The sequence below is a fragment of the Cherax quadricarinatus genome, chromosome 82, assembly GCF_038502225.1.
Source record: "Cherax quadricarinatus isolate ZL_2023a chromosome 82, ASM3850222v1, whole genome shotgun sequence".
Classification (NCBI taxonomy): domain Eukaryota; kingdom Metazoa; phylum Arthropoda; class Malacostraca; order Decapoda; family Parastacidae; genus Cherax; species Cherax quadricarinatus.
In genome coordinates this window covers 5,425,312-5,496,267 of record NC_091373.1, presented here as the reverse complement: position 1 = coordinate 5,496,267, position 70,956 = coordinate 5,425,312, and the positions used below count along the sequence as shown (strand labels likewise).

Here is a 70,956-nt window from a genome sequence, read left to right as displayed (position 1 = left end):
TTAGCTGCTTTTGCTGAAGCATCTTTCGTTGATATTCACTATCTTCACTAGGATCTAGGATTTTCTGGAAAATATATTACAAAGGTAAAGTCAAAAATAGTTTGAAAAAACATCATTTCTTACATATGTAAACTCAGTACAGATTACTATACATGCATGGACATACATGAAAAACTAAAGTGTAATGAACACTTGTCAATGCTCAATAATAACCAACATGGAGACAGAAACACAGGATGTTATTTGATCTGTATATTTCAACCCTCTTCTGGGATCCTCTTTAGCAGATCTTAATTTAAATTTGTATTTGGAGAACTTCTATAGTTTTTTTTAACGAGAGAATACATTTAAAGATCTTGAATTTAAAATGAACTCTCTCATTAAAAAATTACAACAAAATCTCTAGTTCAGACTTTTTTTTTTAACATGTCAGCCATTTCCCACCATGGCAGGGCAACCCAAAAAGAAAAACTTAAAAATAAAGAAATAACTTTCATCACTCATACATAATTGATGTTATTGCAGAGGTGCTCAGATATGACAGTTTAGATGTCCCTCCAAACTGCCAATATCCCAAACCCCTCTTTTAAAGTGCATGACTTTAAAGTTCCCTTCACAAAATATTACCCTGCTTTCACTCCAACAGCTTGTCAGGTCCCAAAAACCATTTGTCTGCATTCACTCCTATCTAACATCCTCCCACTCATTTTTTCATCTGAATATAATTAAGGCAACTCCATGGGAAAGTAGAGAAGAATCCTTCCCATATAAGACATACATATCGTAAGAGGTAACTAAAATGCCAGGATCAAGGGGCTAGTAACTCCTCCTCCTGTATAAATTAGTGAATGTAAAAAGAAGCGAATCTTTTGTTTCTTCTTTTTTGGGTCACCCTGCCTCAGTGGGAGACGGGTGGTATGTAATAATAATAATAATAATAATAATAATAATAATAATAATAATAATAATAATAAAAGATAAAGTGTCTGATATATGAAAATTAGACACCCCATGCAAATATTTTTTTGGCCAACTGTATTAGTGTACTTATGATACCAAGAACCTTCTACTTACTACTTTTTCAAATGGTTTTGCTTGTTTAACTGGCTCTCTGGCAGATGCATTTGCCTCCTTGTTTCCTAGAATTTGTTGCTGTTTATTTCCTTGATTTGGTGGTTGTTTATTTCCTTGAGCTTTTTGCTGGACATTTCCTTGATTTTGTAGCTGTTTATTTCCTTGGTTCTGTTGCTGCTGCTGCTGCTTATTCCCTTGATTTTGTTGCAGTCTATTTCCTAAATTGTGTTGTTGGCTTCCTTGGTTTTGCCGAATCTTATTTCCTAGATTCTGATTCTGCTGCTGCTGTTTATTTCCCACATTTTGTTGCTGGTGTCCTTGGTTTTGTGGCTGATTTCCCTGGTTTTGTTGCTGATTTCCCTGGTTTTGTTGCAGGTGTCCTTGATTTTGTTGCTGATATCCTTGGTTTTGTTGCTGGTGTCCTTGATTTTGTTGCTGATATCCTTGATTTTGTTGCTGGTGTCCCTGGTTTTGCTGCTGGTGTCCCTGGTTTTGTTGTTGGAGTCCCTGGTTTTGATGCTGGTTTCTTTGATTCTGCTGTGGATTGTTTACTTGGTTTTGCTTTTGAACAGGAGTGATGTCCACTGTTTGGATAGTTGTCAAATTAGGATTGTTATTGGTACCAGGCATAGACAGCCTACTAGAAATGGGGCCCTTTTTTAACAGTCCACCTCGCTGCCTATTCAATGCACCATGAAGCTTTTTTCTCTGAAAATAAAAGGTCAATTTGTAAATACTAACAACTGAATGTTATTGTTATACAGCTAAACAAGAAAAGCTAATCTGTGTATGCTAAGAATAATGTTGAAGCATTGTGAAGCCAAGTCCACTTAGAAGAGGAGGATGGTCCATGGCAATAGATATAGTGTTGCTGTATGTGGCAAGTATTGTTATATCAATGGTATACAAGACTGATTGACAAGTGGATGAATAAAATGTATGTGCAACATTTAAGTATCTATTGCAAGTGAAACGTTTTGGCAATAAAGATACCCAAAAACTGCAATTGTCATATTTATCTTCTTGATATATTTACTTGTCCGAAATGGTAACACAAAGGTATTTGATAATAAGCCTTTGAGGGTCCATCCCACAGTTCTATGGCTTAGAAGCCTGGGCCCAAGCCGTAGTTCTACGCCATGAACTCAGCTCACTCAGATAAGCTGTGAGTGGTAAATTTGGGCTTAGATATGAGAGAATGCATCTATGTGGTAAGTGTGTACCACATAAAACAAATCCTGAAGCATGCAGTGCATAATGAGAAAAAACTGAGACCACATTTTTATTAAAACAGCATATTTTTGTATGATTTTTATGGTTGTACTTGCAGTTTCTTGGTCTCATTTGATAGAATGGATGATATATTACAGAAACAGAAATTATTTTCTTGGTTTTAGTACTGAAAATGATTTGAAACTGAGATCAAAATAGCGGAAATGTTCGATTTTTGCTGATGTTCAAGAGTAAACAAATCACATCACGCATCCAATACACATCAGCTGGTGGATCTAATGTGCGTTCATGAATGTGCTGATATTATTCATACAATTATTATAATAATGCATAACAGTACATCTTCTATTTTTTGGTGTGAATAAAAATTCATTATGTGAATAAAACATCAAAATGGAATTCATTTGTAAAGCCTGGAAAAGTAACTAATAAACAGAGGAAATGTGATTTTAGTGCCAGGAATGCCTGCATTCCTTATTCTGGACCCTATTTTGAAATTGGAATATTTTGAATTTTGCATGAAATTGGTCAAATTACCAATTTCCGATCACTTTATTAGGTAGTTGAAATAGTTACTTGGGCAGTTTCTTATGCTCAATTGATAAAATAAAAGTAATACTAGCAAAATAGCTAAGAATTTCATCGACTGGAATACTGTAATTGGCCTAAAATGGGAGTCAAAGTAGGCAAAATTGCCGATGCATAAACATCGTTGATGCAGCCAAATTCGCGAGAGCATAATTTCGTCAATTTTCCATCAAATTTTGTACTTTTTGTTTTATTACCTTCAGAACAAGATTCTCTACCATTTCATAAGAAAAAATAAAAATTCTTTTTTTAAAATTCTTGGACCCTGTGGACAAATTTCAGATCTGGGCCCTGAAAGGGTTAAGGATATCTATGAAAATTTTATTGCTCAAGAATTTATCAGCATGTTCTTATGTAAGAAGGGTTAGATCTTAGAGAGACCTGCTTAGCATGGGCTATTAGGCCTGGTAGTGAGCCCTGCCTCCTATGACACATCTGTTGCATGTCACTTTTAGTTCCTCTACTTCAGATTGATCAAGGCTTCAGGACTAAACAATTCAAAATTACCTCTCCACTTCAATCAAGATTAAATGACTGGCCAGGTAATAACCCAAACCTAAACCCAATAGAAAATTTGTGGCCATTTATGAAATGCTGCCAAAAGGACCATGACATCATCCATCCCAAAACTTGAAGCAGCTATTATGAGACATCTTTGCTTCATTGTCACCTACCACCCTTCAAAACTGACATGACAGTGTTTCTAAAAAGATTAAAGACTGCTTGAAGTGCAAGGGAAATTCAACCAAGTATTAACTTCAGTGGCAAGTGTTATATTGCTTTGTGTACATAACCTAACCATAAAAAAAAAGTCTTACTCTTGCTGGCATTATAACTTTCCATGCAACCTGTGTAAAGCAGATTTCTTTAGAGGCAAATAATAATCCATTAAACTTACAGCCACTGAATGTTGTGTGTTGACATGATTTGGAATCATCCTCAAGTGCTTAGGGGGACTTATGTCGGTGGGATCCCCACCTGAACGCCTTTTGAGAGAGGTTCGTAAATCTTCTTGTGGTGGCAGCTGAGCCCCACTCACCAATTGCGAAAGTATTGCACCAGCCCCATAGGGAACGATTCCTGTACTCCACTGTTAACAGAAGAAATGTATTAAATATTTTTCATCACTATCTCCACTTAAAAAAAAAATCTATGAATTTAAGTGTACAATTATTATAGTACTGAAATAACTGGGTAATATTCCACATTAGTCAACTATACAAGAAAGGCAAAAATTTCTCTAGGAAATAATTTACTAAATACAGATTTATGCAAACAATTATAATAATAACCTGTGAGCCACTTCTATTAGGAAACGGTGGAAAATTAGGATTATTCAGCTGAGGAGTTGGTCCTCGTTGCATTGTCCCAGGTAGGGTCACCATAGGTAGCTGTGGTCGAGTCATCATAGGCGGTCCATTTCTGGGAATAGGCATATTGGGCTGCGACATTCTCATCTGTGGGTTCAGAATAAGTGGTGGACAATCCCAAGGGTGGATCTGCAAGAAAGTATAAATACATATTATGGTAAATCATAGGATTTAACAACAACTAAGATTTAACACACAAAAAACTAGCAAAACAATTAACAACCATTCAGGGAAACCGGTTATTATAGATTTAGCCGGACTTGAGTTCTGGAAGTGGGAAGTACAATGCCTGTACTGTAAAGCAGGGGTCTGGGATATTGACAGTTTGGAGCGACTTCTAAACTGTCATATTTGAGTGCCTCTGCAAAGACAGTGATTATATGTATGAGTGAGGTGAAAGTGTTTAATAATAATGAAAGTACAGGTCTCCCTCAACATTCGCGAGGGTTAGGGGATCAAGAGCCTCGCGAATGTTGAAAAACCGTGAATGTTTGGTGCCCCAATATATTGTAGGGAAATATAATACAATACTGCTTCCTTAACTTGTTGAACCATGAACAATAATAAAATACATAAAAACATCGTAAATTGTACTAAATATATACTGAGTATACCAGGAAAAGTGTACGGTAGGGTTATAATTGAAAGAATTAGAGGTAAGACAGAATGTAGGATTGCGGATGAGCAAGGAGGTTTCAGAGTGGGTAGGGGATGTGTAGATCAAGTGTTTACATTGAAGCATATACGTGAACAGTATTTAGATAAAGGTAGGGAAGTTTTTATTGCATTTATGGATTTAGAAAAGGCATATGATAGAGTGGATAGAGGAGCAATGTGGCAGATGTTGCAAGTATATGGAATAGGTGGTAAGTTATTAAATGCTGTAAAGAGTTTTTATGAGGATAGTGAGGCTCAGGTTAGGGTGTGTAGAACAGAGGGAGACTACTTCCTGGTAAAAGTAGGTCTTAGACAGGGATGTGTAATGTCACCATGGTTGTTTAATATATTTATAGATGGGGTTGTAAAGGAAGTAAATGCTAGGGTGTTCGGGAGAGTTGTGGGATTAAATTTTGGGGAATAAAATTCAAAATGGGAATTGACACAGTTACTTTTTGCTGATGATACTGTGCTTATGGGAGATTCTAAAGAAAAATTGCAAAGGTTAGTGGATGAGTTTGGGAATGTGTGTAAAGGTAGAAAGTTGAAAGTGAACATAGAAAAGAGTAAGGTGATGAGGGTGTCAAATGATTTAGATAAAGAAAAATTGGATATCAAATTGGGGAGGAGGAGTATGGAAGAAGTGAATGTTTTCAGATACTTGGGAGTTGACGTGTCGGCGGATGGATTTATGAAGGATGAGGTTAATCATAGAACTGATGAGGGAAAAAAGGTGAGTGGTGCGTTGAGGTATATGTGGAGTCAAAAAACGTTATCTATGGAGGCAAAGAAGGGACTGTATGAAAGTATAGTAGTACCAACACTCTTATATGGGTGTGAAGCTTGGGTGGTAAATGCAGCAGCGAGGAGACAGTTGGAGGCAGTGGAGATGTCCTGTTTAAGGGCAATGTGTGGTGTAAATATTATGCAGAAAATTCGGAGTGTGGAAATTAGGAAAAGGTGTGGAGTTAATAAAAGTATTAGTCAGAGGGCAGAAGAGGGGTTGTTGAGGTGGTTTGGTCATTTAGAGAGAATGGATCAAAGTAGAATGACATGGAAAGCATATAAATCTATAGGGGAAGGAAGGCGGGATAGGGGTCGTCCTCGAAAGGGTTGGAGAGAGGGGGTAAAGGAGGTTTTGTGGGCAAGGGGCTTGGACTTCCAGCAAGCGTGCGTGAGCGTGTCAGATAGGAGTGAATGGAGACGAATGGTACTTGGGACCTGACGATCTGTTGGAGTGTGAGCAGGGTAATATTTAGTGAAGGGATTCAGGGAAACCGGTTACTGTATTTTCATATAGCTGGACTTGAGTCCTGGAAATGGGAAGTACAATGCCTGCACTTTAAAGTAGGGGTTTGGGATATTGGCAGTTTGGAGGGATATGTTGTGTATCTTTATATGTGTATGCTTCTAAACTGTTGTATTCTGAGCACCTCTGCAAAAACAGTGATAATGTGCGAGTGTGGTGAAAGTGTTGAATGATGATGAAAGTATTTTCTTTTTGGGGATTTTCTTTCTTTTTTGGGTCACCCTGCCTCGGTTGGAGACGGCCGACTTGTTGAAAAAAAAAAAAAATGCTTTAATAACATGTATGTTATTAAATACCAGACTCCACCACTGCCTCCACCACTGCCTCCACCAATGCCTCCACCAATGCCTCCACCACTTCCTCAACCACTGCGAGTCCCTACTAACCTCCCTCCGACCCCCGCAACTGGCAGCCAGCCCTCCCACCACTCAGTGTGGTGAGTGTTTTGTTTGTTCATTATTTGCTATTAAACTACAGTATAAATAATGTAAACCCATTCATGACTGCATATTGGAATGGCTATTCGGACAGGTATTGGACAGTGACATCATGTGTTTACTCTTGAACACAGCAAAGAATCAAACATTTCTGCTACTGCTAATAATAACAATAGTAATAATAATAATAATAATAATAATAATAATAATAATAATAATAATAATAATAATAATACGATATAATTGAAGAAGGAAATTGTACAAAAATACGAGGGAGTGGTTGACACATCGTCAGTATGGCTTTGTTTATGCTGGAGTGAGCATTAGTCTCCCTGCATAACATGTATTATTATTATTAATAGCATGTATGTTATTAAATACCACTGCCTCAACAGCTGCCTCACCCACTGCCTCAATCGCTGCCTCAACAGCTGCCTCAACAGCTGCCTCAATCTCTGCCTCAACAGCTGCCTCAACCACTGCCTCAACAGCTGCCTCACCCACTGCCTCAATCGCTGCCTCAACAGCTGCCTCAACCACTGCCTCAACAGCTGCCTCACCCACTGCCTCAATCGCTTCCTCAACAGCTGCCTCACCCACTGCCTCAATCGCTGCCTCAACAGCTGCCTCACCCACTGCCTCAATCGCTGCCTCAATCGCTGCCTCAACAGCTGCCTCAATCGTTGCCTCAACAGCTGCCTCAACCACTGCCTCACCCACTGCCTCAATTGCTGCCTCAACCACTGCCTCAATCGCTGCCTCAACAGCTGCCTCAACCACTGCCTCAATCGCTGCCTCAACAGCTGCCTCAACAGCTGCCTCAACAGCTGCCTCAACAGCTGCCTCAACAGCTGCCTCAACCACTGCCTCAATCGCTGCCTCAACAGCTGCCTCAACAGCTGCTTCAACCACTACCTCAATCGCTGCCTCAACAGCTGCCTCAATCGCTGCCTCAACAGCTGCCTCAACAGCTGCCTCAACAGCTGCCTCAACAGCTGCCTCAACAGCTGCCTCAATCGCTGCCTCAATCGCTGCCTCTACCACTCCAGTCGCACTCAATCTACAAGCACCAAACACAATGAATTATTGTGAAATGTTCGGAAGAGCACGGAGACTAATGCTCACTCCAGCACAAAGCCACACTGACGATGTGTCAACCACTCCCTCGTATTTTTGTACAACTTCCTTCTTCAATTATATCGTATTTATTATTATTATTATTATTATTATTACTATTGCTATTATTAGCAGTAGCAGAAATGTTTGATTCTTTGCTGTGTTCAAGAGTAAACACATGATGTCACCGTCTAATACCTGTACGAATAGCCATTCCAATATGCAGTCATGAATGGGTTTACATTATTTATACTGTAGTTTAATAGCAAATAATGAACAAACAAAACACTCACCACACTGAGTGGTGGGAGGGCTGGCTGCCAGTTGCGGGGGTCGGAGGGAGGGTAGTAGGGACTTGCAGGTGGCGGGAAACTTGAATTGGCGGCTGGGAATTTGGTGGCTGGGAATTTGGCGGTTGGGAATTCGCGAATGTATGAAGCCCGCGAAAGCTGAAACCGTGAATGTTGAGGGAGACCTGTATTTTCTTTTTAAGGATTTTCTTTCTTTTTTGGGTCACCCTGCCTCGGGAGATGGCCGACTTGTTAAAAAAAAAAGAAATAAATATTAATGTTATATTCTATTTTACTATGCATAATGAGCTACTGGCTGACAGACTGATACAATACCTATGACCTATGTAAGGCTCTTGTTATGTTAACTTATTTTTCCTCCTTCCCCATTATTTGTACAGTGGACCCTCAGTTAACGCCTGCATCAGATAACACCAAAATCGGATAACGCCTCGCTTTGGCATAAAAAAATTGGCTTGGATAACACCTAAAAACTTGGTTAGGAGCTTTCGTAGTGACGTGTCGGCACAGCACCAGTGGGCCCAGCCACTCACTCCGTGTACCAGCCAGTGTGCCATTGTTTACAAAGCCAGTGAGGACAATTCCACGTGTACATGCGATATATTTTGTATTATTCCATTGTTTTTGGTGCTTGTAACTGCTAAATAAGCCACCATAGGCCCCAAGAAAGCTTCTAGTGCCAGCCCTATAGTAAAGAATGTGAGACATACATAATTTAAGAAAAAGTTTTTAGAAAAATACAAAAGTGGTGGTTGTAGAGGGTGGTAGTGATGGTGGTAGAGGGTGGTAGTGAGGGTGGTAGTGAGGGTGGTAGTGAGGGTGGTAGTGAGGGTGGTAGTGAGGGTGGTAGTGAGGGTGGTAGTGAGGGTGGTAGTGAGGGTGGTAGTGATGGTGGTAGTGATGGTGGTAGTGATGGTGGTAGTAATGGTGGTAGAGGGTGGTAGTGATGGTGGTAGAGGGTGGTAGTGATGGTGGTAGAGGGTGGTAGTAATGGTGATAGAGGGTGGTAGTGATGGTGGTAGAGGGTGGTAGGGGGGGTAGCAATGGTGGTAGAGGGTGGTAGTGGCTGTGATGGTGGTATGGTATGATAAGCATGGTGAGGCTACCAGTTCTGACAAAAAAAGCGGCTCAAAAATATGTGCAGGACTTTAACCCTTTCAGGGTCGGCAGGCCCTCTCCTAAACTTGTTCTCAGGGTCAGAATTTTTTCGAAAAAAAAAAAAAATCTTATGAAATGAGAGAGAATCTTTTCCCGATCATAATGACACCAAAAGTATGAAATTCGATGGAAAACCTACGAATTATGCTCTCGTGAAGTTAGCGGTCTCGACGATGCATACGCATCGGCAATTTTGCCCAATTTGAGCCCTATTTTCGGCCAATTCCAATGTACCAGGCGACAAAAATCATATTTATTTTGCTAGAACTCCATTTTTTTCTATCGAATGAGCACAATAAACTACCCATTTACCGATTTCAACTATCCAATAAAGTGGTCAGAAATTGGCAATTTTGCCAATTTCACACAAATTTCAATAGATGCCAATTTCCAAATAGGGTCCAGAAAAAACATGACAGACGTTCCTGGCACTAAAATAACATTTCCTCCATTCATTAGTCATGTCCCCAGTCCTCTGTTATATTTCTTTTACTTTTCACTTTGAATTTTTACTCTCACAAAAAATAGAAGATTTACTGTTATGCAGACTACTGCATTAGTGTAGAAATGGTATAAATAATATCAGCGCACTTGTGAAAGAATACTATACTCACCAGTTGATGTGTATTGGACGGATGGCATAATTTGTTTACTTTTGAACTTGGGCAAAAATCGAACATTTCTGATACTTTGAACTCAATTTCAAGGTACTTTTCATTGTGAAACCAATCAAAATCATCTCAATTTTTGTAATGTGTCTTCCATTCTATAAAATGAGACCAGGAAAACTAGAATACAACCATAAATAGCATATGAAAATACACTGCAAAGTCGCTGTTTTAAACCAAAAACACTGTCGGAGTTTTTTTTCTCATTATGCACTGTGTGCTGCAGAATTTTTTTTTTATACTGTGCACACTGACCACATAGACCCATTCTTTCATATGTAGGTATACCAGCTTTCTCTCGCTAGATTTGAAGGCGCTAGAATTTATGCGTACTAGTATGGCACCAACCCTAGCGTGCAAGCCGTACTAGTACGGCACCAACCCTGAAAAGATTAAGGGGTACATAGAGGCTGAAAACTTAAAACCCCAACATGTGTTCAATTGTGACGAAACAGGCCTGTTTAGGAAGAAAATGCCAAACAGGACCTACGTTACTCAGGAGGAAAAGGCACTCCTAGGACACAAGCCAGAAAAGGTCTTGTTACCTGAAGTCTTTATGGAAGGGGATTCCCCTTCCAAACAATAGAACACCTTCATCCTCTGCCCTTCTCCCATCTCATCACTCATCAACAAGTCCACAATAAAAGTAAGTTTGATGTTATTATTGTTTTATTCTTCATGTATCATTGTTTTCTGTGTAGAGGGAATGTATATTTCATGTAAAAAAAAAAATGATTTTTGTTTAACCCTTTCAGGGTCAAGAGGCCCTCTCCTAAACTTGTTCTCAGGGTCAAAAATTTTCCAGAAAAAAATTCTTTTTTTTTTCTTATGAAATGATAAGAGAATCTTTTCCCGATCATAATGACACCAAAAGTATGAAATTTGATGGAAAACTTACGAAATTATGCTCTCGTGAAGTTAGCGGTCTCGACGATGTTTATGCATCAGCAATTTCGCCCACTTTGAGCCCTATTTTCGGCCAATTCCTGTGTACTAGTCGACAAAAATCATATTTATTTTTTTAGAACTCCATTTTTTCTATCAAATGAGTACAAGAAACCACCCATTTACCAATTTCAACTATCCAGTAAAGTGGTTAGAAATTGGCAATTTTGAAAATTTCACACAAATTTCAGAAGATGCCAATTTCCAAATAGGGTCCAGAATAAACAAGACAGACATTCCTGGCACTAAAGTAACAAGTTCTCTGTTCGTTAGTCATGTCCCCAGGCCCCTCTTACATTTCTTTTGCTTTCCACTTTGAATTTTTATTCTCACAAAAAATAAAAGATTTACTGTTATGCAGACTACTGCATTAGTGTAGAAATGGTATAAATAATATCAGCGCACTGGTGAAAGAATATTAGACTCACCAGTTGACGTGTATTGGACGCTTGGCATGATTTGTTTACTTTTGAACTTTGGTAAAAATCGAACATTTCTGCTACTTTGAACCAATCAAAATCATCTCAATTTCTGTAAAATGTCTTCCATTCTATAAAATGAGACATGGAAAACTAGAATACAACCATAAATACCATACGAAAATAGTGCAAATTCGCTGTCTTAATCCAAAAACACGGTCAAAGTTTTTTTTTTTTCATTACGCACTGTGTGCTGCAGGATTTCTTTTATACTGTGCACACTGACCACATAGACCCATTCTTTCATATGTAGGCCTACCAGCTTTCTCTCACTAGATTTGAAGGTGCTAGAATTTAGGCGTTCTAGTACGTCAATAACCCTGGTGCGTAAGCCGTATTAGTACGTCGGAAACCCTGAAAGGGTTAATACGGATTAACTGGATTTCCATTATTTCTTATGGGGAAAATTAATTCGGTTAAAGGTTAAATCAGTTAAAGGCTGGCTCTCTGGAACAGATTAAAGGCATTAACTGTGGGTCCGCTGTATTTCCTTTTCCTGGATACTTTAGTGTCACTATGGCATCCCTTTAAAATCTGCAATAATGGTTTTTCCTCTAAAATCTACCCAAAACCCTATACAATGCTTTAATCTTGGTAAAAGCAGATCAGTGTAAAAGAGGAACTAAAAAAAATAAAAAAAAAAAAAAATTTAAATTGTCTTCTAAGGGGATAAAATTCCAAAGCACAATATGAACTTTTATAATATACAGTATTAAAAAGATATGCTCTAACAAGTTTAAATTAAAAAAAAAAACTTCAAGTCACCATATGGAAATCAATAGCAGTGAGAAGGAAAACTAAACTGTGAAATCAATTCATTTTCCACCTAAGCAGGGATACCTAATTAGTCAAGTCCCGCTTTTCTTTTTTTTTAACATGCTGACCGTCTCCCACTAAGGCAGGGTGACCCAAAAACAAAACACTTTCACCATCATTCACACATAATCACTGTCTTTGCAGAGGTACACAGATGTAACAGTTCATGTCACTCCAAACAGGAAATATCCCAAACCCCTCCTCTTTAACCCTTTGACTGTTTTGGTCGTATATATACGTCTCATGAGCCACCATTTTTGACGTATATATATACTCATAAATTCTAGCGGCTTCAAATCAAGCAGGAGAAAGCTGGTAGGCCCACATGTGAGAGAATTGGTCTGTGTAGTTAGTGTGCACCTTATAAAAAAAATGACCATTTTTTTAATTAAAATGCCGAATTTGTGGTCTATTTTCGTACAGTATTTATGGTTGTATTCTCATTTTCTTGGTCTCATTTGATAGAATGGAAAACATATAGAAATAGTGGTGATTTTGATTGGTTTTACTAAGAAAAGAACCTTGATATGGAGCTCAAAGTATGGGAAATGTCTGATTTTTGCCGATGTTCAAAAGTAAACAAATGATGTCATTTTCCAATAAATGTCCAAGTAGCCATTCTAGTATGCAGTCATGAATGGGTTGACATGATTTATACAATTATTACAATATTACAGTAGTCTGCATAACAGTAAATCTTCTATTTTTTGTTTGAATAAAAATTCAAAATAGAAAGCAAGAGTAATATCAGAGGGGCCTGGAAACATGACTGATGAACAAAGAAAATGTTATTTTAGAGCCAGGAATTTCTGCATTGTTCATTCTAGACCCTATTTTGAAATTGTCATATTTTTTAATTTTCCTGAAATTGGCCAAATTGCAAATTTCTGACCACATTATTAGGTATTTGAAATTGGTAAATGGGCAGTCTCTTGCATTCAATTGATAGAAAAAATAGAGTTCTAAAGAAATAGCTATGAGTTTGGTCGACTGGAACAATGGAATTAGCCGAAAATAGGGTTCAAAGTGGGCGAAATCACCAATTCATAAATATCGTTGAGGTCGCTAACTTCGCGAGAGCGTAATTCCGTCAGTTTTCCATCAAATTTCGTTCTTTTAATGTCATTACAATCGGGAAAAGATTATCTATCATTTCATAAGAAAAAATATTTTCCTCTTGTTGTTTTTTTCTTTTTTGGAAATTTTGTGACACCAGGAGACACCTCAGACTCAAATCTGGCTAATCTTTTTTCATTGAATCCCTTCACAAAACATTACCCTGCTCACACTCCAACAGCTTATCAAGTCCCACTGTGTAGGAAAGAAATAGTCAAAACATTTCTAAAATAATCTTTAATAAACTTTTTAGCATGTACGTGTACTTACATTCATAGGACGAGGGCCGGGCCATCCTCGAGGACTTCCTTGAGGCATCATTCCACCTCTTGGACCACCTCTTGGACCACCTCTTGGTCCACCTCTAGGTCCACCTCTTGGTCCACCTCTTGGTCCACCTCTGGGTCCGCCTCGAAACCCTCCTCTATCTCGACCCCAACTTCCTCTTTGGCCACGGCCTCGTCGGTTGTCTCTGAACTCAGGCTTTTTCACTTTCACTTCATCTAATACAAAAATAGATTCAACACAAAATATTTTATACATACAGAGCATATCTATCATACTTTTCCTCAGTTTTCAAATACAGTAGGTTTCCCCACAATATTAGCACATTCTTGAAATTTTTTCAAGTCAAATGTTTGGAACCCCTGTTTTTCCACAAGTACCCATTATATGTATATATATATGCATTCTTGAGCCATAATATTCTAATCTCATTTATAAACTTTTTTAATCAAAAATATGTATCCAATATCTTACATTCACTACTGTTCCTTTTCACTTACAACCGGTATTAACCTTCTTTATTAATGTATGCAAGTTAATTAAATAGAACAGAGCTACAACACTCCAGTACTGTTTATCCTGAACGTAAATGCTGTCTTGCTTACCAGAAGTGATATTTCTTGCATATTTTAGGCTGAATTAATTAGGTGATGGTAAAAGGTAATAAAATTAGCTAATGAGAATCTGGGCATTTCTCAGGAGCTATAGCAGCATTGGAGGTTAATGCCACTGAGAATTTGAGGAGTCTTAGATCCCCTCTCACTAATTATCACTTTCATCTCTCTCACATGAAATCCAGCACAATACAATACTCATTACATATGCACACCATTTCCTCACTGCTGCTGTTGAGAATGGCATGGGAGGAATGGAGTCGCAAATGTAAAGGTCAGCCAGCAGTTAGACTGCCTTTCCTTCTGTCTTCTCCTCCCTCTTCTGTCCACTTTCACCCTGTCTTATATTATACTTAATTCTCTTTACAAATGCTCATTTCTGTCTTAATCCCATTGCTTTACCTTCTTTCATTCTATCCATTGCCTCACACACCTCCCCACACACACATCTGACTCATCCTCACACCTAGATGTTATAACTCCCTGCCTAATGCAAGAAATCACTGCCTTCCTCTCTTCATCAACATACAACATTTCAAAATACTCCTTTCAAACTTCAAATTTAACTAACTCATATTGAACAAGACTTGTATACTTAAAATTTCAACAAGAAGCTAGAAAGTCTTATACATATATGTATATAAATAATTAAACATTACATAATCAACTTATATTTAAACAAGTAAAAGTGTGACACTGGTTCCAATACACAGTAATTACCTAAAGAATCCGGAATAATGCGCTCCACAGTTGTACTGGCGAGGGAGATCTTAGAGCGCTCACTCTTGAACCGATCCCGCCCTCTTCCTTCGTCATCCTCTTCCTCCTCTTCTTCCTCCTCCTCCTCTTCCTCTTCCACTTCTACTATATTCTGAGTTTCTTCATGAACTTCCTCTACAGCAACTGCAAATAGAACAGCTGTACTTCCTCGCTATGTACTACTCCCAAAATCTGCAATTTTCTGCAACCACTTCAGTAATCCTTCCATGTCTATTATATCTGTTATGATTCAGGAATTATTATTATTATTATCATGGGGGAGCGCTAAACCCGTAGGATTATACAGTGCATGTAGGGGGGGGGGGGGGTTGGAAGATATTCAGGCTCAATTCAGGGAACTGGAGCACAGATCCAATTCCCTAGATTAAGAGCCCCCCTCACCAGCATCAAGGGACCTCCCTTGAGGGGTATGATTCGTGGAGAGGAAAATTGCAGGAATAAGAACTACTGCCATAAGAGAGACAGACAGGAATGTAAAGCTGTGTGTATATGTATAATGTATACAGAATGTAGGTGGCACAGTCAAATTTATCTTATTAATCTGGCGGCTATTTATGTGGACTTACAATGCACAAGAATTTTTTCTGAGGTTACATTTTATTTCCTTGTTTTACCATTTATGTCTGTTAAATACTCATGGAAAATAATACTTTTTTATTTATTTATTTATTTATTTTTTTTTTTACAAAACTTAACTCTGAAAATAACCTTGAAAAAGTATTCTTTCAACTCACCCATTGAGGAGTCATTATGATGCTCTTGAATTTCTTCCTCTTCGTAAACTGATTCTGTTGTCTGTAATCTGCTATGAACATTTTTTGTGTGACTAATTTGGCCATTTTCATCATCTTCAAATTCCTCCTCAACCCTTAATTCAATGATATCTTCAACTGCAACCTGGGGAATTTCAGAAAAAATATTTATTACTAAAAATATACATAGAGTGGACCCCCGCCTTAGGATCAGCTCCCAACTCGGCCAATTATGTAAGTGTATTTTTCTAAGTGCTTTTGTACGTGTATTTTTGTGGGTCTGAAACGGGCTAATCTAATTCACAATATTCCTTATGGGAACAAATTCGGTCTATAACGGTACCTGAACAGACCTCTGGAATGAAATAATATCGTAAGGTGGGGGGTCAACTGTATGTATGTATGTATGTATGTATGTATGTTTGTATATATACAAATATATAAAGAGGTAGTAGGTTGGTAAACAGCAACCGCCCAGGGAGGTACTACCATCCTGCCAAGTGAGTGTAAAACGAAAGCCTGTAATTGTTTTACATGATGATAGGATTGCTGGTGTCAATTTTTCTGTCTAATAAACATGCAAGATTTCAGGTACGTCTTGCTACTTCTACTTACACTTAGGTCACATTACACATACATGCACAAGCATATATATACACACACCCCTCTGGGTTTTCTTTCTATTTCTTGTCCTTGTTTATTTCCTCTTACCTCCATGGGGAAGTGGAACAGAATTCTTCCTCCGTAAGCCATGCGTGTTGTAAAAGGCGACTAAAATGCCAGGAGCAAGGGGCTAGTAACCCCTTCTCCTGTATATATTACTAAATGTAAAAGGAGAAACTTTCGTTTTTCCTTTTGGGCCACCCCGCCTCGGTGGGATACGGCCGGTGTGTTGAAAGAAGAATATATATATACAGTGGACCCTCGCCTAACGATATCAAGCCGTTCCTGAGAGTTCAACATTAGGCGAAATTATCGTTAGCCGAATTAACTTTCCCCATAAGAAATAATGGAAATCAAATTAATCCGTTCTTGACACCCCAAAGTATGAAAAAAAATTTTTTTTTACCACATGAAATATTAATTTTAATACACACAAACTGAAGAAGACATGTACAATTACATGACACTTACCTTTATTGAAGATCTGGTGATGATTGATGGGATGGGAGGAGGGGAGTGTGTGGATGGTGTTAATGTTTAGAAGGGGAATCCCCTTCCATTAGGACTTGAGATGTCAAGTCCTTTTCCAGGGTTACTTCCCTTCTTCTTTTAATGCCACTAGGACCAGCTTGAGAGTCACTGGACCTCTGTCGCACAACATATCTGTCCACAGAGCTCTGTACCTCCCGTTCCTTTAAGATTTGTCTAAAATGGGCCATAACACTGTCATTGTAATAGTCACCAGCACAGCTTGTAATAGCTGTGTTAGGGTGATTTTCATCCATAAAGGTTTGCAGTTCAACCCACTTTGCACACATTTCCTTAATCTTTGAAGTAGGCACAATGGATTCCACAATACATAGGCATCTCAGGGTTAGCCCCAAACCCTTCAAAATCTTTCTTAATTTCCATACTAATTCTCACCCTTTTTATCTCAGGGTTGGCACTAGAAGCTTTCTTGGGGCCCATGGCGACTTATTTTGCAGGTGGAATCACTAAAAACGCTGTGATAATATGAAATATTCCGATTGTATGTTTGGATGCGACCGCGGTGGCTGGCTTGCAAACACTGGCACCCACGGGACAAGTGAGGCGCGCTCAGGCCACATGTGGACGCGTCTTGAACGGAACGAATCGCGTTGGGCGAGTGTTTTAGCTCTAGTCGAGACAAAATTCTTGCATTAAAATGTATCGCTAGGCGGATTTAACGTTATGCGATGCATTCGTCAGGCAAGGGTCCACTGTATATATATACAGTGGTACCCCGAGTTTCAGCCACCTCCCAACTCGAACAATTATGTAAGTGTATTATTGTAGGTGCTTTTGTAAGTGTATTTTTGGGGGGTCTGAAACGGTCTAACCTAATTTACATTATTCCGGTAACGGTACTCGAACAGCTTTCTGGAACGGATTATGACCAAAACTTGGGGTTCCACTGTATATGGGAAAGTGGAACAGAATTCTTCTGTAAGCCAAGAATGTAGTAAGAGGCAACTAAAATGCCAGGATCAATGAGCTAGTAACCCTTTCTCCTGTACATATTAAAAATAGAAACTTTCATTTTTCTTTTTGGGCCACCCTGCTTTAGTGAGGTATGGCCAGTTTGTTGAAAGAAGATATATGTATTTGCTAATTCAGTGTCTGATCAAATGAATGAAGTGTTCGAACCAAGAATACTGGCATTAGTTTTAGATTAAGAATCTCAATTTAAATAGGGTCTACTTTTGGATGATCATGCAGTCCCATGTATTGTTGGTAGTTTGCAGAGGGGGTACAATGCATTTGATTAGGTCAGTCTCTTAAGTGGTTACAGGATTATAACTCTCTAGTATCTCCATGGGGAAGTGCAGAAGAATCCTTCCTCAGTAAGCCATGCGTGTCGTAAGAGGTTATTAAAATACCAGAAGCAAGGGGCTAGTAACCCCTTCTATATAATTACTAAATGTAAAAAAGAGAAAAACTTAATTTCTTCATTTTCAGGCCACTGTGCCTCAATTGGAGATGGCCATTGCTTAAAAAAAAAAAAAATATGCTCCAGTACTGTACCTTCCACAGTAGAATATGGGGTGAATTATTTTGTTTCAGCCGAGTACTGTAAAGACTGAAGGTTTTAACGATAAACTTGCTTACCTACTCCTGTTTATGGTCAGTTATGAGATCATTTTTCATAAATTCCACAACTAAATTTGCCATAGGCTTATACAGGATGCCTCTAAGCTGATGCCTGCTCTCACACTTCAGTGGGTGACTGATACATATATGACTGCCACTCTCCATGCCCAATTAAACTCACAATGCAGGATGGTCTTCCATTCTCAAGACAGTTTCTTTTTTCATGCAAGATCCTTTGAGGAGTGTGTGAGAGACAGCTACAGGCAACTCGTGCTTCAAGCTAGTCTTCCTATCTCTGGATTTGCTTTCTTAAAACATAATGAATGATCAGGGCATACCTCTCAATCACACACTATACTGTACCGTACAGTACTTTTTTAGGTGGCTCATAGCAAAATAGCACTTCTGAATAACAATCAAAAGATCCAAGTCCATTTCAAGAGAGGCAAGATATAAGAGCAGCCTCTTTAAACATGCTCTCCTTGTTTACCTAGGAACAATAACTAGGTACCCAGGTGTTAACTGATAGTTGAGTTGCATCCTGAAGAAAAACAGCAAAGGACCCCAATGGAAATAAGGCATACTACTTGGCTTTTTATGGAGTGTGGAGTTACTAAAAGTATTAGTCAGAGGGCTGAAGAGGGGTTACTGAGGTGGTTTGGTCATTTAGAGAGAATGGATCAAAGTAGAATGATTTGGAGAGCATATAAATCTGTAGGGAAAGGAAGGAAGGGCAGGGGTCGTCCTCGACAGGGTTGGAGGGAGGAAGCAGAGGTTTAGTGAGCAAGGGGCTTGGACTTCCAGCAAGCATGCGTGAGTGTGTTAGATAGGAATGGAGACAAATGGTTTTTGGGACATGACGAGCTGCTGGAATGTGAGCAGGGTAATATTTAGTGAAGGGATTTAGGGAAACCGGTTAGCCGGACTTGAGTCCTGGAAATGGGAAGTACAATGCCTGCATTTTAAAAGATGGGTATGGGATATTGACACTTTGGAGGGACTTCTAAACTGTCATATCTGAGCGCCTCTGCAAAAACAGTGATTATGTGCGAGTGAGGTGAAAGTGTTGAATGATGAAAGTATTTTCTATTTGGTGATTTTTCTTTCTTTTTGGGTCACCCTGCCTTGGTGGGAGACAGCCGGTTTAAAAAAAAAAAAAAAAATTATTATTATAATCACACTGGCCGATTCCCACCAGGGCAGGGTTGCCCGAAAAAGAAAAACTTTCACCATCATTCACTCCATCACTGTCAAGGGTGCTTTACACTACAGTTTTTAAACTGCAACATTAACACCCCTCCTTCAGAGTGCAGGCACTGTACTTCCCATCTCCAGGACTCAAGTCCGGCCTGCCGGTTTCCCTGAGCCCCTTCATAAATGTTACTTTGCTCACACTCCAACAGCACGTCAAGTATTAAAAACCATTTGTCTCCATTCACTCCTATCAAACACGCTCACGCATGCCTGCTGGAAGTCCAAGCCCCTCGCACACAAAACCTCTTTTACACCCTCCCTCCAACCTTTCCTAGGCCGACCCCTACCCCGCCTTCCTTCCACTACAGACTGATACACTCTTGAAGTCATTCTGTTTCGCTCCATTCTCTCTACATGTCCGAACCACCTCAACAACCCTTCCTCAGCCCTCTGGACAACAGTTTTGGTAATCCCGCACCTCCTCCTAACTTCCAAACTACGAATTCTCTGCATTATATTCACACCACACATTGCCCTCAGACATGACATCTCCACTACCTCCAGCCTTCTCCTCGCTGCAACATTCATCACCCACGCTTCACACCCATATAAGAGCGTTGGTAAAACTATACTCTCATACATTCCCCTCTTTGCCTCCAAGGACAAAGTTCTTTGTCTCCAGAGACTCCTAAGTGCACCACTCACCCTTTTCCCCTCATCAATTCTATGATTCACCTCATCTTTCATAGACCCATCCGCTGACACATCCACTCCCAAATATCTGAATACATTCACCTCCTCCATACTCTCTCCCTCCAATCTGATATCCAATCTTTCATCACCTAATCTTTTTGTTATCCTCATAACCTTACTCTTTCCTGTATGCACTTTTAATTTTCTTCTTTTGCATACCCTACCAAATTCATCCACCAATCTCTGCAACTTCTCTTCAGAATCTCCCAAGAGCACAGTGTCATCAGCAAAGAGTAACTGTGACAACTCCCACTTTATGTGTGATTCTTTAACTTTTAACTCCACGCCTCTTGCCAAGACCCTCGCATTTACTTCTCTTACAACCCCATCTATAAATATATTTAACAACCACGGTGACATCACACATCCTTGTCTAAGGCCTACTTTTACTGGGAAATAATTTCCCTCTTTCCTACATACTCTAACTTGAGCCTCACTATCCTCGTAAAAACTCTTCAATGCTTTCAGTAACCTACCTCCTACACCATACACCTGCAACATTTGCCACATTGCCCCCCTATCCACCCTGTCATACGCCTTTTCCAAATCCATAAATGCCACAAAGACCTCTTTAGCCTTATCTAAATACTGTTCACTTACGTGTTTCACTGTAAACACCTGGTCCACACACCCCCTACCTTTCCTAAAGCCTCCTTGTTCATCTGCTATCCTATTCTCCGTCTTACTCTTAATTCTTTCAATAATAACTCTACCATACACTTTACCAGGTATACTCAACAAACTTATCCCCCTATAATTTTTGCACTCTCTTTTGTCCCCTTTGCCTTTATACAAAGGAACTATGCATGCTCTCTAAAAATCCCTAGGTACCTTACCTTCTTCCATACATTTATTAAATAATTGCACCAACCACTCCAAAACTATATCCCCACCTGCTTTTAACATTTCTATCTTTATCCCATCAATCCCGGCTGCCTTACCCCTTTTCATTTTACCTACTGCCTCACGAACTTCCCCCACACTCACAACTGGCTCTTCCTCACTCCTACAAGATGTTATTCCTCCTTGCCCTATACACGAAATCACAGCTTCCCTGTCTTCATCATAATTTTACAATTCCTCAAAATATTCCCTCCATCTTCCCAATACCTCTAACTCTCCATTTAATAACTCTCCTCTCCTATTTTTAACTGACAAATCCATTTGTTCTCTAGGCTTTCTTAACTTGTTAATCTCACTCCAAAACTTTTTCTTATTTTCAACAAAATTTGTTGATAACATCTCACCCACTCTCTCATTTGCTCTCTTTTTACATTGCTTCACCACTCTCTTAACCTCTCTCTTTTTCTCCATATACTCTTCCCTCCTTGCATCACTTCTACTTTGTAAAAACTTCTCATATGCTAACTTTTTCTCTCTTACTACTCTCTTTACATCATCATTCCACCAATCGCTCCTCTTCCCTCCCGCACCCACTTTCCTGTAACCACAAACTTCTGCTGAACACTCCAACACTACATTTTTAAACCTACCCCATACCTCTTCGACCCCATTGCCTATGCTCTTATTAGCCCATATATAGTCCAATAGCTGTTTATATCTTACCCTAACTACCTCCTCTTTTAGTTTATAAACCTTCACCTCTCTCTTCCCTGATGCTTCTATTCTCCTTGTATCCCATCTACCTTATACTCTCAGTGTAGCTACAACTAGAAAGTGATCTGATATATCTGTGGCCCCTCTATAAACATGTACATCCTGAAGTCTACTCAACAGTCTTTTATCTACCAATACATAATCCAACAAACTACTGTCATTTCGCTCTACATCATATCTTGTATACTTATTTATCCTCTTTTTCTTAAAATATGTATTACCTATAACTAAACCCCTTTCTATACAAAGTTCAATCAAAGGGCTCCCATTTTCATTTACACCTGGCACCCCAAACTTACCTACCACACCCTCTCTAAAAGTTTCTCCTACTTTAGCATTCAGGTCCCCTACCACAATTACTCTCTCACTTGGTTCAAAGGCTCCTATACATTCACTTAACATCTCCCAAAATCTCTCTCTCTCCTCTACATTCCTTATATAATATTCTTATATAATCTTGTGAACTGTGAAGTTGTTTAATTCATGTTAACCCTTTCGGGGTTTCCAACGTACAAGTACGGCTTACGTGCCAGGGTTATTGACGTACTAGTACGCATAAATTCTAGCGCCTTCAAATCAAGCGGGAAAAGGCTGGTAGACCTAGATGTGAGAGAATAGGTCTGCGTGGTCAGTGTGCATGGTAGGAAAAAAATCCTGGACCCAGTGGTGCAGTGTGGGAACGCCATTTTATTACACCTTGCTCACCATGCCTCACGGTAAGAAACTCCTCACTCCTTGGCGAACTGGGACACTTTTGTTTCCAAGTGATAGTTCTAATACAGAGGGAAGTGTCAGTGAAGATGAGTTTCAAGGTTTTGATGAGGTTGTGACCAAAACTAATGACCATAATAATGGTAATAGTGAGGAAAACCCAGACGACAGTCAACCTTCCACCTTTGGTGCTGGGCCGTCTTGTTCACATTCAGCTGTATCCAGGACTCAGATGTGAGCAATGGTGATGATAGTGATAGTGAATACGAACTCCAAGCTCTTGAAAACAGTTCCAGTAGCGAGAGTGAAGTAGAATATTCTCCAGTGAAGCGTCAGTATACATGACGGTATATGCGCTCTGGTAGTGTGCCATATGCTATTCCAAGGGGAAGGAGTACATCTTGGAGTACATCCCGTGGCTGTACAACAGGAACAGATAGTGAAAATGAAGATGATAATGTTGCAATTGGGATGGAAAATGTGCATGCATCTGCTGGTGGTAGTGGTGGTGCCAGTCGTGAGGCACCAGCAGTGGGCCATGCTGCCACCCATGCTGCTGACTCAGCAGAACAACAAAGGCCACCATCCCCCACCCACCCACCACACCAACCTCCACAACCACAACCTCCACAACCACAGCCTCCACAACCACAACCACCTTTCAATATCCAGTATCCACCAGCAGACCGTACCTGGGATTGGCAGGAAGCTGACAATTTTGTTCCCAATCCCCATCACTTTGATGAAAGTCAAAGTGGAATAAGGCCATCTTGTACACTTGGGAACAATGCCAATGAATTAGAATGTTTCGAGTTATTCTTTGACGAACCCCTGATGGAAATTATTGTTAGGGAAAGCAACAGATACTTCGAGTACACCATGGCAAACAATACTTTCACTAAAATCATGCCTACACCAGTGGAAGGACACAACTGTGGCTGAGATGCATCTTTTCTTTGCCACAATAATGCTTATCCTAGGTAGTAGGTTGGTAGACAGCAACCGCCCAGGGAGGTACTACCGTCCTGCCAAGTGAGTGTAAAACGGAAACCTGTAATTGTTTTACATGATGGTAGGATTGCTGGTGTCCATTTTTCTGCCTCATAAACATGCAAGGTTTCAGGTACTTCTTGCTACTTCTACTTACACTTAGGTCACACTACACATACAAGTACAAGCATATATATACACACCCCTCTGGGTTTTCTTCTATTTTTCTTACTAGTTCTTGTTCTTGTTTATTTCCTCTTACCTCCATGGGGAAGTAAACAGAATTCTTCCTCCGTAAGCCATGCGTGTCGTAAGAGGCGACTAAAATGCCGGGAGCAAGGGGCTAGTAACCCCTTCTCCTGTATATAGTATTACTAAATTTAAAAGGAGAAACTTTTGTTTTTCCTCTTGGGCCACCCCGCCTCGGTGGGATACGGCAAGTTTGTTGAAAGAAGAAAGAATAATGCTTATGCCACATGTGTATAAGCACAGTGTCAAATCATACTGGTCAACAGACCGCCTGATTGCAACCCCAGGTTTCAGGAAGCTTGTTATTTATGAGTCTTTGATTCTATTCAAAGGAAGACTCTCATTCAAGCATGCTTAATGCGATTATTTGGTGATGCAGTGGCGTGGAGTCAATTATAGGTCTTCGGAGGCTTCTTTACTTTATTTGCAAAGTCGTGGTGGGTACACAGTCTTGTGTGTTGTGCCCATGGCCCAGTAAGGCCATGCCCACAAGGGAGAGCGCTAGTGGGGCTTGTGTCTTGCTGCTAGGCCGCTGAGTGAGTGAGGGCATGTGGGACCAGTGTCCCACTGACTTTGGGCTGGCCTAGAGGGCAGCACCTTAGTGCTGCAAAATATGAACTAAGCTGGCAGACAGCATAGGCTGTCTGTGCAGACAGTACAGGCTGTCTACAAGCAGTACATACCAAGCAAGAGGAAACGCTTTGGTATAAAGTTATTTGTGCTTTGTGACTGCTACAGTGGATATTATTGTGTACACTGGAAGTTATACATTGCAAAATACCAGGAAGTTATTGGGCATCTCTGGTGATGTGGTTAGATCAATGATGGAACCATATCTTGGTAAAGGGCATATATTATATACTGATAACTGGTACACAACCTAGGTAGTAGGTTGGTAGACAGCAACCGCCCAGGGAGGTACTACCGTCCTGCCAAGTGAGTGTAAAATGAAAGCCTGTAATTGTTTTACATGATGGTAGGATTGCTGGTGTCCTTTTTTCTATCTCATGAACATGCAAGATTTCAGGTAGGTCTTGCTACTTCTACTTACACTTAGGTCACACTACACATACATGTACAAGCACATATATACACACCCCTCTGGGTTTTCTTCTATTTTCTTTCTAGTTCTTATTCTTGTTTATTTCCTCTTATCTCCATGGGGAAGTGGAACAGAATTCTTCCTCAGTAAGCCATGCGTGTTGTAAGAGGCGACTAAAATGCCGGGAGCAAGGGGCTAGTAACCCCTTCTCCTGTATAAATTACTAAATTTGAAAAGAGAAACTTTTGTTTTTCTTTCTGGGCCACCCTGGCTAGGTGGGATACGGCCGGTTTGTTGAAAAAAAAAAAAAAAAAGCTGGTACACAAGCCCCTCACTCAGTGATTTTTTGTGAGTGAACATGACAGACGTGTGTAGCACAGTGCGTGGAAATCGTAAGCATATGCCCAGGTTTGATGCTGGCACTCACAGAGGTGAGGTGCAGGCATTTGCTGCCAATGACATCATGGCATTTTGGTGGCATGACAAATGAGATGTCACACTGTTGTCATCAGTTCACCCTAACAAAATGACAAACACTGGCAGGCAGAATAGAGAGACCAATGAACCCATTCTAAAACCTGCAGCTGTGATGGACTACACCCTCAATATGCGCTCAGTGGACAAATGTGACATGCAGATTGGGTTTGTTGATTGTGTTCGCAAGAGTTACAAGTGGTACATAAAACTATTTTTTCCATATTCTGGACATTTCCATGATCAATGCTTATAATATGTATAAGATGAAGACCAGAAACAAACCCCCATACGGCAAATTTTGTTTGTCTGTCATCAGACAAATAATATTCAAGTACCAAGGAACAACACCTGCAATAGAAAACCGCCCACCAAATTATCAACAACTACCTTCTCGTCTGAGGCATGGTGATCACTTCCTTATAAAACTGCCTGCTACTGCTTTCAAGAAAAAGGCTCAGAAGAGGTGTTATGTCTGTGCACATACAAAAAAAACGCCCACAACAATGCAGAGACACTCGTTTTATGTGTGAGGAGTGTAAAATACCACTGTGTATAACACCATGTTTCAAAGACTTCCACAGACTTCAGAACTTCTAGAAACATGTCCTGTGACTGTATATGTGAATATAAAATATAGAAAAATAGTAATAAACAATATTTTATATTGTTCATTTGTGCAAACAAGTTTGTTCATTTGTGTAAACAAGTTTTGTAAACAATATAATGACAACAGTGTTTGTGCAGTTGTGTAGTATAGAAACAGTAAAAATTTACAAAATAGTGCTCATATTAGTCTCATAGGCCGTAAAAGTTACTTGAAAAGAAAAAAATATTAAAAAATAATAGAAAAAAGTATAAAAAACAAAATAAACGATTACCAGGTGACTGGCAGTCGGTGATGTTGCCATATGCGATTCACTTTCTGTCAACTTCATGCCTCCATATCTCGGTAAGTATTGATGGCAAAAAAAATTTTTTAGCCTATAAAGTTTAGAAAAAAAGAATCTATCTTTTCATAAGAAAAATTAATTTTTTTTTTTTTTCAAATATTTTTTGACCCAGAGAACAAGTCTGGGAGAGGGCCTGTCAACCCTGAAAGGGTTAAGTGCTAAACCCACATGGGTCATTCAGCACAAGACATGGTGGAGGCTTGATCCTCCATCTACTGAGCACCAGACAGACATGCTTCTTATTTGTACCCACCTAGCTGTGAGCTGTGAAGACCTTAGTCAGCACACAAGAAAACACACAGGTTAATGAGACAAACTGTATTAACAAATTAATGCATCAAGTGCTTCAACTGACCTCCTGAGATGGATCTTCACCAGCCAAGAGAGCTTCTTCTTCCTCTTCATCCAGATCATATTCATAATCTAAACCCTCTCCAATTAATTCATCTTCTAATCTGAAAATATAATAATATTAATTTTATTTCATTATATATTAATTTAGTACAGTAAACTAGTAATTTTGAAGCCCACTAGTATTCAACACCATTTTGGACAAATTTAAATTAGAACTAAGATTATTTAACAATAAAAGGCTATATTGGTGTGAAGCTTATGTTTATGGGTCTAGTACAAGTTTTCAGAAAATTAAAAATAATTGCTAGACTAAATTTATAAGATTATTCACAAAAATTAAAAATTAAAAACTGCAGAAGAATAAAAGTTACAAATTTTCCATCTTACGGCCTGATTATGGTCCAGAACAGACCAAAACACTGTCCAGTATTTATTTGCAATTCGTGGGTTAGTGGTCAATATATTTTACCTACAGAGTTCTGGGAGCCAAGCAAACAACTTTTGAGGTGTCTGGTGAAGTCACAATTTTTTCAAATCACTGATGTCAGTAATTTATCCATGCCACAGGTTTAGTATATTGTTAAGGTACAGTAAATTAGTTTCAGGTTAAGTTAAGGAGGATTTGGTTAGAGTAGATTATTTTTGTGACTACCAACAATTTAAAAAAAAATTATATCCAGGATAAGTCTTCACCAGTAAGGAGATATTAATTCTGACTGATCAGTGACTTGGTAATGTCAGTAAAATCTCGATTATTCACTTTTGGTTATAATCATTTCAGTCAGGCTATTCTACGTAATTTGAATGTAGTAATAATTATTATTATCACAGGGGAGTGCTAAACCCACAGGATTATACAGTGCATGAAAGGGGGGGGGATGGAAGGTATTCAGGCTCAATTCAGGGAACCAGAGCACAGATCCAATTCTCTAGATCAAGAGCCCCTCACCAGCATCAAGGAACTTCCCTGGAGGGGAGAACATAGTAATAATGCTGATAAAATTACTGACAATACATTAGGTAAAAGAACACCTGCAACTAATGCGACATTTTATTGTGGCAACGTTTTGCTCCCCAGGAGCTTTGTCAAGCTGTTAAACAGCTTGACATAGCTCCTGAAGAACGAAACGTTGCCACAATAAAATGTCGCATTAGTTACACATCCTGTTACCTAACAATTTACACACTTTTATATATGATAATTATACTTGAGTGTACCAGTACCTAAATAAATTAACAATCCCAATGTCGACAAGATGTGATCCCAAACGACCCCAATGGAAATAAGTTACTGACTTTTTTGGGGTTATCCTAAGTAATATACACCCATGTTAAACTATGTATAATAATTATGCTAATATGTATCTATACCTACATAAACTTAAGTACTTATCTAGAGTAAATAAGGTTAAGAGAGAAACAGCTTCCCAACACACTAAGAGCCAAGTCTCTAAGCTACGTGCAATAACTACACCTCTATTGCAGTAACTACACTTCTTTCCAAACATCTAATTAAAATGAGTCAGATAACGAGACTGACTTGACAAATAACAAATAATAAACACAAAACAGTCGTCGGGAGCATAACATTTCTCATCACATCTCAATGATGTTTTTCCCTCCTTGAACACATCTTAATATCCCACTTATCTAAGAGACACTTACTCTGCCATATCCTAGAGAGTGTTATGCACTCCACTCTGCACCTGGGCCGGGATTCAAGCGTCAAAATGCTTCAAAAAAGGAGAAAGCATCACAGAATCAATGGACACGATGGCAACAACAAACCATTTACGAGTTATCGGGAAGGCGAGTACTTCCCCAGAACCATCATAGTTTACTCCTCTTTTTTTGTCAATATTCTGACTTGAGAAACAACTATACACGTAACACAATTCGAAAACAATTCTACGTTTATTTAACAATTTATCTCTATATTTGCATTGAAGATGAAATTAAAAGAAAGTTCTCAGAACTGATAACTTTGATCAGACTGTCCTTCACAGAGAACGAGTTGTGTTTGATGACTAACTTAAGTAAGTAAGTAAGTAAGCAAGTTTATTCAGGTATACACAAATACAGTTACATAGAATTATCATACATAGCAGCATATGTGTAGAGAACCTAGGATAACCCAAAAAAGTCAGAGTAGTACTACTACTAATAATAATAATATCTTTATTTCTACAAGTATATATACAAGGTATATAGGCATAGTTGACATCAATGACATACTACTGTGTGCCCTCTCTGGAACATCCTGTCTCTATCCACATTGTCTATTCCACACAGTATTTTGTATGCCGTTATCATGTCTCCCCTAACCCTCCTGTCCTCCAATCTCGTCAGGCCAATTTCCCTTAACCTTTCATCGTAGGACATTCCCCTTAGCTCTGGAACTAACCTTGTTGCAAACCTTTGCACTTTAATTTCTTGACGTGCTTGATCAAGTGTGGGTTCCAAACAGGTGCTGCATACTCTAGTATGGGACTGACGTACACGGTGTACAGTGTCTTGAACGATTCCTTACTAAGGTATCGGAACGCTGTTCTCAGGTTTTTGCCAGGCGCCCATATGCTGCCACAGTTCTTCAGCCCAATGCAGAAAGAGGTGGAATAAGAGAAGGAGTTTGAGGTAATCAGTCCCTCAACCTGGAGTCGATGTGTTCAGTCTTTTATCAAGACTGAGGGACTAAACACATCGACTCCAGGCTGAGGGACTGAGTATATGGAAAATTTTCTAGGGGTGTTACCTGTACGTACCTCAACATTACATGCATACGAGTAATCTCATTGGGAGACAACAACTATATTGTTTACCATAGTCACCCCATATCTATCCGAGACCAGTATAAATTGGATAGCACCCACAAGTACGGCGCTACTAATTAATTGTGGACTGTATAGATTATATTAGTTTAACTGAATGAAGGGGGGGGGTAGGTTGCACATGTATATATCCATAAAAACACTTGTATATAATACCACCACTTACCAGATATTCTCTGGTGGTCACTTGATGTAGCTGGATCACCCACAACCTACCCAATTACAACATACCTAACTGGCCAGTATCAGTCTGCTATAACTAGAAGGGTTACTCAACTGTGGGTGACTGATGCTCCTTATTTTCTCCATTCACCATCTCATTTCGATGTCCTGCTACACCGACACGGCTCTTATTAAAGGAGGACGAGGTATCCGTTGGTTTGTCCAAGTTAAGAAGTCGTGACTCCATAAAAACTTCACTATCCTCGGGACAGGAACACGAGGTAAACATATGCTCAGAGAACGGCGACTCATTTCACTTCACACATTCTCTTAACTTGGTGTTATTATCACTGATTACTTCTTAGCCCACCATACGGTTTAATGTCTCATAATTATTATACACATTGGAGGCCACCCCATTAAGATCTAAGACCGATGAGTGATGATTAAATCATGGGTATTTTTCCCCGGGACACACTCCATGGCGACGTGCCAGTCACCACCGGTCCTACCATTATTCACTAATTTTGCCACTTTATTACGGTGGTCCCGTAAATCATGTTCCCTCACTCTTCACCAGGAACAGTTACGACACTTCCTATTATGAAGTGAGGCCTATATTAATCCTTAGGCCTCTGTGAATGCCAATTTCCTGGTCCCATGCTTTCCCAGCCTCTTAAGTTCATTCAAAACACTCCCGCTCCTCCATGCCCCGACTCGACCTCTTCCCCCGCACATCCGCAAAGGCGCAGAGGGAACCCGGTTGGTTCTATTCCATTTTCAAATACATTTTTTGACCCAAATCAACACATTAAACACCTATTAGGCACTATAGCTTCGGAAAATTAAAATATTTTCCACACTGCGGCCGGGCAGATGTCGTGTTACACGACTTAAATAATGTGGAGTACAATTTTCCCATCTTCACTGGCCACCTGGCTTGGGAACTCCAACATTGGTATTTACATAATCCCCCATTAATTCTTTCCACCTGTTAACTCCTCAGGTAGGGCTCCATCCAAAGCACACTCAAGCTTCCATGCTTCTGGTATTAACAATTTCCCTCTTATTGTAAGGTGTGACACTAAGCCTATGCTTGACTCAAGAAATCGTAATGACACGATTGCAAATAAACCATACCCCCGGCCGGGATTGAACCCGCGGTCATAGAGTCTCAAAACTCCAGCCCGTCGCGTTAGCCACTAGACCAGCTAGCCACAATAAGATTCATCCAACTAGGTATATTTCTACACCATAGGAAAGTTAGCACAGGCACCTCTGTGACCACAAATGCATTTGTGGTCACTCTATGACCGCGGGTTCAATCCCAGCCGGGGGTATGGTTTAAGCCTATGCTCTCTGGGTTAATTTATTGGGCATACTTGAATTATGAGACTTTAACAATGACAAGTCTCTCTCAGTGTCCCAAGTCAGCCCCAGCACATTACTGCATATAGGCATTTCAACTCCAGGGCTATCCATATTTATTGATCCCTCGAAATGGACTAATTACTGTTGCATTCCCTCAGGGGCATCCTTGCACCTTGCATTATTTCATTAACCCCTTCACATATCCTCATTAGTTCCTCTTCAGTTGACGTCACACCCGGAAATTGTCCACATAAGATTATTTACCCAATTACTTAGCTCAGTGGACAACCTGTGCACTTAAGGTGTGCATTTATCGTCGCCTGAAGTAGGAACAATTTATTATTTAACTGTTTATTAATTATATCATTATAAGCAGTCATCAATTCTGGTGTCTTGCTCAGTTCGCAGAGCTGGGCCCTTTAATTGTCCATATGCCATCCTATAATTAGTAGGTAATTCTGGACGGTTGAGCTTCCACGGAAGTCGCACCCAGTAATGTCCAGATTCACATTTAACATCCTTCAGGTATTGTTCCTGAGTAAAGGAATCATTTGGACTTTCCTCATTTATATTAATCCCTATGCTGTCCAGCTCCCACAAATTAGACTGGTTCAACATCTTTCTCGATAGAAGAATACTTGTACTGGGTTGACCTTTTATGAGTAAGACACCGTGACTGTATTTACTACTTCCTCTAGTCATTATTACTAGGCGGTAGTCTGCCATATATTACATGGCCCGTACCAGTGTTGAGGAGAGTGACGTCGCATGGTTTTGAATTTATGCCCTTTATCCTGAATTATTACACCCAACACCGGCAAGGCTACCTCAGCTAGGCCATCATTATTGCCATTAGCTGCAACCTTTACCTCAGTCACTGTAGTGTCAGGGTTATTAACATTATCATTATTGTCACCATTATTATAAGAATTACATACAACCCTGCACATAACTGTATGGTGCCTTCCCTTGTTGCATTGATAGCAACTGTTCAATTTGGTATGACAATCCTTTACATTATGATTGTCTAGACATCTGATAAATCTGTCAAGTTCTTTCATTCTTTCCACTTTAATATCCCATGAATTATAGGCATTACAATTTTTAGTGAAATGAGTACCCTTGCAGAAGAGGCAGTCTCTCTTTTCCTTGCCTGACCTCTTATTAACTGGGTTACTCTTACTGAGGTACTTATTCCTCTTACCTTGATGTGAGGAACCACTATTACTGATTCCTGTCACTTGATATGTGCCTATTTAACTCCTAATTATGATTATTACCACTGGGATTATTTTTCCCTTTTGAGACTTGACAGATACTTCAGAGTCATTATGTGTTATATCCTTAGAACTGTTTGGCTGACTGGTCTACAATTGAACAATTAATTCTTGCCGACCTAGTCTGATTTCCTCCAGACCGTACTCTGGAGGTTTTGGCAAACCCACCCTTTGCATTAATAGGTTGATCAACTGCCTGGCTTACACCCTTTAATTTATTCAAAGCCTTACTTTTACAAGAGTTTTTCTTCCAGTTCGTAATGTTGATTAATTAAAACATTTATTTCTATTCCATCTGCACAATTCTCCAGCAGATCTCTTTCACAGTCTTTAGATCACAATTTGTACCACTCAAATCTACTCTCTAAAACCTCTAAATATAACTTTAATTCATTAGGGTTCACGGTTCTTTGATTCATTAAATCCAAGCACTTGTATGCCTTCGTCACATGGCCTTTAATAGCCTGTAATGATGCTTTCATTACTCTAAAATCCACAGACTTGTCAGCCACATTAACTCCATCAGATCCAGTCATGGTTAGAGAATTATTAATCACTGATTATACAACTTAAGTAGGCGCCTTATAAGAGTAATTCTTGCACTTTACTCTTGTATAAATCCTAGCCACACATGTGTTAGCAATTAATTGGGCTAATTATCATCCACCATACGATCGATTAAATTTGTGTACCCTATACCCACTTTCTTCAATCAGTCACTTAATTATTAAGTAATTAATTCAATTAATTTTTCACTGATTGCATCCGGTTCGAAGGACCAGCGGGCAGATATGGAAAATTTTATAGGGGTGTTACCTGTACGTACCTCAACATTACATGCATACGAGTAATCTCATTGGGAGACAACAACTATATTGTTTACCGTAGTCACCCTGTGTAGACATGTGAGAAAACTTAACCACCTCTGGTCACTGCAGGTGGCCCTTCGACACTCACAATCTTATCCATATCTATCCGAGACCAGTATAAATTGGATAGCACCCACAAGTACGGCACTACTAATTAATTGTGGACTGTATAGATTATATTAGTTTAACTGAATGAAGGGGGGGGGGGTAGGTTGCACATGTATATATCCATCAAAACACTTGTATATAATACCACCACTTACCAGATATTCTCTGATGGTCACTTGATGTAGCTGGATCACCCACAACCTACCCAATTACAACATACCTAACTGGCCAGTATCAGTCTGCTATAACTAGAAGGGTTACTCAACTGTGGGTGACTGATGCTCCTTATTTTCTCCATTCACCATCTCATTTCGATGTCCTGCTACACCGACACGGCTCTTATTAAAGCAGGACGAGGTATCCGTTGGTTTGTCCCAGTTAAGAAGTCGTGACTCCATAAAAACTTCACTATCCTCGGGACAGGAAGACGAGGTAAACAGATGCTCAGAGAACGGCGACTCATTTCACTTCACACATTCTCTTAACTTGGTGTTATTATCACTAATTACTTCTTAGCCCACCATACGGTTTAATGTCTCATAATTATTATACACATTGGAGGCCACTCCATTAAGATCTAAGACCGATGAGTGATGATTAAATCATGGGTATTTTTCCCCGGGACACACTCCATGGCGACATGCCAGTCACCACCGGTCCTACCATTATTCACTAATTTTGCCACTTTATTACGGTGGTCCCGTAAATCATGTTCCCTCACTCTTCACCAGGAACAGTTACGACACTTCCTATTATGAAGTGAGGCCTATATTAATCCTTAGGCTGCCATGAACGCCAATTTCCTGGTCCCATGCTTTCCCAGCCTCTTAAGTCCATTCAAAACACTCCCGCTCCTCCATGCCCCGACTCGGCCTCTTCCCCCGCACATCCGCGAAGGCGCAGAGGGAACCCGGTTGGTTCTATTCCATTTTCAAATACATTTTTGACCCAAATCAACACATTAAACACCTATTAGGCACTACAGCTTCGGAAAATTAAAATATTTTCCACAGAGTACCTCAAATTCCTCCTCATCTTCCACATTTCTCTGCACTGGACTGAAGAAACCACTGGCTAGCAAAACGTTCCCAGAGTAAAGATACCCACATGTTGCACAAGTGTCATTTGGCATCTTCACTCCTGGAACTGAAGAAGACACTCGTGTCGAAACGTTTCCTATAATAATTATCCTGAACTATACATGTCTTGTACATATTGTTGGTATCACCATACCATTTTTTAAATCCACTATGGCTTAAAAACCACATCACGGGCGCGTAAGCCACTATGGTGGGAGATTCATCTGTGAAAACTTGTATTTGTGGTCACAGTAGTAGGGCCTGTGCTAGCCTCTCTATTTACCTGGAGTTTACCTGGAGTTTACCTGGAGTTTACCTGGAGAGAGTTCCGGGGGTCAACGCCCCCGCGGCCCGGTCTGTGACCAGGCCTACTGGTGGATCAGAGCCTGATCAACCAGGTTGTTGCTGCTGGCTGCACGCAAACCAACGTACGTGCCACAGCCCGGCTAATCCGGAACTGACTTTAGGTGCTTGTCCAGTGCCAGCTTGAAGACTGCCAGGGGTCTGTTGGTAATCCCCCTTATGTGTGCTGGGAGGCAGTTGAACAGTCTTGGGCCCCTGACACTTATTGTATGGTCTCTTAACGTGCTAGTGACACCCCTGCTTTTCATTGGGGGATGGTGCATCGTCTGCCAAGTCTTTTGCTTTCGTAGTGAGTGATTTTCGTGTGCAAGTTCGGTACTAGTCCCTCTAGGATTTTCCAGGTGTATATAATCATGTATCTCTCCCTCCTGCGTTCCAGGGAATACAGGTTTAGGAACCTCAAGCGCTCCCAATAATTGAGGTGTTTTATCTCCGTTATGCGTGCCGTGAAAGTTCTCTGTACATTTTCTAGGTCGGCAATTTCACCTGCCTTGAAAGGTGCTGTTAGTGTGCAGCAATATTCCAGCCTAGATAGAACAAGTGACCTGAAGAGTGTCATCATGGGCTTGGCCTCCCTAGTTTTGAAGGTTCTCATTATCCATCCTGTCATTTTTCTAGCAGATGCGATTGATATAATGTTATGGTCCTTGAAGGTGAGATCCTCCGACATGATCACTCCCAGGTCTTTGACGTTGGTGTTTAAATATACCTAGTTGGAATAATCTTGTTTTGGCCAGCTGGTCTAGTGGCTTACGCGCTGGCTTGGAGTTTTACGACTCACGCGCCGCGAGTTCAACTCCCACCAGTGGTATGGTTTGTTTGCAATCGTGTTGTCACGATTTCGTGAGCCACTGTGGCTTATTTCCATTAAGGTCCTCTGATCCTCCCCCAGGATGCGACCTACAGCAGGAGACTAACACCCAGATACCTGCTTATTGCTAGGTGTAAGGAAACATGCCAGTTTGCACCTATACCGGGATCGAACCCAATGGAAATAAGTCACTTTGACTTTTTGGGGGGTTATCCTAAGTAATTTATGCATAGTTGTATTTATGTGTACCTGTACCTGAGAGCAAAAGACCCCCATTAAGCGTCCTTGTGTTACATATACACATTTTACACTGCGCATTAAAATTGAGGAAAATAGTCACCCTTTAAATTTCAAAATAGGACTTATAATCAGGTGGGAAGATCTAAACCCTTAGGGATCATGAAGCGCCAGGGAGGAAATAGGAGGAAGTGAGGTTCGATCCAAGGACGAGGAAGATAAGTCCACTTACTTGGATCAAAAAGCTACCCTCAGTGTGATCAAGCTACACAATATTATACGTATATCTATTTTTAGTAATAAAAAAAATAAAAAAAATAGGTAAGTTACCCACAACATCTGAGCGGGAAAAACTGACATTAAGTATAAAAAAAATAACAAAATCGTTATAAAATCGTGAAAGTTAATTGCTAGATGATTCTGAAATATAATAATGATAATTAATGCACAAGAAAGTTAAAATAAAAGGTTGTTAAGAATTAGTTTTAAAAAAATATTAAAAATGCGAATGAATGAGCGGCAGCGAGGGAGGACAGTGAGGGAGGTGGTGGTGGTGCTCACTCTGTTATTTATTGCTCGAAATTCCACCTTGTACGTCTCAGAATGGAGGACCAGGCGTTGGACGTAGATGATGTGGTTATAGAGGAGGATGCCAGCTTCTTCACGGACATTGATGAGTTGCAGACTCACGGGATCAATGCTGCGGACATCAAGAAGCTGAAATCAGCGGGAATCTGTACTGTCCGGGGCATCCAGATGACAACTCGTCGCAAGTTATGCACCATCAAGGGACTCTCTGAAGCCAAAGTGGATAAAATAAAGGAGGTGGGTTAGAATACTAACATAGAGTCGCAATAAAAGCCAGGAAATTTGTAGGAATATTCTAGGTTAAATTATCATATGTCCTCTTGAATGTCTCATGCCCCTTAAAGGAGGTTCCTTAATGTTGATGAGAGGCTCTTGATCCATGAAATGGACCTGTCTGCCTCTTGGGTCGAACCTGAATGCCTCCCGTTCCCCAGGAGCTATGACCCCTACAGGTTTAGCGCTAAAATGAAGACAAAAATAACATTGTAAAATGCACGGTTGTCTATCTCATTCAGGTGTGCATGATAGGGAGAACTGGGAAAAATGAGAACGAGCTTCTGTTTCGTCAAACTTTTCGTCCCTGGGATATTAATGGTGACGTCAATAAGATTTGTTGGGATTTTTAACCCAGGGTAGGGAGAGTAAGTTATCCAGGGTAACCCAGGGTAGGGAGAGTATGCCATCCAGGGTAACCCAGGGTAGGGAGAGTAAGCTATCCAGGGTAACCCAGGGTAGGGAGAGTAAGCCATCCAGGGTAACCCAGAGTAGGGAGAGTAAGCCATCCAGGGTAACCCAGGGTAGGGAGAGTAAGCCGTCCAGAGTAACCCAGAGTAGGGAGAGTAAGCCATCCAGGGTAACCCAGGGTAGGGAGAGTAAGCCATCCAGGGTAACCCAGGGTAGGGAGAGTAAGCCATCCAGGGTAACCCAGAGTAGGGAGAGTAAGCCATCCAGTGTAACCCAGGGTAGGGAGAGTAAGCCGTCCAGAGTAACCCAGAGTAGGGAGAGTAAGCCATCCAGGGTAACCCAGGGTAGGGAGAGTAGGCCATCCAGGGTAACCCAGGGTAGGGAGAGTAAGCCATCCAGGGTAACCCAGGGTAGGGAGAGTAAGCCATCCAGGGTAACCCAGAGTAGGGAGAGTAAGCCATCCAGGGTAACCCAGGGTAGGGAGAGTAAGCCATCCAGGGTAACCCAGAGTAGGGAGAATAAGCCATCCAGGGTAACCCAGGGTAGGGAGAGTAAGCCATCCAGGGTAACCCGGGGTAGGGAGAGTAAGCCATCCAGGGTAACCCGGGGTAGGGAGAGTAAGCCATCCAGGGTAACCCAGGGTAGGGAGAGTAAGCCATCCAGGGTAACCCTGGGTAGGGAGAGTAAGCCATCCAGGGTAACCCAGGGTAGGGAGAGTAAGCCATCTAGGGTAACCCGGGGTAGGGAAAGTAAGCCATCCAGGGTAACCCAGAGTAGGGAGAGTAAGCCATCTAGGGTAACCCAGAGTAGGGAGAATAAGCCATCCAGGGTAACCCAGGGTAGGGAGAGTAAGCCATCCAGGGTAACCCGGGGTAGGGAGAGTAAGCCATCCAGGGTAACCCAGGGTAGGGAGAGTAAGCCATCCAGGGTAACCCAGGGTAGGGAGAGTAAGCCATCTAGGGTAACCCGGGGTAGGGAAAGTAAGCCATCCAGGGTAACCCGGGGAAGGGAGGGTTAGCCATTTAGGATAACCCAAGAAAGTCATTGCGTCATCGAGGACTGTCTTATTTCAGTCTTGTCCCCCAGGATGCTACCCACAGTACACGTTACTGTGTAACACAATTGTAATCATCCAAAACTGAGTAAAACTATACCTAAATAAAGTTATATGCAGTATACTTCTATCAGAACTTTGTCGATGAGCCTATGACTTTGAATAATGATGTCTCATCATTGCAGTATTATGTAGATTCAAAGCTAAATGCAATTTAATTATATAGTAATATATTTGTACACGACAAAATGCGAGTATAATTATTATTTACTATATGACAAAGCGCTAAACCTAAAGGGGAGGTAAGCTCCAATTACGTTGATCAAGATCCCTCCGGATTCAGGGCTCCACTAGCATCAAGGCATATCCTTTTCACCAACATTAGGGTAACCACCTCTTCACCCATATCAATTCACCTCTTCAATCTCTAGGCACCTCAAAATAATGGTGATAAAAAGCCATTATAAACTAGAACATATCCTGAAAGCCTAGTAATCAGGCTTTGTAACCTCATAATTTAGCTAGAATATTTATTATTCCCCTAATTAAAATGAAAAAAAAAACACTACTAGCTACACGAGTTTTGACAGTTAAATATATTCCAAATCAGGTATGCTTAATATAGGTTTATTTTATCTGGTAATTCAATTTTTTTTTTGTTCTTCCTTTCAAGTCACTAAGTCATACAGTATAACTCACATTGATCCTGGCAAGATGGTTATAGACAGTACCTTTACAGTTTGACTATAACTGGTTATTCCGTCGATTTCTCAAAGGTTATGGGAACTGGAAATTTACTCTCAACCACTGCAGATTTTTGCTGGACAAATTTCTGGAAATGCGCGATTTTTCTAGGTAATATTTTCACATATCAAATACAGTCTGGAAAATGTATTTAAAATTTGCATGCCATTCTTTAGGATTTTTTTTTATTTGATGCATCCTGTTTAACTATAGCAGTTATTATTTTTCCTGTATGTGTATTTTAAATTATTTTATATCATTTGCACACTACCACACTCAATCGTCACTTGTCCAAAACTGGCTTTAGTACTGACTTTTCCCTGAGGCCAGTTCACAGTCACTTAATGTTAAACATACCGCCAAACCCTCTCAACAACTCGATACCCTTTCAATGAAATATGATAAATCCAGATAAAAACCACCTAGCATTAAAATAAAATCCAGATAAAATCAGCTAACACTAAAGTAAAGAGGTGAGCTCAAGAACTGCAAGCTGAAAACCTTGCCAACTGAACTGGGAGTTACACCCTCGCCACACTTCATCCTATAGATACACTTACCCCACCGTATTTTATTTGCACTAGTCTCCGTGACACTTTTTTTTTCAAAAGGAAGAGTAGGCAGAGATTTTTTTTACACTATATAGCATAATCACACGGAAACCAGTAAGAACATAATGAATAAACACTGCAGTAGGCCTAATGGCCCATGCTTGACAGGTTTAGCTCATACCTAACCACATTTATTCATAAAGTATTAAACTAACTCATATACCCACCCAATATATATAGAAACCACGGAACGGATGGGGATTAAACCCATGGCAAGCGAGCCCTAAAACTCTCGCCCCAAACACGCTACCTGGAGTTTGCACCACTCATCTACAACTCTTGTAACTGTAGTGGTTTATTTGTCAAGAAAATATCTTAGCACGAGTCTTGATCATAAAACGACCCGTTCAGCGTGCTGAAATATACCTTATAATTCAGGTAGCGGCTAAACTGAATGGTGGAGAAGGATTCGTAACAGCTTTAGTGATGTGTGAACGTCGGCGACTTGTCTTTCGTGTGAGCACAGGATCAGCAGAACTAGACTCGCTGTTAGGGGGCGGCATAGAGAGCATGGCCATCACTGAAGTATTTGGAGAGTTTCGCACTGGCAAGACCCAGCTCTCGCACACCCTTTGTGTCACCGCACAGATTCCCAACGATGATGGCACTTACACTGGAGGAAAGGTAGGTCATCAGTAAATTAAGTTACCATAACATGACTGAAGGTCAGGACTGTCCTGATGAATATTACAATTCACAACTAACCAATCTGGAAATGAAAATAGGTCAGGAAGGACCGAAATGTTGAATTTTAATTTCCAATTTGTGGACTACTTATAAAAAATCAGAATTAGGTTATCATTATTTCCTTACGTAGGATACGTTATATAATATATATATATATATATATATATATATATATATATATATATATATATATATATATATATATATAATTTTTTTTGTTAAAAAAAATATATCGTACGTTGGTTTGCGTGCAGCCAGCAGCAACAGCCTGGTTGATCAGGCTCTGATCCACCAGGAGGCCTGGTCACAGACCGGGCCGCGGGGACGTTGACCCCCGGAACTCTCTCCAGGTAAACTCCAGGTAATATATATAATTTTTTTGTTTATATATATATATATATATATATATATATATATATATATATATATATATATATATATATATATATATATATATATAAATGGTAGTAGGTTGGTAGACAGCAACCACCCAGGGAGGTACTACCGTCCTGCCAAGTGAGTGTAAAACGAAAGCCTGTAATTGTTTTACATGATGGTAGGATTGCTGGTGTCTTTTGTCTGTCTCATAAATATGCAAGATTACAGGCACGTCTTGCTACTTCTACTTACACTTAGGTCACACTTCACATACATGCACACGTTTATTTATACACACTCATCTGAGTTTTCTTTGATTTTATCTTAATAGTTCTTGGTCATATTACTTTTCCTTTTATATCCATGGGGAAGTGGAATAAGAATCTTTCCTCCGTAAGCCATGCGTGTTGTAAAAGTCAACTAAAATGCCGGGAACAATGGGCTAGTAACCCCTTTTCCTGTAAAGATTACTAAAAAGAATAAGAAGAAGAAAATTGTCAAAGTGGGAAGCCTGAATGTGCGTGGATGTTGTGCAAATGATAAGAAAGAGATGATTGTGGATGTTATGAATGAGAAGAAACTGGATGTCCTGGCTTTAAGTGAAACAAAGCTGAAGGGGGTGGGAGAGTTTCAATGGAGAGGAATAAATGGGATTAGGTCAGGGGTTTCAAATAGAGTTAGAGCTAAAGAAGGAGTAGCAATAATGTTGAAGGATAAGCTATGGCAGGAAAAGAGGGACTACAAATGTATAAATTCAAGGATTATGTGGAGTAAAATAAAGATTGGATGTGAAAAGTGGGTTATAATAAGCGTGTATGCACCTGGAGAAGAGAGAAGTGTAGAGGAGAGAGAGAGATTCTGGGAAATGTTGAGTGAATGCGTGGGGAGTTTTGAATCAAGTGTGAGAGTAATGGTGGTTGGGGATTTCAATGCTAAAGTGGGTAAAAATGTTATAGAGCTAGAAGTAGGTAAATTTGGGATGCCAGGGGTAAATGTAAATGGGGAGCCTTTAATTGAGCTATGTGTAGAAAGAAATTTGGTAATAAGTAATACATATTTTATGAAAAAGAAGATAAATAAATATACAAGGTATGATGTAGCACGTAATGAAAGTAGTTTGTTAGATTATGTATTGGTGGATAAAAGGTTGATGGGTAGGCTCCAGGATGTACATGTTTATAGAGGGGCAACTGATATATCGGATCATTATTTAGTTGTAGCTACAGTTATAGTAAGAGGTAGATGGGAAAAGAGGAAGGTGGCAACAACAAGTAAGAGGGAGGTGAAAGTGTATAAACTAAGGGAGGAGGAAGTTCGGGCGAGATATAAGCGACTATTGGCAGAAAGGTGGGCTAGTGCAAAGATGAGTAGTGGGGGGGTTGAAGAGGATTGGAAAAGTTTTAAAAATGCAGTATTAGAATGTGGGGCAGAAGTTTGTGGTTATAGGAGGGTGGGGGCAGGAGGAAAGAGGAGTGATTGGTGGAATGATGAAGTAAAGGGTGTGATAAAAGAGAAAAAGGTAGCTTACGAGAGGTTTTTACAAAGCAGAAGTGTTATAAGAAGAGCAGAGTATATGGAGAGTAAAAGAAAGGTGAAGAGAGTGGTGAGAGAGTGCAAAAGGAGAGCAGATGAAAGAGTGGGAGAGGCACTGTCAAGAAATTTTAATGAAAATAAGAAAAAAATTTGGAGTGAGTTAAACAAGTTAAGAAAGCCTAGGGAAAGTATGGATTTGTCAGTTAAAAACAGAGTAGGGGAGTTAGTAGATGGGGAGAGGGAGGTATTAGGTAGATGGCGAGAATATTTTGAGGAACTTTTAAATGTTGAGGAAGAAAGGGAGGCGGTAATTTCATGCACTGGCCAGGGAGGTATACCATCTTTTAGGAGTGAAGAAGAGCAGAATGTAAGTGTGGTGGAGGTACGTGAGGCATTACGTAGAATGAAAGGGGGTAAAGCAGCTGGAACTGATGAGATCATGACAGAAATGTTAAAAGCAGGGGGGGATATAGTGTTGGAGTGGTTGGTACTTTTGTTTAATAAATGTATGAAAGAGGGGAAGGTACCTAGGGATTGGCGGAGAGCATGTATAGTCCCTTTATATAAAGGGAAAGGGGACAAAAGAGATTGTAAAAATTATAGAGGAATAAGTTTACTGAGTATACCAGGAAAAGTATACGGTAGGGTTATAATTGAAAGAATTAGAGGTAAGACAGAATGTAGGATTGCGGATGAGAAGGGAGGCTTCAGAGTGGGTAGGGGATGTGTAGATCAAGTGTTTACATTGAAGCATATATGTGAACAGTATTTAGATAAAGGTAGGGAAGTTTTTATTGCATTTATGGATTTAGAAAAGGCATATGATAGAGTGGATAGAGGAGCAATGTGGCAGATGTTGCAAGTATATGGAATAGGTGGTAAGTTACTAAATGCTGTAAAGAGCTTTTATGAGGATAGTGAGGCTCAGGTTAGGGTGTGTAGAAGAGAGGAAGAATACTTCCCGGTAAAAGTAGGTCTTAGACAGGGATGTGTAATGTCACCATGGTTGTTTAATATATTTATAGATGGGGTTGTAAAAGAAGTAAATGCTAGGGTGTTTGGGAGAGGGGTGGGATTAAATTATGGGGAATCAAATTCAAAATGGGAATTGACACAGTTACTTTTTGCTGATGATACTGTGCTTATGGGAGATTCTAAAGAAAAATTGCAAAGGTTAGTGGATGAGTTTGAGAATGTGTGTAAAAGTAGAAAGTTGAAAGTGAACATAGAAAAGAGTAAGGTGATGAGGGTATCAAATGATTTAGATAAAGAAAAATTGGATATCAAATTGGGGAGGAGGAGTATGGAAGAAGTGAATGTTTTCAGATACTTGGGAGTTGACGTGTCGGCGGATGGATTTATGAAGGATGAGGTTAATCATAGAATTGATGAGGGAAAAAAGGTGAGTGGTGCGTTGAGGTATATGTGGAGTCAAAAAACGTTATCTATGGAGGCAAAGAAGGGAATGTATGAAAGTATAGTAGTACCAACACTCTTATATGGATGTGAAGCTTGGGTGGTAAATGCAGCAGCGAGGAGACGGTTGGAGGCAGTGGAGATGTCCTGTCTAAGGGCAATGTGTGGTGTAAATATTATGCAGAAAATTCGGAGTGTGGAAATTAGGAGGTGTGGAGTTAATAAAAGCATTAGTCAGAGGGCAGAAGAGGGGTTGTTGAGGTGGTTTGGTCATTTAGAGAGAATGGATCAAAGTAGAATGACATGGAAAGCATATAAATCTATAGGGGAAGGAAGGAGGGGTAGGGGTCGTCCTCGAAAGGGTTGGAAAGAGGGGGTAAAGGAGGTTTTGTGGGCTAGGGGCTTGGATTTCCAGCAAGCGTGCATGAGCGTGTTAGATAGGAGTGAATGGAGGCGAATGATACTTGGGACCCGACGATCTGTTGGAGTGTGAGCAGGGTAATATTTAGTGAAGGGATTCAGGGAAACCGGTTATGTTCATATAGTCGGACTTGAGTCCTGGAAATGGGAAGTACAATGCCTGCACTTTAAAGGAGGGGTTTGGGATATTGGCAGTTTGGAGGGATATGTTGTGTATCTTTATACGTATATGCTTCTAAGCTGTTGTATTCTGAGCACCTCTGCAAAAGCAGTGATAATGTGTGAGTGTGGTGAAAGTGTTGAATGATGATGAAAGTATTTTCTTTTTGGGGATTTTCTTTCTTTTTTGGGTCACCCTGCCTCGGTGGGAGACGGCCGACTTGTTGAAAATATATATATATATATATATATATATATATATATATATATATATATATATATATATATATATATATATATATATATATTTAAGTTGTCTAAATAACGTGGAAAGGGGGGGGGAGGGTACTCGCAAGCAATAATCATTATTTTGCTATAATATCGCAGGAAACAGGTGATATCGTAATATGCAATGTAACCACAATGAAAATTAAATAATAATGCAAGAAGTCACGAAAGCGCTGGGAATATCACTAATTTTTACTTGTTATCGTGCATTTATATTTTAGCGTGTGAATTAGCTGAAATTCCAGGCATCAAGACTGCAAGGCTATTATAGTAAAATTTCCAAATAACTATGTTTTCAGGGCTAATGGTTGATTTTTTGCACAGCCTTGTTAAAATATTGACTTTTCTAGCAGTTTTTTCCTTAAAGCGAATTCAAGAGTTTAATAATTATTTTTCAAATTTTAGCTAATCTCACGTGTTTGCGTGGGTCTTCCATCCCAAAATTTATGATAAAGTATAATATGTAATCATTATCTTTTAATGTTTATATATAGCGAATGTTGTATGCGTGTTTTTTATATACAGTATTAAATAAAATACACAAAAAAATTATGTAGTCAGTTGACAGTTTTATACCATTTTGCTATTGTTAATATTAGCTTGATACTAATGGACTTTTTCATCTGACCCATTAATGATCGATTTTATAGTTTTAAGCAATGTATTTAAAACTATTGTTTCTTTAATTTATTCAATATTGATTGCACGATAGAAAAAAATGTCACGGGAGTGAAAAGAAAAGGGGCATGCAAAAAAGAAAGCTTAAACCCTGGTAGCGATTCGCTGGAAACGAAAACATCAAACAAATGTTTTGCATTAAATTGTAAGACGCTTTAAAGTGTTTATCTACCTCTTTTTTTTACCGGATTTTATCTCCAGCTTTAAATGCTGATACCTTACATTTGTAATTGCAAACATATTTTAGCAGTGCTGTAAATCTTGGATAACGGGGGCGGGGTGGATGACAACCATAACTGGCGATCACCAAGTACATTCACTGGATCAACTCCATGTGAATAGCCAGGCAGAAGTTAATGTTCCCTGTATTTCTTCTTTTGCATCTTATTTCATTTGCACTGTTGTGAAATTTCAGATTGTATCAACTAAGAATGTAGGGTGAATGAGCTAACATTAACAGAATTCAAGTTGACGCCGGGATCTGTATTATTATAATCAAGGGGAAGCGCTAAACCCGAGGATTATACAGCGCCTGGGGGGGGGATGTGGAAGGCATTCAGGCTTAATTCGGGGAACTGGAGCACAGATCCAATTTCCTAAATCAAAAGCCCCTCACCAAGCCGGGATCTGTAAAAAGTGTTTTAGTAATACTTGGTGCTTCTCACATTCAAACCTATCAAAAAGAAATATACATATATTTTAACTCCTTGTGGCATGAGGCGATAATAGTAGAAACATTGGGCGTGTTTCTTTACACCTGTTGTCTATGTTCCCCATCAGTAAAATGGGTACCTGGGTGTTACAGTCGACTGGTGTGGGTCGCATCCTGGGACACTGACCTAAATTGCCCGAATTATTATTATTATAATCAAAAAGAAGCGCTAAGCCACAAGGGCTATACAGCTAAATTGCCCGAAATGCTGAGCATAGCAAGGGGCTTCCTATATAGTAGTATGTCATTGATGTCAGCTAGGTCTGTATACCATATACATGTACTTGTAGTAAGTAAAGATATATTATTATTATAATCATAGGGGAGCGCTAAACCCGTGATAATAGTACAGGGTCTCAAGCGTTCCGTCACTCGTGTTCAGGGAGTGGGAGGGGGGGGGGGAATAAGTAGAGGGAGAGAAAGGGAAAGAACCGGGGCTAAACTCAGTTGTGGAACATCTTGTTGAGATTCTAATAATAATAATTTTTATTTTGACATGATACATGATATTGGCAGTTTGGAGGGATATGTTGTGTATCTTTATACGTATATGCTTCTAAACTGTTGTATTCTGAGCACCTCTGCAAAAACAGTGATTATGTGTGAATGAGGTGAAAATGTTGAATGATGATGAAAGTATTTTCTTTTTGGGGATTTTCTTTCTTTTTTGGGTCACCCTGCTTCGGTGGGAGACGGCCGACTTGTTAAAAAAAGAAATGATAATGGTTGTACAAAGGAGTATAATAGTTGGGTGTACATGTCAAAAGCCCCTTTGTTAGTCGTCGCTCATGCTCCATGCAGTTCATGTCGTCGTTGGGCAATGCATCGGTGAACTAGGCGACGCCAAATTGACGTAAACAAGGTTCACTACTGCTTGACCCGTGCTGTGGCGTGGTTGTTGCGGTGGAGTAGGGGTTGGGTAGTAGGTTAATTATTATTATAATCAAGGGGAAGCGCTAAACCCGTAGGATTATACAGCGCCCAGGGGAGGGGGGATGTGGAAGGCATTCAGGCTTAATTCGGGGAACTGGAGCACAGATCCAATTCCCTAAATCAAGAGCCCCTCACAAACATCAAGGAACCTTCCATGAGGGGTAGTAGGTTAAAACGAATATCTTAAAGGTCCGCCTATGCAGAAGGCAGGACATAAAGCTTAATTAATATTTATCAATTCGCATATTTCCGCACTATCATGAATTGAGAGTAATGAGACAAAATTTTGTATTTGACAGCTTCCATAGCTATTGTTACATACAAGTTATATATTAGCATTATTTATTTTAAAAATGTTTACTTTTTCATTGTTTTAGGTGATCTTCATTGACACGGAAAATACTTTTCGGCCGGACCGCCTTCGTGCCATTGCTGATCGCTTCAACCTGGAACAGGAAGCAGTGCTTGATAATGTGCTTTATACTCGAGCTTTCACATCTGAGCATCAGTTTGACATTCTTGACCATGTGGCAGCGCAGTTCCATGAAGAGCCAGGAATATTCAAGTTATTAATTATCGACTCGATTATGGCACTGTTTAGAGTGGATTTCAGTGGACGTGGCGAGCTTGCTGATAGACAGCAAAAGCTTGCACAGTATCTATCACGGCTGCAGAAAATAAGCGAAGAATACAACGTATCTGTATTCATTACAAACCAAATGACTGCTGACCCAGGTGCCACCATGTCTTTCCAAGCTGACCCCAAGAAACCTATTGGTGGCCATATCTTGGCTCACGCTTCCACAACACGCGTATCGTTACGCAAAGGCCGCGGGGAAACTCGCATTGCCAAGATATATGACAGTCCAGAACTACCCGAAAATGAAGCCACATTTGCTATCACTGCAGGAGGAATTGCAGATGCAAAAGAATAGGGAAAACACATGAATTTCTGTCCATTTTGGAAACCGAAAATTACATTAAAGTACAAAACACACCCTATGCGAAGGCAGCAAGTGGTAAATATAATTTTATAATTTTAATTTCAAGCATTATATTTTCCTGTTGATTAATGTGATGTATATGGACTTCTGTAATTATTTTTTTATATATGCATCACAGGCAGACATGCATAAAAGTGATATAAATGTTTTAGACAACTCATTGCCTCACTATAATGAAGTGTTTTGTGTCGTAGTTGCTTGCATTAACTATGCATACCATTATTTTCATAGTTTGTGTGAATAATTCAGAATAGAAATATTTAATGTCATTTACAATTCCTTACTCAGATGCCGATGTAAGGCATAACGATAAATTTTGATTTATTTTCTTTCGGTAAAAATTATTTTTAACTCGATATCTTATGCTCTTTTGCTTAACTGCTTTATGTAACCCGCGGACTATAACTTATAAGGAAATAAACATTTAATATATATCAGTGTTTTCATTTATCACCAAAAGAAGATTCTTCCACATTAAGAAGAAAAAGGTACAGTACGATGATGAGTACGATTGGTGGGCGAGGCTGGACCACAATACCTGAGGGCAGAGCAGATCCTGATATGACTGCGTTGAGTCCAGCTCTCAGTGGCAAACCAGTGCAGTAATGAGAAACACCCGGATGTTTGTGGCTAGCACTTTGCAATTACTCATAAACATTAAACTAAGGCGTAATATTGCTTGCAATTTTGTGCTTTAGATGGATTTCACAGATTTGGAAATACAATTAGAAGGGAACGTAAGGCAGAAATTTAATATGAAGACACTAATACATTTATGAAGCTTGTTTTATAAAGGCAAATAAGTGACAAAATTAATCAGTTAAATATACGGATGCATGTGCTTCTATAAAAATATCTTCAACATAATATGGGAAATGGTAGTAGGTTGGTAGACAGCAATCACTCAGGGAGGTACTATCGTCCTGCCAAACGCGTGTGAAACTGAAACCTGTAATTGTTTTGCACTGGTAGGAATACTGGCGTCTTTCTTTTTGTCTCAAACACGCAAAAAAAAAAAAAGGCACGTCTTGCTACTTCACCTTACACTTAGGCACATTACATGTACATGTAGAAGTGTGTGTGTATATATATATGAATTTTCTCTTATTTTTCTAAATAGGTTTTGTTCTTTTTATTTCCTTTCATCTCCATGGGGAAGTGGAACAGAATTCTTCCTCCGTAAGCCATGCGTGTCGTAAGAAGCGACTAAAATGCCGGGAGCAATGGGCTAGTAACCCCTTCTGTATAAATTGCTAAAAATAAAAGGGTCACCGTACCTTGGTGGGACACAGTCGATGTGTTAATAAAAAAATAATATGGCATTCTATTCAAATTAGTGTACTATAATCACCATATATTTAGTTTATAGACGTATGTGCCGATAACAAATGGGTCAACAAAGTATTGATTTTTTTTGTCATTTCGTATGTTTCTCAGTGACACTTATTCTGCTCCTTTTCAACTGCAAAACAGTATTAATGTTTAGTGTGGGCATGTTAATTTAACATGATGGTGCGGTATTGGACCAGTTTTTCTCTTGATTACCCCACACCCATACTACTTAATCGTTATATGATTCTTTCGGGTTTAGCTCTTAACTTTATAATAATAATAATGATAATGTGCGACCCATAAGGGTTGAGATCTTCCGAATAAAAACAGTGATATTTTTTCTGGGCGTCATTAGTTCCGCCGGCCAGGAGGGTGAGCCCATATTTGTAAATTAAAGATGATTTAAAAAAAAAGGGTTCGTGATTTAATTTTTACGAAAACTCCACAATATTCATTTCCCCATATGCTGTATGACCCCTGGTAGTTTAGCGCTCCCCTATGAATAATAATGCATATAATTTAGGGTAGATATGAACTAGAGTGAAAACTACTAACACTAAAATAAAATGTATGGATGTATGCTGTTTCACTTTTTGAGTCTAGCATAAAGTATTGATAGAAAAGATTGAAAAATTGTGATCATATATAAATATCTAGTATCAAGACCGCTGTGAGGGACAGCCTTGATTTGTGAAGGGCTCTTGACTTAAGAAACTGGTTTTACCATTCTCTAATTTGGATCGAACCTAATTACTTCCAATTCCCAAGAGCTGCATCCCATCTCTCTAGTCTCAGTTTCCCGGAATAATATAATAACTAGATGCATTTTGGTCGCTGCCTGATCCGAGAAAGGTATCTTTGTATTCCACAAGGACTCCAATGGAAATAAGTCATTTTGACTTTTTTGGGTTATCCCAGGTTCTCTACACGCATGCTGCTATGTATGATAAATCACATAATCTATAAACTGTATTTGTGTATACTTGAATAAATTTACTGACAAACCCAGCCTCATTTACCTCAGTGCACGCAAAATGAATATTGTTGGGTAGTCATAAAATTTCAATGCGCCAAAATATAAATACATGTATAGTATATATACGTGTGTATGTTTTGTGATTAGAATTTTCTGTACCTATGTGCACTTATCCTGGTAGGGGTAGTACTTGTTGTAACGAGGTAGTGTTTACCCTGAGGAGGTAGTACTTATCCTGACGAGGTAGTACTTATCCTGACGAGGTAGTACTTGTCCTGACGAGGTGCTACTCTCTACTTATCCTGATGAGGTAATATTTATCCTGGCGAGGTAGTACTTGTCCTGAAGAGGTAGTACTTGCCCTAACAAGGCAGTACTCTCATCCTGAGGAAGTACTTATCCTGACGAGGTAGTACTTATCCTGACGAGGTGGTACTTATCCTGACGAAGTAGTGCTTGTCCTGACAAGGTAGTACTCTCTACTTATCCTGACGAGGTAGTACATATCCTGAGGAGGTAGTACGAGACAGCCCTGTCATTGGTCGCCTCAGCTGTGACGTCACTACTTGTACACCTAATGAATGAAATTATAGTGAGGCTCCCAGGCTAGCCAGTCAGTGGGTGGCTAGGGCTGGGTATGGGGCATGGAGCTTACAACGAGTCTCAATGTAATTATACAAGATGTCTTATGTTTGTGTGTTGTGAATGCCTATTTGACAAGATGAATTTACCGATAAGATGGCTTAAAATTGGACAATACTAAGTATCAGGACGAAGGTAAGGGATTTAAGTGCAATGCTAAAATTTTATCTTGAGTAATAAAAGGGAGGTTTGTGGAGAATTAAGAATGACAATAGGAGTGGTTATGCTCGCCAGGTGCAGGTCTGACCCAGGTAACAGGTGGTTTAGACATGAAGAAATGCATAATTCAGACACGTGAAATGTACGTGCTGATGTGTTCAGCTGGACAATGTAATGGATAAATTAGTCAGGTGTAGGAACATCAGGCAGTGGAAGGGTGAGGGAAGGGCGTCAGACATGGTACTGTCACTCTCGCACAAATGTGAAATGCATACTAATTTTTGGCTTGTAAGTAAGTAAATAAGTATGTAAGTTTGTATAGTTACAGGTACACATAAGTACAATTATCATACATAGTGTAAATTACCTAGGATAATCCAAAAAAGTCAAAGTGACTTATTTCCACTGGGTCCTTGACTTATTTCCATTTGAGTCCTTGACTTATTTCCATTTGAGTCCTTGACTTATTTCCATTTGAGTCCTTGACTTATTTCCATTGGAGTCCTTGACTTATTTCCATTGGGGTCCTTGACTTATTTCCATTGGGGTCCTTTGCACCAATGCATTATGACTATGCTGTAAAAATTGAGTAAATATATTGATTTTCATAATCCCAATAATCACAAAATTTTTAGACTATCTCCAAGAATTTTAACTTGCATATCTGGTTAATTTTTCAGGTTGTTGCTTGGTATATATATCAAACTTCAGTTTAATATTACAAGGTAACAAGCAGCTTATTTAAAAAAACAGTAGAAATATGTCATCCTGTTGGCTATTGGATTATCCCAAGTTAAATCATAAGTTGTCAAAATTGCATGCCTAGTATGTGTACGTTGCACAACCATTATATAATGTATATACAGTACTGTGTAATATAAACATTTGTAGAATGAATTTAGCCTGAATAAATGCCAATCAATTGTTTAAACATCTGAAAAAATATAATAAAACAATTTGCTTCTACATTTCATTTTAGCATTCATAAATAATATAAAGCTTCTAATAACACTTTCAATTTTAACTAGAACTATTTTGTTATACAGGTGAATAATTTTCGTTTGTATGTTTTGTTATTTATAATATACTGTAAGTAATGGCCTTCAGTGGGAAATGTCAGTAGGAGGGCATCCTTTGGTTACTGACATTTCAAATCACTTCAATGAGTTATCTAGGTGGCAGTTTTTTGTGACATGTTGATATATAACCACACATTATCCAACAATGTAATTTAGGTTTAAGTTAGGCCATTTGAGGTTAATGGTTGCTGATAATATTGCTAAATTTATATGTGGAAGAACTTTCCACCAGTAGGAATTTTTATTATTATTCATGGGTGGGGGTGCTAAACCCAGAAGGGTCATACCGCATCTTTGGGGAATGAGAGGCATTCAGGTTAGATACAAGGAAGGGAAGCACATATCTGTTTCCTTGGAGCAAAAGCCCCTCACTGGCTTCAAAGAACATTCCTTAAGGGGTCACCAGTAGGAAAATATCAGAGACTACCCCTGAGTGATCAACAACTTGGTAATGTTGATGAGATTGCTGCCATTGAGTAGAAAATGACTTTATAGGGATTATAATCTGGGATAACCCTAGAAAGTTAAGCAGTTTGGCTTATTTCCATTGGGGGTCAGAGCCTTTTCCAGGCTGTGATTCACAACACACTACTCATTTCCAGGTACAGTATCTATTTATTGCTAGGTGAACAGGGACTTAGCAGTATGTCTTGCTCTCCCCTTGATTGAACCCTGGACCTGCCACTGAGATACATTATTATTTAAAGCTTTCAGCAGTGCATTGTAGATGTTTGTTAATTTGTTCCTTCTTTATTTATGTGTTAAGTCATACTGTAAATGGAGACAATTTCTGTTCATTTGAGAATAATTGTATTTAAATTGAATAATTACAGGTTGCATATAGTCAATGCAATTATATACTGTAGTGTTTATAAAAAAAATTATAATTCCCAAATCTAGGACATTCAATGAATAAATACTTGGGAGTATACAGTATTTCACAGCTTTGACTTCAGTTTACATAATACTGTGTCCATATCTACAGTGAGATGTCTTCAGTTACTATGCAATGTAGTACATAACTTTCTTGATCTTCAGTACAGTATAAAAATGCAAAATTATCTTCATTCAACAAATCTTTATTTATTTGAAATCATAATACTCAGAATTTTATAGATGACTGAAGATTTATGAAATACAGTATATATTTTTTTTCACTAAGATTAAATCTAATTTCAAATATATTTTACAGATGGTAGGAAGAGGGTGGTGGTTGCTGGTGTGGACAGTGTATGCTGCTTGGACAGTGTACATGGTACATGGAGGACTGTCCTGTCAGCAGGGCCAGGAGTTTTACAACAGTGAACAGGGTCATTGTGTACCATGTACACGTTGCAATGGTTCCCTGGTAGTGGTGGTTCCATGTTATGTGTACCGGGATGCTGTGTGTGCACCCGCTGCTCAGTTCCTTCCCACCTGGTCACGGCTCACTCAACCCCAAGCCCCCATCACCCTCTCTACACCCACCGCCATACAAAACCAAACAGAAGAAGACAATGGACATGGGAAACAAACTTCAGAATTTTCCAGTGATAAAAACAAGCAGTCAAAGAACCACAGAAAAGTCTCTGGTCATCAGCAAGGGAAGTCAGGTGCAAATAAGGCACCATTCCATAAAAGTATTCATAATAAAAAGAACCACAGAAAACTACACAATGAAAATGATTCGGAAAAGACTAGAAACGTAGAGTCAAGACACCATCATCGCCATAGACATAGTGGAGAACGTACAGGCTTTAGAGCACAAAATAAATCTCTTATAGTGGACAGAGATGAATCAGTGATGAGTGGTGTTTATGTTAGTCAGAAAAGTGGTGCTAGTGAATCAGTGAATGAGAACAGGAGTATCAGTGAGTCAGTTAATGTAACCAGAGAAAGTAGTGGTAATGGAAAAGTGTCAGTTGAAGAGGATGCGAGTCATGGTGCTAATAGTGATAAGGACGAAACTAGAGACTCGCATGAGCCACACACTGCAGACTGGCAAACAACTTTTTTCCTTGCCATTGTCATTGTCATTAGCATATGTGTCATTGCACTCACCATTATTGTATTCAGTCATCTAAGAAATGTCATCAACAGGCGAAAATTAAGTAAGTATACTTGTTACTTCCATATACTGTATAATATGTAGACAAATTAAATCTGTTTTAATTTTAATCAATTTCATTGAACAGGATATTGTATTTCTTTGATATTTAGAGAATTAAAGTTTACTCAACTAAGTGTGACCATGGCGTAATAGCGCACAAAATGCGTGCTAAAGGAATAACAGGAAAAGTCGGTCGATGGATCTATAATTTCCTCACTAACAGAACACAGAGAGTAGTCAACAGAGTAAAGTCCGAGGCAGCTACGGTGAAAAGCTCTGTTCCACAAGGCACAGTACTCGCTCCCATCTTGTTCCTCATCCTCATATCTGACATAGACAAGGATGTCAGCCACAGCACCGTGTCTTCCTTTGCAGATGACACCTGAATCTGCATGACAGTGTCTTCCATTGCAGACACTGCAAGGCTCCAGGCGGACATCAACCAAATCTTTCAGTGGGCTGCGGAAAACAATATGAAGTTCAGCGATGAGAAATTTCAATTACTCAGATATGGTAAACACGAGGAAATTAAATCTTCATCAGAGTACAAAACAAATTCTGGCCACAAAATAGAGCGAAACACCAACGTCAAAGACCTGGGAGTGATCATGTCGGAGGATCTCACCTTCAAGGACCATAACATTGTATCAATCGCATCTGCTAGAAAAATGACAGGATGGATAATGAGAACCTTCAAAACTAGGGAGGCCAAGCCCATGATGACACTCTTCAGGTCACTTGTTCTATCTAGGCTGGAATATTGCTGCACACTAACAGCACCTTTCAAGGCAGGTGAAATTGCTGACCTAGAAAATGTACAGAGAACCTTCACAGCGCGCATAACGGAGATAAAACACCTCAATTACTGGGAGCGCTTGAGGTTCCTAAACCTGTATTCCCTGGAACGCAGGCGGGAGATACATGATTATATACACCTGGAAAATCCTAGAGGGACTAGTACCGAACTTGCACACGAAAATCACTCACTATGAAAGCAAAAGATTTGGCAGACGATGCAACATCCCCCCAATGAAAAGCAGGGTGTCACTAGCACGTTAAGAGACCATACAGTAAGTGTCAGGGGCCCGAGACTGTTCAACTGCCTCCCAGCATACATAAGGGGGATTACCAACAGACCCCTGGCAGTCTTCAAGCTGGCACTGGACAAGCACCTAAAGTCGGTTCCTGACCAGCCGGGCTGTGGCTCGTACGTTGGTTTGCGTGCAGCCAGCAGTAACAGCCTGGTTGATCAGGCTCTGATCCACCAGGAGGCCTGGTCACAGACCGGGCCGCGGGGACATTGACCCCTGGAACTCTCTCCAGGTAAACTCCAGGTAATAATGGCCTGCTTTCCCATCAGCAGTTCCCTTGTACAGAAACTAGTGTTGGTTATTTAGAAAGTATGGCAAAAGATGTTTATCAGAAGGGTGTTTAAATCTTTGGTGGATGCAAGAAGTGTAGAGGATATCCCAGGAAGGTAAGGAGGACTTAAGTAAGTTTATTTAGGTATAGGTAAGATAAGATAAGATAAGATAAGATTTCGTTCGGATTTTTAATCCCCAGAGGGTTAGCCACCCAGGATAACCCAAGAAAGTCAGTGCGTCATCGAGGACTGTCTAACTTATTTCCACTGGGGTCCTTAATCTTGTCCCCCAGGATGCGACCCACACCAGTCGACTAACACCCAGGTACCTATTTGCTGCTAGGTGAACAGGACAACAGGTGTAAGGAAACGTGTCGAAATGTTTCCACCCGCCGGGAATCGAACCCGGGCCCTCCGTGTGTGAAGCGGGAGCTTTAGCCACCAGGCCACCAGGCCCACCGAGTGGGGCAGCAGGCCACCAGCAGCAGCAGCCTGGTTGACCAAGCAAACACCAGACAAGCCTGTCCCATTGCTGGGCTTCAGGAGTATAAAAACCCTTCGAATTCATCAAAGTTATATTTACATACAGGTACACATTAGTGTAATTATCACACATAGTGTAAATTACCTAGGATAAAACAAAAAAAAGTCAAAGTGACTTATTTCCATTGGGGTCCAAAAAGTTCAGACAAATGTGCTTAAGCATCCAGCAGGCATGTGTGGTACACATTTTTTTTCTTTTTTAGGATTTGACTCTGCTGTTTTATTGTGAACAAGATAATTATAAAAACAATTCAGGAAAACTTGTTAGCAAGACCAGAGTACTGGAGGTGGGAATTACAGTGCCCATACTGTGAATGACGATTAGGGTTGTTGCATGTTAATGAATCAGTGGAATTAATGTGTTTTTTGTTCATTGGATTTTTTTTTTTATTGTATAGTATTTTTTTTTTTTTTCTCAACAAGTCGGACATCTCCCACCGAGGCAGGGTGACCCAAAAAAGAAAGAAAATCCCCAAAAAGAAAATACTTTCATCATCATTCAACACTTTCATCACACTCACAAATTATCACTGTTTTTGCAGAGATGTTCAAAATACAACAGTTTAGAAGCATATACGTATAAAGATACACAACATATCCCTCCAAACTGCCAATATCCCAAACCCCTCCTTTAAAGTGCAGGCATTGTACTTCCCATTTCCAGGACTCAAGTCCGACTATATGAAAATAACCGGTTTCCCTGAATCCCTTCACTAAATATTACTCCAACAGATCGTCAGGTCCCAAGTACCATTCGTCTCCATTCACTCCTATCTAACACGCTCACGCACGCTTGCTGGAAGTCCAAGCCCCTTGCCCACAAAACCTCCTTTACCCCCTCTCTCCAACCCTTTCGAGGACGACCCCTACCCCTCCTTCCTTCCCCTATAGATTTATATGCTTTCCATGTCATTCTACTTTGATCCATTCTCTCTAAATGACCAAATCACCTCAACAACCCCTCTTCTGCCCTCTAATACTTTTATTAACTCCACACCTTTTCCTAATTTCCACACTCCGAATTTTCTGCATAATATTTACACCACACATTGCCCTTAGACAGGACATCTCCACTGCCTCCAACCGTCTCCTCACTGTTGCATTTACCACCCAAGCTTCACATCCATATAAGAGTGTTGGTACTACTATACTTTCATACATTCCCTTCTTTGCCTCCATAATAACGTTTTTTGACTCCACATATACCTCAACGCACCACTCACTTTTTTTCCTTCATCAATTCTATGATTAACCTCATCCTTCATAAATCCATCCGCCGACACGTCAACCCCCAAGTATCTGAAAACATTCACTTCTTCCATATTCCTCCTCCCCAATCTGATATCCAATTTTTCTTTATCTAAATCATTTGATACCCTCATCACCTTACTCTTTTCTATGTTCACTTTCAACTTTCTACCTTTACACACATTCCCAAACTCATCCACTAACCTTTGCAATTTTTCTTTAGAATCTCCCATAAGCACAGTATCATCAGCAAAAAGTAACTGTGTCAATTCCCATTTTGAATTTGATTCCCCATAATTTAATCCCACCCCTCTCCCGAACACCCTAGCATTTACTTCTTTTACAACCCCATCTATAAATATATTAAACAACCATGGTGACATTACACATCCCTGTCTAAGACCTACTTTTACCGGGAAGTAGTCTCCCTCTCTTCTACACACCCTAACCTGAGCCTCACTATCCTCATAAAAACTCTTTACAGCATTTAGTAACTTACCACCTATTTCATATACTTGCAACATCTGCCACATTGCTCCTCTATCTACTCTATCATATGCCTTTTCTAAATCCATAAATGCAATAAAAACTTCCCTACCTTTATCTAAATACTGTTCACATATATGCTTCAATGTAAACACTTGATCTACACATCCCCTACCCACTCTGAAACCTCCCTGCTCATCCGCAATCCTACATTCTGTCTTACCTCTAATTCTTTCAGTTATAACCCTACCGTATACTTTTCCTGGTATACTCTGTAAAAATTATAGAGGAATAAGTTTACTATCTCTTTTGTCCCCTTTCCCTTTATATAAAGGGACTATACATGCTCTCTGCCAATCCCTAGGTATCTTCCCCTCTTTCATACATTTATTGAACAAAAGTACCAACCACTCCAACACTATATCCCCCCCTGCTTTTAACATTTCTGTCATGATCCCATCAGTTCCAGCTGCTTTACCCCCTTTCATTCTACGTAATGCCTCATGTACCTCCCCCACACTTACATTCTGCTCTTCTTCACTCCTAAAAGATGGTATACCTCCCTGGCCAGTGCATGAAATTACCGCCTCCCTTTCTTCCTCAACATTTAAAAGTTCCTCAAAATATTCTCTCCATCTACCTAATACCTCCCTCTCCCCATCTACTAACTCCCTGCTCTGTTTTTAACTGACAAATCCATACTTTCCCTAGGCTTTCTTAACTTGTTTAACTCACTCCAAAATTTTTTCTTATTTTCATTAAATTTCTTGACAGTGCCTCTCCCACTCTATCATCTGCTCTCCTTTTGCACTCTCTCACCACTCTCTTTACCTTTCTTTTACTCTCCATATACTCTGCTCTTCTTATAACACTTCTGCTTTGTAAAAACCTCTCATAAGCTACCTTTATCTCTTTTATCACACCCCTTACTTTATCATTCCACCAATCACTCCTCTTTCCTCCTGCCCCCACCCTCCTATAACCACAAGCTTCTGCCCCACATTCTAATACTGCATTTTTAAAACTATTCCAACCCTCTTCAACCCCCCCACTACTCATCTTTGCACTAGCCCACCTTTCTGCCAATAGTCGCTTATATCTCACCCGAACTTCCTCCTCCCTTAGTTTATACACTTTCACCTCCCTCTTACTTGTTGTTGCCACCTTCCTCTTTTCCCATCTACCTCTTACTCTAACTGTAGCTGTAACTAAATAATGATCCGATATATCAGTTGCCCCTCTATAAACATGTACATCCTGGAGCCTACCCATCAACCTTTTATCCACCAATACATAATCTAACAAACTACTTTCATTACATGCTACATCATACCTTGTACATTTATTTATCCTCTTTTTCATAAAATATGTATTACTTATTACCAAATCTCTTTCTACACATAGCTCAATTAAAGGCTCCCCATTTACATTTACCCCTGCCACCCGAAATTTACCTACTACTCCTTCCACAACATTTTTACCCACTTTAGCATTGAAATCCCCAACCACCATTACTCTCACATTTGATTCAAAACTCCCCACGCATTCACTCAACATTTCCCAAAATCTCTCTCTCTCCTCTACACTTCTCTCTTCTCCAGGTGCATACACGCTTACTATAACCCACTTTTCACATCCAATCTTTATTTTACTCCACATATTATTATTATAATCAAGGGGAAGCGCTAAACCCGGAGGATTATACAGCGCCTGGGGGGGGGGGATGTGGAAGGCATTCAGGGTTAATTTGGGGAACTGGAGCACAGATCCAATTCCCTAAATCAAGAGCCCCTCACCAACATCAAGGAACCTTCCTTGAGGGGTTTACTCCACATAATCCTTGAATTAATACATTTGTAGTCCCTCTTTTCCTGCCATAGCTTATCCTTCAACATTATTGCTACTCCTTCTTTAGCTCTAACTCTGTTTGAAACCCCTGACCTAATCCCATTTATTCCTCTCCATTTAAACTCTCCCACCCCCTTCAGCTTTGTTTCACTTAAAGCCAGGACATCCAGCTTCTTCTCATTTATAACATCCACAATCATCTCTTTATTATCATTTGCACAACATCCACGCACATTCAGACTTCCCACTTTGACAATTTTCTTCTTATTCTTTTTAGTAATCTTTACAGGAAAAGGGGTTACTAGCTCATTGTTCCTGGCATTTTAGTTGACTTTTACAACACGCCTGGCTTACGGAGGAAAGATTCTTATTTTATTGTATTGGGAGGTATTCAGATTCCATTAAAAAAGGGGGAATATAAGTCCAGTCCCTTGGATCAAGAGCTTCTCACTGGCATCAGGGCACCTCCATTGGGGTGTTACTATGTACTACACAAATACGTGTATACCCAAAAGAGAAAGCCTGTTGAAGCTTCTTGTGATCTGCTCTTTTAGGTCATCAAATTATAGGATTAGTGAACCCTAGTTCCTCCTAGGAAAAAAAATGAACCTTTTGGTGTATTTTGGCTATTCAACATCTTACCAGAAGATATCAGAAACACTCCTAGGACAAGTGTAGAAAGAAGTCTTCAAGTGGATGCAGGCTTTTATATGCATTTGAAAGTGAAAAAAGGCTATGATTAACTTTGCAGCAATTTTTGCTTTACAGTGGTAGCCTGGAACCTAACCTGCTGTTTAAGTGAGGCCCTCCTGTACTTACAGAAACTTGTTCTGTTGAACTAGCTGCAGTAATAAAGTAATAATAACAATACAAACTAAAATTCAGACAAAACTTGTTTTATACTTAAGTTACTCTCTCCCTATTCCCCATGAGTCAAAGAATTGAGCAATTTCTGTACTATAGTTATATTGAATTTTAGATTGTGCAGACAGCACCACTAGAATACTGCCTGTACTGTATATTACTTGGTAAGTGCTTACTATATACAATAAAATTTATTATTCATTACAGAAAGAGAGTGTGACACAGTCCCTGAAGAAAATAGTGGTGAGTTGACAGTGATGGAACATCTTTTGCCATCTCTTCCTGCTGCCTCTACAAATAGACCAAATGTAGCCACTAATAGAGCTGGAGTTACTTACGTGAGACCGTCCGCCATGTCTGTCCCCCTCTCCTTCACTACTACAGCTAGTGGAGTGATTGTGCTAGACTCTGAACACACATCTGGTCATGTTTACCCACCTATACCATTCACAATGGATAGATTATTAGGTATGAATTGTTGGAACATTAGGAAATTTATTGAGGCATTTTACCAGCACTTTGAGAGAAAGGGTATTTAATTATTATTATTATAATAAAAAAGAAGTGCTAAACCACAAGGGCTATAAAGCAAAGGGTATTTAAATAAGATGGTTATTTTTATTTTTTCAAAATATATTTAAGTTTTGTTGGTGACTGCTAAAATTTTAGCAGGTAAGTTATAATATTTCATTGATATACAGCATAGTGGATACTGAGGAGTGGGGAATGGGAGAGTAAGGAGAAGGTATGGGAGAGATTGAAGTAGGGAATGGGAGAGAGGAAAGCCAATCTTGTCTCATGTGTACAATGTGTAATTATAAATTTCATCATCCCATATCCTCTTAAAAATGAACAGGAATTAAATTCAGAATATTAATGTTCCAGAACACATCTTGGGTTATAACATTGGTTTCTCTGGAAAAATGCAATTCACTTAACATATTTTTTGCTTGATGAACTGCTTGTTTGGTCCCTATCTAGGTTATTAACCGAGAGTCGCCTGTACTTTGCGAATTTAATGTAATAAGGATCATCAACACATGGTGATCCAAAGAAGAAAGCACATTCACCATCACTGATGCTTTTTCTCCTTTTACAGAAGCACACAAATGTCCAATCCATTGTTGAGCCTCTGAACCACATACACGACTCAAAATGCTGGCACTATACATATTTTTAACTTCTGATACTGAAGATGACTAACCAATTTTCCTGAATCCCTTCATTAACATTACTCTGCTCACACTCTGATCTAAGATACTCACATATTATTTTATTATCATTGCTGATAGTACATTCATAGGGAAATGTTAAACCTGTGAAAAATCACATAACATGTGCAGAATGAAGGGTGATCAGACTGAATTCAAGGAAGGGAAGGTAACCTCAATCCTGACATCAAATTGTCCCCTTAAAGGGTATGCTTACATATACCTGCTTCCATTTACTTAGGGATCATATCAGTTGATTATTATTATTATCGCAGGGAAGCGCTAAACCCGTAGGATTATACAGCACATGTGGGGGGGATGGAAGATATTCAGGCTCGATTCAGGGAACCGGAGCACAGATCCAATTCCCTAGATCAAGAGCCCCTCACCAGTGTCAAGGAACCTCCCTTGAGGGGTCATATCAATTGAACTTTCACCTTCTTTATCCCTGTGTATTTTTTTTCTTACATTGGGATAGCTTGTGGTTATTTGCAATGCTCTTTCTTTTATCACTGGCTTATGTTTATTATGTTTGTGGGTTTGCTCAGGAATTGTGATTCTATAATGTTACAGCCCTTCAAGGGCTGTAACAAGGGCCTTGATGTTTGCAAAGTTTTTTTTTTTTTTTTTTTTCTCAATTCAGGGAATTGGAGTTAACATTTTTCTTGAATCAAAGCTGATTACCCACCATTTCTCTATGGGCTTAGCACTTCCCATGATTAATATATATATATATATATATATATATATATATATATATATATATATATATATAATTTTTTTTTTTTTCAACAAGTCGGTCGTATCCCACCGAGGCAGGGTGACCCAAAAAAAGAAAGGAAATCCCCAAAAAGAAAATACTTTCATCATCATTCAACGCTTTCACCACACACACATTATCACTGCTTTTGCAGAGGTGCTCAGAATACAACAGCTTAGAAGCATATACGTATAAAGATACACAACATATCCCTCCAAACTGCCAATATCCCAAACCCCTCCTCTAAAATGCAGGCATTGTACTTCCCATTTCCAGGACTCAAGTCCGACTATATGAAAATAACCGGTTTCCCTGAATCCCTTCACTAAATATTACCCTGCTCACACTCCAACAGATCGTCAGGTCCCAAGTATCATTCGTCTCCATTCACTCCTATCTAACACGCTCATGCACGCTTGCTGGAAGTCCAAGCCCCTCGCCCACAAAACCTCCTTTACCCCCTCTTTCCAACCCTTTCGAGGACGACTCCTATCCCTCTTTCCTTCCCCTATAGATTTATATATATATATTATGAAAAAAATATTCTAATTATTTGATTTATTTTTCAGAACAGCGCAGAGTATTGGGTCCATCATCATCTGTAGATACAAACCTCTACATTGAAAGCTGGCAGCAACAAGATAGTCAACCAGCAGTACAACATCCTCCATCTATCAGTACCTTCACAACTGGTCCCAGAACTTTTTTGAGAGGATCAGTATCTGCTTGCCCAAGCCCAGTGCCAGTTCGTACCTATCGTTTGGGACCTGCATCAGCCTCGGCTAGCCCCATATTTCCTATTAGAGGACTGGGTTCCACGAGGGGACGCATGCGTGGAACACTAATAGCAGCTGCATGCACTTTGTCAGGTAGCAGTGGAGGTGTCGTAAGTGATTTTGCTTCAGTTACACCTACATAGCATTCTAATAAACCATCTGAAGACAATTTTTTTTTTTTTTTTTACAAAGTAGCTTTGCTCTTTATCAGATTTAAAGAGAGTTACTCAGTGTTGTGACACCGGTTCTACAAAAATGACAAGTGCTTGAGGCAACTTTCAGTCACTAAAAAATTGTCTATTATAGAGAATGCTGCAGATTTGTGGCAGTTTAAACATGTAAGTGCTCATCTCATGAGCAGTAGAGTTATGTTGCATCCATTTTTTTTTTTTTCATACCAGCTCATCCATTTAAGAGGCTTACCTACTTAGTACTAAGTAGCTCATTGTGGCAGCTTATATAATAGCTTCATCTTGTGCTCACAGATTTTTGCTCAGAATGTACCCATGACTTGGTGGAGAAAATTACACCAGACTATAAATAGTCTAATTTCAGTATATAAGCAATACTATGTATTGAGTCAGATTTGTTTTAGAATCATCCCGTGAGTGGGTATAACATGCCTTAGATGTTCAAGAAGTGATAGGGAATTAAAAAATAGCTTTCTAACTCCCAAACAGTGCTATGGCACATGAATATTGTAGTGTGATTGGCCCCATGTTGATGCATACTGGAGATATGTATAATGTATTTATATGAGACATGTACATAGACAATATATTTGTGTATCAATGTGGCTTGATAGTTATATGAATGTTGTTGTGTGTGTGTATGAGTTTAAACTTGTCTACTCTAAGTCTTACGCTGTAGAATTGTAAATAAGAATACACCATGGCTCAAGTTTAAGTGTTTTTTACTGCTCAAAAGTCATATTCTGAGTATTACTTCTCTGAACAGAAGTTTTCTGTCTGTTCCATGTTCACATCTGAATATTGTATCACACTGTATGAAATGTATATAATTTTCCAGTAACTTGGGAGAAGTGACTCTCATACAAATATTAACAAGTGCCATATTGGGTTTATTCAGCTCTTAATAGCTGACTGCCACACTGTGTGATAATTGTACATTGCTCCAGGACACGTTTTTACCATAACAAGTATTGTTTTCACAGTAACTTTTCTTGGTGGCAAAAATTTTTAATTTGAATAAAGTTCAAATGTGTTCTCTGTTATGTCACAAGTATTTTCTTTTTTATACATATCATTTATTTCCATTATTATGTTTATTTTTTGAGGAATCAAGTATATTTTTGTTGATGTAGATGCATTCTGCAATATTATGTTACTGGTCCAAAAAAAAAATACTATACAAGTTTTATCATTACCACAATCAAGAATTGGGACCTAAACAGAATCTCTCTTTATGAAACAGATCTGTCAGCACTTAACTAAAATTCTTCCCATTAATAATGCAAATAATTATGTTGCTTACACATCATACTACTTTCCTTATATTTAAGGCAGCATCTCTATCACTAGTTTTGTTGAAAATTGAATTTCAAAATGCCATTCCAGAACTTGGGAGAAAGGCTGGTATGACTATTGAAGTTTTGAGCCTTAACTTAAATGAAGGATTAGTCATCCCTAGAAATTTGAGCTACCCTTTCCTTTTTTGGATCAAACATGATAACCTTCCAGGTGCTGTATGACCCCCTTTCAGATTTAGCACTTTCCCCTGAAAGTAATATAGTAGATTATCAACTATCTCGCAATCATTTATTCAGTGTTCAGCGCTATCTTATAGTCTTATTCGATACAGCATCTAAGTTGATAATATTTAGGGAAAGGCACTAAACCCATGGGGTCATACAGTGAATGGGAAATGTGAGGCATTCAGGTTTGATCCAAGAAAGGAGAGGATAGGCACATTTAATGAATCAAGCCCCCCTCAGTGGCACCTCCCTTGAGGGGACCTAAATAGATAATGCTATGCAGCAAATAAGGACTATTAAAAATATATTTTTTCAGTGTGACTGAGTATCCAGCACACCCTTACCGTAACCTGAGGGTACTGGAAAATTGATGATTTACCATAACAGTAATAGAGTTTTGAAAGCAGCTCGGTATATTCTTTTGAGAACCCACCATCAGCCTTTGAAACATTTGTTAATCAATTTACATTGCAATTGTTATCAAATAAATGAAGTTGCTACCTTTTATCTAATGTAAACAATTAAGGTTAGTACAATAAAACTACTTTAGGATTGCTGACAAAATATAACAAAACTATATAGTTTTTGCAACTATGGTGACATCATTAATTAAAATGGCATTATGGTCAAAAAGGTATTGACAATTTTGTTTCAAGCTGATTAGCATCTAAAAATAAGCAAGGATGAGAATGCTTTGTAATAAAATTTAAAGGTGTATAATTATATGTAAAAATTATTCTTATACTGTATGAAGAGCAACTGTTCAAGAAACATTTTCTTCTAAAAGGTGTAACACGCTGCAGTAAAGTAGATTTTGAATTAAAATTTTGACCAAAGTCATTATTGAAAAAAAAAAAAAATTGGACTTTAAATTAAAAATTTATTAGTAGTAGACAGTTGCATTATACTTGGCTGTAGGTATAGATGGAAATATATTTTTGAAATTCATGTACAGTAGTTCAAGCATAGATATTTGATGAAACCTTATATTTATAGAGTATAGCACTTCATTGAGAATGAGAATTTGCTCATGAAATATAATCAAATAACACTAAGATTTGCCACATGATGTTACAATCCCTAGTCACATGTACCTCTAGCAGTAGGCACTGAGTATTGTAGTAAAGATTTATTTATAACTCCGCCCAATTGGCGTTTCATGTAGAGTGTAGCATTTTCACTTTTTTTTTTTTTTTTGTAAGATCCATACATACAGGAATTTGCCTCTTGATAGTTTATCAGCTTTACAGTCATTATTCATTTATATACAGTCGTTTCATTTTACATAATCTCGTTTATCATAAAACTGTAAAATCTTTTTAATCTTTGGTGCCTTTCTTACCTGAGGAAATGCTAACTGAGGTAGATTAAGGTTTGGGGGTTACCAGGGTGTCAGATGGATAATGTGAGAAATGTATTCATGTACTTTTAACAAGGCCAGCTTGTTCAACTCATATGTGTAGTTGCTTAACTTTCATCAGTAGGGTTTTCAACATACTGTACACAGATGAATGATAAGTGAAAATGCAACTTTTTTTTTTTTTTTTTTTTTAGATATATGTGTTCTTACAACAGTATAAGTTCATTTTCAACTTTGTGTGTGTTCTTACATTGGCAGTATGGTACCTACTCCCCAAAATGCTAATCAGGAGCTAACAAAAAAGTTAAATAAAAATCAGTGATCCACCTATATTACAAGTATGCATGTTATTTATGTCTGGAAAGAACAGTTTATGATCTGTTTTGACTTTCCATTTATCAATGTTGAAAATCCTCCTCATGACACTTAAGCTAAATAGCAAACCTATGAGTAGGAAGACAAGTAGAAGAGAGCATACTAGGTGAAGTCGATAGAACGAACTCAACATGTTAGCTATAGTAAAAAAAAAATGGTTAAAAAAAAAAAATTATGCATTTTTTTTTACAACTTTGCCATTTCCCACCAAGTTAAAGTAACCCAAAGAAAACACATTCACCATCACTCAGTAGCTGCCTTGCCAGAAGTGTGGTTGAGATGTTGAGTTCACCCTTACTATCAGTGTCATTTATTAAAAAGAGATGAATGTTACAAGAAATAAGTAATAAAAGTGTTCTGTTTTCTTTTTTTGTACTTCTAATTGCAGTTTAATCAGATTTATTTGTACAGCCTCCACTGCACACATTCAAGGCTTATTTACAGTATTGGTAACCTATATGGTATATGACAATATCCATAGTGACAACAGAAATGTTAATACACATATTGAGTTTTGTTAGACTTATATATTGGCTGTCATTAGGTACAAAATGTTGGTCGAACTGCCCTTTAATAAATGAATGTTATGTATTGTGTGCATGTAATTTACAGTACATGCAGTACATGTGAGTAGGCATGATTTTAATACAGTACTGCTGTCATAATGTTTATACCTCAAGTATATATTGGGTATTTTTTGTGTGTTCATTCATTATAAATTAAATATATACGAATGTCTGAATTATATCAAGGAAATGCAGTAGTGTAACTTTTGTTAGCTGTGATTCAATATTTAGGGAAGAAATACATTCAGGCAACTTTTTCAAGAAAAACTACTTAAAGATGTTTGAATAATAATGCATTTTTCACCTTCATACTCTTGCAGGGTTTTTCATTGCACAGTATTGTACAATTTGGATTTCCTTAAGAATCAAAAATACATGTACAAAATTGTGTGTGATAGCTACTCATGCTTTATGATTAAGTTAATGCAGAGACATCCCTTAACTGACTGATTTGCTACAGTGCAACACCCAACCCAACACCCCTCTGCTGCCTTTTAGTGGATTGCTGTATGGGTGTAACAGGTTTAGTGCTTTCCAAGAAAATAATATAATTGAATACGATATGATTGAATGTGATATAAACGGGAGTATAAAAGAAACAAGAGCAAACCTTTTAAACAGTTATTAAGTGTTGATGGTATGAAGCATCAGCCAAGGACAGTAAACATCAAATTAAATCTTTCAGTATTACAGTGGAAATGGAAACAGGTACTGTATTTGAAAACTGTACTGAAGTAGCTGATTTATCCACATCTTTGAGCACCTGCCCTCCCCTTCTTCAGAGCAAGCCTGAATGCCTCCCATTCCTCTCTTAGGCACACATGTTTAGTGCTCCCCAATGAATGTAAAAATGATAATAATTATCAATATCACTGAGGCATGCTTTCTTTCAACAGGAACCTCCTCCTCATCCATGAAAGTGTGGTCTTATGGAGAAACTAATACAGACTTATTAAAAATAAAGGCAGTACTAATACCATATCCTGGTTTTACCACATACAAGACTGTTTTGCCATTAGTTTGATTTATTACAATTGTACTGTTGTCCCAAAACAGCCCTAAACCTATATGAGACAAAAAATGGAAAGAATTAAGATTGCTGTAATAAATATGCACAAATGGAGAAGTGTTTACTGACAGGACAGTGTTACACTGAGGAAAATTAGTAGCTGGTACTGCAACACTATATAACTCATAATTTCAGAACTTTTTTGTGATCATAATTGTATAGGCAAGTGAGGTAGAACATTAACAATAAAGCAAACTACTGTAATTAATTAGTGAATATTTAAACTTTATTCTGGTATGTATTGTGGTTGAGTTAGCATAAAGTGAATCCTGGTTAATGTGTTAGATGGGCTGCTAAGCATCCAAATATAATTGAATATGTATCACTGAGTGGTAGATGTTACACTTATCAATTTAAATTAGTAAATAGGAATGTATATTTCTTACTTTGATTATGTGTATAGTTGATAAAAATATTGTCTTGCAGAATTACTTTATAGATTTTTCAGTGATTGCAGTGAATCTGTTTATATTATTGCTAAAAGTGTATATTTAACAGATTTGTTGACATTAAGTACAATAAGATGCAAATGGTGAATGAGATGCACACAGTGGTAACGAGGTACATTGTCATTAATAAAATACGTGTTTCAGTGGTGTTGAAAGATGGCATTCAACTGTTTATATATCTCAATGTAAACTGTACTGAATGTAGCATTGCTTAAGGTTTTAAAAGAAATGTAAGAAACTTTATATACAAATCATTTCATTTATTCATGTGCAGTTTTGTCCCTGAATGTAATGGATCTGTTTGACAGAATGTTACATATTATTTTCAGCAATATTTTTGTGCAATGTTTTTTTTATATTTAAGTAAAAAAAAAAGTTGGGGCCCAACAGTCAAAAAATTACAACATGCAAAGTTTATAACAAAAATAAAAATGGACAAGCTCAAATTTGTTTCTCTAGCCTTAGCTCATTTAGTTTTAAAAGTTAAGCCATGCTTCTGTGGGCATTTACCAGGTTCTCTGTAGAAAAAAAAAATCTTGTTCCTGGCTCTGTATGACCCTCATGGCTTAATGCTTCCCCAACTACAACAATAATAAAAAATATAATTTTGTACCAGTGTTCACCCTGATCCACTTGTTACTTCTGACCTCTGCTCTTCTCAAGGGAGGTTCCTTGACACTGGTGAGGAGCTCTTGATGTAAGGAATTGGATCTGTGCTCTGGTTCCCTGAATTGAGCCTGAATACTTTCCATATTCCCCCATGTGTGCTGTATAATCCTATGGGTTTAGCACTTCCCCATGATTATAATAACCCTGGCTTCTCCTTTGAGTGTATTTTTGGATCATTCATGGGGTCACATAATCCAAATGATCTCGACCTCAACATATACTTGATGATCATGATACTACTATAACTGACTTAACGTTTTGCTCATATCCTAAGAAATATACTATCTGGAAACACTTACCCCTCAAAGAAGGTTCCTTGATGTTGGTGAGGGGCTCTTGATTTAGGGAATTGGATCTGTGCTCCAGTTCCCCGAATTAAGCCTGAATGCCTTCCACATCCCCCCCCAGGTGCTGTATAATCCTCCAGGTTTAGCACTTCCCCCTTGATTATAATAATAATGGAAACCTCTTCCCTTACAAGACTTGAGAACACTTACACGATTTTTTTTTTTTTTTTTGCTCTAAGCCGACAACACCTACAGTCGACTGTATAACCCTTGTGGTTTAGTGCTTCTTTCTGATTATAATAATAATAACCTACAGTCGAGAATACCTTATAGATGATAGCATTGACAAAGCACTTGTGAGATATGTCAGCAAAAACATATCTTTCTATGTCCTCAAGAGTGGGAAGCATATTGTCATCATATATGATGCAGAACAAGACAACAACCTTGATCATATACACTACTGACATTGTCCTAGTTACAATAAATAGACATTCCTTCCTCATTTCAAGCTATGGAGCTTTCCTCATCCTACGTACTATAATACAACAAGAATTTACACAATATGTCTCAAACATTCATGAACAACTTGAGCTTCAAAATTTTCTATCATCAGGGTAGAATCTTATGTCATGCCCTCCCTAAGGTTGGAGAGGTTATCTGAGTACTATAGGAAAATGAACCTTTGAGTGCCAAGACCCTTTCATCCTCAGCATATGTAATGGACAGCACTTAAAAGGTAAGGGAATTCCAACCAACACTTCAGCAATGTAGACAATGATGGTGCTTTGGCCACCCAGACAAATATTGCAGATCACTGGTAGAATACCCAGTCTGTGGTACAGTTGATCATAAGATAATCCATCCTACATCCAACCTTTCCCCCATTTGCTTTAACTGTGGTGAAGCACACCCTGCGTGTTCCTGCCATTGCCCAGTCACGCAATATGGCAGTAACTAAACTGTCTCTCTAAGGATGACTTCCCTGGCTCTCCTAACCCTGAACAATTCAACGGCCACACAACCCTACTGTACCCTCTCCCAGGCATTATATGACGCCCGTCAGGTTTAGTGCTTCCTCTTGAATACTAAAAATATCTGCAAGAGAGGGACCCCTCAAGGGAGGTTCCTTGATACTGGTGAAGGGCTCTTGATCTAAGGAGTTGGGCCTGTGTTTCCTTTCCTTGGATCGAATCCGATTACCTTCCATTCCCCAAGGTGCTGTATGACCCTTATGGATTTAGTGCTCCCCCAAGAGGGTAATTAATAATGAAAGA

General features: G+C 39.1%; 3 protein-coding genes across 3 annotated transcripts in view; 2 read left to right on the top strand and 1 right to left on the bottom strand.

Moving 5' to 3' along the window:
- Positions 1 to 28,675, bottom strand: part of LOC128702866 (RNA-binding protein 33) — a 58,961-nt gene extending 30,286 nt beyond the window's left edge. The window contains exons 1-9 of the mRNA XM_053797322.2: positions 28,486 to 28,675; positions 26,822 to 26,921; positions 15,691 to 15,853; positions 14,897 to 15,079; positions 13,548 to 13,780; positions 4,188 to 4,394; positions 3,794 to 3,985; positions 1,075 to 1,782; positions 1 to 64 (exon numbers count right to left, since the gene is read on the bottom strand). The exon at positions 1 to 64 is cut by the window's left edge and continues 192 nt beyond it. Of these exons, the coding sequence (XP_053653297.1) occupies positions 1 to 64; positions 1,075 to 1,782; positions 3,794 to 3,985; positions 4,188 to 4,394; positions 13,548 to 13,780; positions 14,897 to 15,079; positions 15,691 to 15,853; positions 26,822 to 26,921; positions 28,486 to 28,493 (1,858 nt within the window). The 5' untranslated portion in view covers positions 28,494 to 28,675. The remainder of the gene's footprint in view (positions 65 to 1,074; positions 1,783 to 3,793; positions 3,986 to 4,187; positions 4,395 to 13,547; positions 13,781 to 14,896; positions 15,080 to 15,690; positions 15,854 to 26,821; positions 26,922 to 28,485) is intronic.
- A 7,772-nt stretch (positions 28,676 to 36,447) lies between these two features.
- On the top strand, positions 36,448 to 48,237 carry LOC128702867 (meiotic recombination protein DMC1/LIM15 homolog). The gene is made up of 3 exons (XM_053797323.2): positions 36,448 to 36,750; positions 39,985 to 40,230; positions 47,188 to 48,237. The coding sequence occupies exons 1-3, from the start codon at positions 36,529 to 36,531 to the stop codon at positions 47,743 to 47,745; spliced, it is 1,026 nt and encodes a 341-aa protein (XP_053653298.1). The 5' UTR covers positions 36,448 to 36,528; the 3' UTR covers positions 47,746 to 48,237.
- A 2,511-nt stretch (positions 48,238 to 50,748) lies between these two features.
- On the top strand, positions 50,749 to 69,161 carry LOC128702868 (uncharacterized). Its single transcript, XM_053797324.2, has 4 exons — positions 50,749 to 50,899; positions 53,195 to 54,092; positions 60,651 to 60,911; positions 62,984 to 69,161. The coding sequence occupies exons 2-4, from the start codon at positions 53,195 to 53,197 to the stop codon at positions 63,331 to 63,333; spliced, it is 1,509 nt and encodes a 502-aa protein (XP_053653299.1). The 5' UTR covers positions 50,749 to 50,899; the 3' UTR covers positions 63,334 to 69,161.
- The last annotated feature ends 1,795 nt before the right edge of the window (positions 69,162 to 70,956 follow it).

Excerpts from the sequence above, each read along its gene's own strand:
- LOC128702867 (XM_053797323.2), top strand. The coding sequence starts at position 36,529 with ATGGAGGACCAGGCGTTGGACGTAGATGATGTGGTTATAGAGGAGGAT. Across the intron at positions 36,751-39,984 it reads AAGTGGATAAAATAAAGGAG|GTAGCGGCTAAACTGAATGG; the intron begins GTGGGTTAGAAT and ends CTTATAATTCAG. Across the intron at positions 40,231-47,187 it reads GCACTTACACTGGAGGAAAG|GTGATCTTCATTGACACGGA; the intron begins GTAGGTCATCAG and ends TCATTGTTTTAG.
- LOC128702868 (XM_053797324.2), top strand. The coding sequence starts at position 53,195 with ATGGTAGGAAGAGGGTGGTGGTTGCTGGTGTGGACAGTGTATGCTGCT. Across the intron at positions 54,093-60,650 it reads CATCAACAGGCGAAAATTAA|AAAGAGAGTGTGACACAGTC; the intron begins GTAAGTATACTT and ends TATTCATTACAG. Across the intron at positions 60,912-62,983 it reads CACAATGGATAGATTATTAG|AACAGCGCAGAGTATTGGGT; the intron begins GTATGAATTGTT and ends TTTATTTTTCAG.